Source organism: Mytilus trossulus, chromosome 10, assembly GCF_036588685.1.
Source record: "Mytilus trossulus isolate FHL-02 chromosome 10, PNRI_Mtr1.1.1.hap1, whole genome shotgun sequence".
Classification (NCBI taxonomy): Eukaryota; Metazoa; Mollusca; class Bivalvia; order Mytilida; family Mytilidae; genus Mytilus; species Mytilus trossulus.
In genome coordinates, this window is record NC_086382.1 from 70,112,631 (window position 1) to 70,168,105 (window position 55,475).

Consider the following 55,475-nt stretch of genomic DNA (forward strand, 5'->3'; position numbering starts at 1 on the left):
GTCTATTTCTTTTTTCTTTTTGACCTGGTCCTTGACAATTTAAGGAACAGATGTGTAAAGTTTTATTCATTTATCTTATATTTTTTGTAGCTTAAAGCAAGTGATTTAAAACTAAATACTTTTGACAAACATATACAAAAACAATAACATGCATAGTATAAAAAAAAAAAAATATATACATATTTTTGCAGGTACTTCGGATACAATCTACACCATTTGATAATAGGATAAATTTTCTTGTTTTACATGAAGACTAAAATTCTTGGATTTAGTGATGCTGAAGATTTTTACAAGAATACATATGTGTGTGAGGATTACTATTGCTGGATTTTGACTAAAAATTCCTTCCCAGTATCTAGACGTGTATTTGTATAGTGATACAATATATTGAAGCCAAAAGTTATTTAGAACGATTTTACATGTACAGTGTAGTTTTTTCCAGGTGTAATTATGAACTGTAGATAAATGTTGCTGGGTTACTGTTTGATTCATGGATTTTTTTTCCTAGCTGCATAAGATTGGAATTTTGATATTCTTACTCCAGTAGAACTGTAGGAAGTTATAATTTGTTTGCAAACTGTTCTTTTTGCTATGATAATACATATATAAAGGAATTGATATTGCAAATTTATAGAATATTATTAGATATTTATTGTTTAAAGGTATATACCTATTAATCTGATAAATAAATCTTATCTTTATTAAAGAACATTCTTTAATTAGGTCTTTCCACTTTTCTGTGGAAAGACCTATTGTTTTTCTTCTGATTATTTTTTTTTTTTTTTTTTTTTTCTTCCGCCTAATTTTCTTCTTGCGATAAACATTTGTTTCGCAATATGTCGCTTAGATATTTGGTATATGATATCGAACAGTTTATGCGCTTTTGAAATTTACCCTGCGTAAACAAATACTTTTCTTTGTAGGAGTTATCTCCCCAAACACTGTTTTCCTTGTTAGCGCATCTCCTTCGCAACCGTAAAATATTATGACAAATTTATTTTACAAAATTGCTCGTTATATTCTTCGCATGATTTGTCCTATTTTGACCGAAGTGATATGAACGCTCCATATGAGAGTTATTTCCCCTTATGCATTTGATATAAGTGATATGCATTTCTATCTTGTAAACCATAAGTGCTAGAGACCAAAGATCTTTTGATTTGAGGTCCTTGGTCCAAAAAAATAAAAATTAGGTCAAGGTCAAAGGTCAAGGTCATATTCTAATTTTTGAATTTGGCTTATTTCCACTAATTTCCAGAAACCATATAAGATATCGACATATTATTTTTTCTAAATTGTTAGTTGCGACATGTCGTAACACATAAATTTTGATTGCAAGAGTACGTTAAACGTAAAAGTGAGTTTTCTCCCCTCTTGTATTTAAAAAAACGCGTTTGGTGATATAACTGATTAACCAAATATTATTAAGACCTATGGTCTTTTGATTTGAAGTCCTTGATTTATGACCTTGAAATTGATCTAAAGGTCATAGATTAATTTGACGTTCTAGTTTTTGACCTTTGCTTTCAGCTCATATGTATACATGATATAGCCATGAGACTTTTGGCAAAAGGTATCAAACCATTTAACCTTGAAAAAAACAACCGGAAGTGACCTTGTGTAAACCGGAAGTAGCTATTTTTTGTACTTTATTAATAAAAAAGTATATAGAACCAGATCATTTTGGAATCAGTGTCAATTAAATATTCAAATATTATCGGAAGTAACATTTTTCAAACAGGAAGTAACAAATTATCTCCCTTATTTCAAAAAATATTGTATAGAAACCATATATTTCTGGAATCAGCGTACAATAACCTATCAGTTGACGATTGAAATGACATTTTAAACTTAATTTTACAACTTTCATATTAAAATACATTGTTTTCAATGGAAAGACCTTCAATTGTTCTCTGAACAATTGGTTTTTAATTATGTTTGTATTCTTTTCATGATCCTGTTGATAACACAAACCAATACTGGTTTTTTTTTCTATTACTCTTTGACATTATGTTATAAAAAACAACATTTCGGTTCTTTTCTATTTTACTCTTCTTTCTATTACTTCTTGAAAGTATGAAATCTAATATTCCATCACAATCATCGCTACATGTTTTGGTATTTTGATGATCCCTACTTGTTTCTTCTTTCATGTTTTTACATCTTCCTAAGTTAATGATTAGGATCCAGTCCTCTCCTCTAAACCCTTAGCGGATGAAGAGAAACTTTTGGAGACATGAGGTAAAACTTTCTAATGGTCGCAGTATTATAACTGGCTGCATTTAATCAAAAAGCACCTTAGTACACCATGATCGCTTTAAAATTTAGAAAATGTAATTAGACAATTGCCACTGTTGTTTGTGTAACCCTAAAGCTGCCTACAAGGAAGGATACGAACCAATATTGAAAGTGGTAATTCAAATTTTCTTAATGCAATTTACGTCCACTGTTTAATAAATTGAAAGATTTTTATCTACCGATTTTCGGTATCATACTTTCGTATTAAATTGGGTTCATTCATTAGACAGATATTCAGACGTCATCATTATTTTGTTAACCATTAATGAATAGTTTTATCTCCTCATTTCCATGAACGATCGTTTGATCTCAGTTCTTCATCATTCAAAAACGTTCGATGGTGATTTTCATCTGACGGACAACAAATGGAAGTTTTTAACGACCTTGACAGGCTATAAAGCCCTTGTACGGTCGGTATTTGACGGAGTAGGTTCATTACCAATAGAGATAGGCCTCACATTGGCATGAAAATTAACAGTTTTTGTGGTATTTAATTAGGACTTATTCAATTCTTTCTCAAAACGGTAGTTTAAAAAAAAAAACAGCTGTGTCTGTGTTCTCTACAAATCACCCAAATTTATTTCAACCAACGATTGATGTTTTGCCTTTTTTTTCTTCAAATTACGATATCAGCGCTACCGACTACAAATCTGATATGTAAACTACACATCCTCAATAATATCCATTTAACTTGGGTAAATATCGGAGTCGTTTCGTAATCTGGCAAGCTGTTTTCCGTTTAGGGATAAAATTACCTTATACCGCGGATACAATTTGTTTCATATAGTAGGCGTCATTGTTAACTCGTTGTTTCCTTTGAAATTAATGTACTTTGGCAATTGTCTGTAATCTTGTTAAGCATACAGCATTGTATTTCTTTTCAAACGTTATATTTAAAGTTTACACAGTAGTTGTATGTTAGCTGCGTTGAAGGTCGTTTTTTTGTTGTTGTTCAATATGCATACCCGTAGCCAGAGGGGGTTCGGAAACTCGTTGGACCACTCTCCCCCAAAAGTCAACGTAAAGTTAAGTTTTCGAGTTTAAATAACCCCCTCTTGGAAATTCCTAGCTACTGGCCTTATATGTTATTTTTAAAGTAACGACACATACACTATTGCGCTATCTGTTCATATATGTATTAAGGTAAAGGATCAGTAAATGGGCTATGTCGCAGATTTTGCTAAAAAATTGCATACAACCTTGGCTCGTTGAACTACAACTGAAAGTCGAAAAAATAATACATTTATCTCTTTTATTTGCTGAAAAATTGCAGATTGATTTCTCTTAATATGGGTGAACATTTGTATAGAAAGCACATAAAATCGGCGAAAAACCTTCTAAAATTTGTCTTAAAATCGCCAAATCTCTAATTCTACTCCATAGATTTTTCTTGAAAAACTATATATTGTTGACACATGAATTTCTGTTTTAATGATATAAAATAATCATAGGGTCACCGACTTCGTTTTTTATCTTATAATCAATTTGTTACCTTATTGGTAGTGAAAAACGTCAAAAATCAACGTTTTACGGCCTGCAACGCGATAACGTTACGATTATTTCGACGTTTTGTTGGATTTTTTCACAAAGCACGCAACTTTGAATGATGTATATTGTAAAAACGAAGTCGGTGACCCTATCTTTATTTTTGCATCATTATAACGGAAATTTATGTATCAACAACGTATAGTTTTTTAAGAAAAATCTATGGAGTAGAATAAGAGATTTGGAGATTTAAAGACAAATTTTAGAAGGGTTTTCGCCGATTTTATGTGCTTTCTATACAAATGTTCACCCATTTTGTAAGAATTCAATCAGTAATATTTCAAATGATAATTGAGATAAATGCATTATTATTTCGATTTTCAGTTGAAGTTCATCGAGCCAGAGCTGTATGCCAAATTTAACTGAAATCGAAGACATAGCCCATTTACTGTAACTTGACCTTAAATATTTGTTGTTTTTCATCCAAATGCACCGGAACTATTTTTCTTATTCATACATTAATTATGTCACTTTTTTATTTATTTGCCCCGTTGGTGTGTGTGTTTCTTCTCTTTTCTTTTTATTTTTGCAGCAAGATTGTCGACCAAGTTAGTAGCATATTATATGATTTTAATTCAACTTGTATAAAATACTTCGAACTGTCACCTGCACTGTCATATTAAGTTCCATAAATCATCACAGAAACTAAAGAAAACATATCAATGGTGGCCATTTAAATTGATATAACTGTGATGTGTGATTAACTTCGCTTTAAGTTTAAGGTGGAGAAAAATAATAAGATCCCAATGCCTGCGTCAATTCTGGTATCAAGTGTGCAGTTTTGTTGTTTCTGGTCAATAATTTAATTCTTTTACACAGATATTTTAATCATTATACCTTTTACTTATTATCATCAAAATAAGAAACATACTCCATGATTAAATGGAACAATTTTGTTTTCATACACTTTTGTGCTTAGGAGGTCTTTTTATATCAATATTATTGGTTACTGAACTTTTTACTAATTAAACCATTTAACAAAGTAGAAACATACACGAACAAGCATAAAGTATACAAAGATGATGTGGCATGATTGCCAATGAGACAACTCTCCACAAGAGACCAAATGGCTCAGAAATAGCGAAAATCAAACATTTTTGCGGTTGTCCCAATTCAGGAGCCTCTGTCCTTTGTAAGTCTTGTATGATTTTTAATTTATGTTTCTTGTGTATAATTCGAAGTTTAATATGACGCCCATTATCACTGAACTAGTATACATATTTGTTTAGGGGTCAGCTGAAGGAGTTTCTCGCTGCATTGAAGACCCATTTGTGGCCTTAGAATGTTGTCTGCTCTATGGTCGTGTTGTTGACTCTTTGACACATTCCCCATTTCCATTCTTAAGTTTATGTATATAAAGGGACACTATATAGGTGCAATACCACCGAATCATGGTACGTCACATCCGGTTGTATAGGAAAATATGTCGACAAAATGCAGTAAAACATTTCTGTTTCATAAACATATGTATTGGTTATTTCAAAGCACAATTATCTTTTATTTGGGGTTTCTTTAGAATATTTTGTCAACTTGATGTTACATGGTTACGAAATCATGTTCACAGGTTAAATAAGGGGCGAAATTTGATTGGTTAACTTCCAATGATGATTCTTTTCTTATATGCAATGAAATGTTATGTGAACTTTTTCTATAGTACTGAACAGGATAAAGCTTTACTCATGCCAAGTATTTCTTTATTTGAAACAAAGATAAATTCTGCACATGTTTTTGAAAAGTGCAAATGTAACAAAGATTATTAGGGGAAAATCAATGGTTGTATTACACCTATACATTTTCATCATTTATTTAGCTATTATTGGGCGATATCAAACCGACTTTTTGTAAATAATTAAAACATTTTGTTGTGGTGAGCTGCTTTAAAATATTGTTACGTCTCCTATGATGAATCATCACAGACCACATAAAAACAAATAGTTTTATTTTTACAATCATGCCAAAGATAAGCCAACAGTTAAAAAAAAATGGTACAAAGTTCATAATGACTTTCATTATTTTGTTTATTAGTTTCTGCAGTGACACCTTCCGTCGACACAGTGGGCATTTCTGTCATGGCAATCGTGACGGCATTCGTCGGCGGTCGTGCACGCTAAAATGAAACAAAATTATATCATTATATACCATTTATATTTTTAACATTGTTTCCAAGAGCCTAAGTTAGTTTATTTCAACATTTAACATAAAATAAAATTAAAACAAAGAAGCAGAAAATGAGTGCGCAACTATCTATCCATATATGAATAATAGTCTAAATACAATGCATATGTACCATTAACTTTTAAATTTGCTGAATATAATATACAGAATCAGCCTTTTATAGCTGAGTATGAGGTATGGGATTTGCTCATTGTTGAAAGCCATTCAATGATTATTTCTGTTTTATTTGGTTCCTTTGTCGAAAAATGTTAATTAGGTATTTGGCATTGTCAATCATGTCACATCTTTTTATATTTATAAGATTAGTCTATTTTTTATTTTAGAATTTCGAATCAAATGAATCTGAAATGGTAAAAGAAGATGTGTTATGCTTGCAAATGAGACAACTCTCACAAGCAACACATGACACAGAAATAACAATTATAGGTCACCATATGGCCTTCAACAATGAGCAAAGCCCATACCGAATAGTCAGCTTTAAAAGGCCCTGAAATAACAAATATAAAACAATTCAAACGAGAAAACTAACTGCCTAATTTATGTACAATAAAATAAACGAAAAACAAATATTTCATGCATCTACATAGAGCAACCACTGACTTAGTCTCTTGACCTTGGACAATCACACACATACAGAATTCGGCGGGTTTAAACATGACAACAGGATACCAACCCTCCATCTGACCTGAGACAGTGGTGCAACAGTAAAACATAAGACCAAACTATAAAAATCAGTTGGACAAATCCCATCAGATTGACACAAATAGAAATACATATCACAAAAAATTAAAGTGGACGTGGCTGGGTACTTGTACATGTATATCCCAACAAAAAAACCCACGAAGTACATATCTGAGAGTACTCGCAATTACATGTACTGACAGCTAGTTTAAAGCCACTAACACTTAATAATAAACATCATGCAATCTAAGACTAAATTATCAATCAGTACACATCCCACATCCTATGGATGTAGTTAAAAAAACGTCATAAACAGTCTGCGAAAACATGACCTTATGCATGATCTTTGTTTCTTAAGGGGGTTCGCGGGTCTAAATCACTTATATAGGATTTCTCTTTATTTTTCTATAAATGAACTTTATCTTATAGTTAATAGAAAAATAAAATAAAAAAATGGGGTCACCGTTCATTTGCGCTCACAATGTCCCTTCGAAAGAAGCATACATCTTTGTAAAAGTGTTTTTTTTTCTGTTGAACTTATAGGAGAAATAAAGGTAATATCGAAATAAAAAAAAAGAAATTTATTACAGAAATCGCTAAAATTTTACAATTATTTAGTTTAAGTACAGCATATATCGAAATTATATTAAACAATATAGGTCACCGAGGAGTTAAAAGAGATATCTCAATTTTAAAGCCAAAAAATGGCATTTGTCCACCAAATGGAGATAATTTGGAACTTTTTAAATAATGTTGACATTTTAAAAGTCATCTGGGGCCAACAGGAATTATTTTTTTTAAATATTTTTTGTTTTATATGATAAAGTAACAACTACAAAAGGTAATAAAAAAAGTTGTAATGAAAAACAAATGTTTAATTTTTTTCTGAAATTTTTATACCCTCGAGCCTCCTTAATTAAATTGGGTATTGGAGAAATTATAATTTGAGCCGTGCAATCAACGAATATATGGGTGAGAGTTGAATGACACGGGCAACCAAATCTCTAAATCATTTTGTTGTTTACTTTATATTCACCGGGCCTTTAAACTTTAAAAAAATATACAGTTCTACATCTGTTTATTTGTTAGCTTTTTTATTTCCATTAGATAATAATTCACTAAGATTTAGAAGTAAGTTATGATTGGAAGAAAAGACATAACATATATATACAATAACTAGAATTAAAACTTACTGGCTCCACTTGATGTTGTACAGGTACATTCGCCATGTAAGCACACGAGGTTGGCATTTGTAGCACACGTTGTAACATGGCAGTCATTCGTTTGACGGCACTGTTCTCCCATTACGGCTGTAATCACAAATTTCAATAATATTTATTATGGTAATACAAAGTTTAACGTGCATCTTTTATTTTACATGTATAACATTAATACTAGTAAACATAAAAGAAATATTTCAAATCAGTAAATTATTTGACAAAACAGATATAAATTGTAAATACATGGTTATGATTTTACATATTAAGTAATGTCTTTTTTAAGTCCTCAACAAAAGTTTTACGTATGTCTACAAAAATTAGAGGCACATTTAGAAAGATTTGTTAGATTTGAAATTATTAATAAATTGTATGATTTGGCAAAGCTTAAACAACAACATAAATTACAATTCTCATAAATGACATTTTGGTCATCTTCAGCTACTTACGTTTATATATGTTTGTTCTTTCTTGGTAAAGTTTATTCAGAAACGTGCTTCCGACGAAGTACGTTGATAAAATGTTATTTTCGTTTATAATTTGCGTTAAACAATGAAAAAGGTAGGAATCATTGATCTAGAGTGTTTCATGTCAAAGTAATTTATTTATATCCCTATCATTAACAGTGGTGTGATCTTTAAGCATAAACAACAAAATTATGGGTGATGAAAATTGACTGACATCAACCCTGCACTAGCTTTACGGTCACCTTGTGCTTTGGTTAACTGACACAATGTGTACGTGTCTCAATTCACTACCGACATATTATCGCGGGTTTGGTGTTTATACATCAAAAACATTTGCGTATAGAATTTGTAATAATCTATGATTTGTGCGCATTATTTGTTCAAGAGTTGTTTCGTTTTCCCTATTTAACAGGTGCAGAGTCACATAGTTTCCCGGAATACATTAGTGTACGTAATAATTTCGCAACATTGAAATTAAACACAAGGAAACAATCAAATGAAAAAAACAAAAAGTATATTTTAGTTTGAAATACAAGTTTCATAATACTGATATTATCAATGACTGAAAATGTTCGAAATAAATAAATGAGTAATATAAAAGTTATCTTACCGACACAAAGAGCCAAGCACAAAATGACGAATTTCATTGTTAGTTTTTAGTTTTGTGAATAATTTGCTATGCAACTTTGATCAACTCGTGTGTTCTTTTTATATTATATCGATGTGTACGTAAGACCTGCAATGCTCTTACATTTTAGATAATATTTCCTAAATAGAATATGATGTCATGAAATGTGAGGGTCAGTCTATGCATGTTTAGTAATGATCACGATTTATGTAATATGTAAACACAATGTGTTGGGAATCGCACGGTGGTTCACAATTTAACCGTACTAAGGCTGTCTCAGAACAAAACCAAGCCATAAACTGTGAATAATTATTATTAATGTGATGGTTGATATATATTTTGAATGCTTTTGTTTTCTATGACGGCTGTATTTGTCAAGGTCTCGGCTTATTGGTAAGGTTTTGAAAAACACTTCCATTACAATATTTTTGAAGACCACATGTCAAGAGATTTACAAACCCTATAATGATATTGCTACCGTAATATAATGGTTCTGCCACACGTTACCAGAAACATATGCCCTATATTAAGTTGCTCAAATTGTTTTTATCGTTTTTAACCTCTATCAATTTGATTTAATTTTGTCTTTACAATACTTTGTGAATTCAGATGAAGGAAACATTGCTAACACATTAAAATGTCTGGTCTACTGCCTTTTTTATTTCAAGAAACAATATTTTTATTAAGAAAAAGGCGGATGTAATTGTCACGATGACAAATTTAATTGTTCATATGTTACACTGATTGTGAATTGCAGATCTTTAGAGCACTATTGAACAATAAAGAGATGTGTTACGAATACAAATAAAACAACTATGTACTAAAGTTAAAATGAAGTGAACTCAAGCAATAAAAGGCAACTGTACAGCCTTAACCTTTTAGAGAAAAAACAAACATTATCTCATAGTTGGTTATAAAAGGCCACGACACAAAACATGTGAAACAATTCAATTGAGAAAACAAACGACATGATTTATATCAAAATAATTTAAGGAAAAAACAAATATAAAAGGTCTCAACCAACAATAACCACTGCAATGCAGGCTCCTGACTTGGGACAGATACATACATATTGTGATTCGGTCAATCTTTGACGGCGCTAACGTCTCCATACCCAGTACAATGGTTTAATGGTACAACAGAAGAACAAACTACAAATTGTTTTCAACAATTAACAATTATGAGAGACCGTAATAAACAAAAAAACACTCAATTATCGGCTCATGACTTGGAAAATATCTAGGATATCGTTATCTCCTGTGTGCAAAGTATTTCAGAATTAAGTAGATCATTTAGATGGGAATTTAAAAGAATGATAGATTCATCAGAAAGGATTCAAGTACATTTACCACACCAAGGTCTCGAGTATTAAATTGAGATAAAGTAATGTGAGATTTTGAAAGACATTCACATAAAGCGTCACGTTTTAGTAACATATACAATGACCTGGTTTGGATTAGAAGTATATGAATCACAAACAGGAAACCAACTATTTTTAATATGGGAATGCAAGAAATTCGTGACTGTCGTCATTAGAGAGGTTTCACGTTCTTGCATTGAAGAGAAACCCTATTGATACTTTAAGCTATATCTGGAATATAACCTGTTACTTATAGTTGCCGTTGAGAATCATTTTTATTTCATTCGTGATTAGTGACTAGTATTTCAATTAATAAAGACTAAATATATACATAAAAGAAGGGCGAAAGATACCAGAGATACATTCATACACATAGATCAAAAATAAACTGACAATGACATGGGTACAAAAGAAAAAGACAAACAGACAAACAACAGTACACAAAAAAGTTAGAAAAATAAGACTCATTAGCCACACGTAACCTACCAAAACCTAGAGGTGATCTCACGTAGTTCGGAAGGGTAAGAAGATCCTTCTCCACTTGTAGAATCCGTCGTATTGTTTATGCTAGTACATACCCGGTAAATAGTCTCATTCGGTAAGTGACATTCGTGGAAAGGGAATGGGATTGTAGTTACGATATCAGGCACATATCAAGTGTGAAAGGGATATTTAAACTCTTGATGGCATCGATAAAATGTATGATCTTCACCATTTGGAACTCTTTGTTTAAAAGCTTCCTTGTGAGCTGCAACCCTCTATAAGGAAATCATGATATTAAATACAAGCCTGGGAATATCGTATCAATTGGGAGATATATTCTCCGTATGCAGGAGCTGCTGAAATGTTGCTTCAAAGAAATTCACAATTTAGAAGATGTAAATCACTATTGTGTCGTAAAGTTTGTTTTCAACGGATCATACTAGTCTATTTCTAGATTGTAGTGAAGATACATTAACTGAATCTGTTGTATCCTTTATCTCTAGTTTGATGGAATAGTAAGATACAAAGTAGGATGTATCCCTCACTAAGACAAGTTTCTACGTTTGCTATTATTTTTATGAAACAAAGCAATATATACTCTTTCGATTAATATTTAAGTTTGGAATGGGGAAAACTTGTGTAAAGTGTAGACATGTCAAATGTATCAATACTACTGCAAGATAAAAGATTGTATGTACTCTAAAAGATCCTTGGAATTTTTTGTTTCCACATCTGATTCACGCCATCTCTAGAATAGGCAGATTCACAATAACTTTGAAGCCCGCCTTTGCTGATAACATTATTAAATAATTTATAAAGATGTTTATCGTATGTAGCACTTGTAAGACTCATCAATATACCCTTGTTTGTAAGGACACCTCTGTAGTTTATGTATTCAATACGGTGATGGAAATTCCAGTTCTTCATCTTTGGTTGAAACTCCAAAGGAACATAACACAAACCTATGCGTATACAGAATTCCCTCTGTAGTAAGCTTAAGTGTCGTGGGTGTATATCCAAGTGCATTGTTAATACTTAATTCATTTTTTTCAAACAGTTTATGTTTTGTAATTAACAAACAAATACGAGGTTGTTTGGGGCTTTACTAAGTTTCGGGTTGTGGTCAGGATGTACTACTATCCGGTCACGTCCAATGTGTGTTTTTTTAGATGTATTGCTATTTGTATCAACCTTATGAGTTACGCCTTTTTTAACTGATTTTTCAAGTTGGTTTGTTCTTATGTTATACTGTTAAACGACTTTCCCGGTTTTTGTGAGGGTTGATCACCCGTTAACCTGATAAACCCTGCCAAATTCAATAATTGCATGTCAAAAGTCAGAAGCCTGTATTAAAGTGGTAGTTGATTTTTGTTCTTCATCATATGCATTGTTTCTTTATTGTTTTGTTCAGTTTTATATTTTTCTTTTGCACTACGTCCTTAGATTAGTGGTCGGTTTAGGTGCCTACTGATATGTTAACTCCGCTTCATTCTGTATGTTTATGTTTCAAGTCAGGAGCCTGTAATTCAGGGTGTGTGTTTTGTGTTGCATATTCGTTTTACTTTGTGTTTTGTATATAAATAAGGCCGTTATTTTTCTCGTTTGTTCGGTGAATTATATAGTTGTTAATTTCTGTGTCAATTGGTCCCTTGTGAACAGTTGTCGCATTTGCAATCATTCCAAATCTTCTTTTCATAATAATCTATGATTTACGTATTTTATTGAGTCTGTGTCTTATGTAAATAGGAACAAATTGGCAAAAATAAAGATTAACACATGTTCGTGGTCTTACGTCTTTAAATGGCTGTGCATGATCGCATGATCTGCAATTTTACTGAATTCGAAGCTCTGACTGAGATGTAACATGTATGAGGTTTTGGATAGAAATTATTGCTTAACGTTACTATTTGGGACCCCAAAGGATTGACTACAGGTATTGGGTTTATCAAATACAATGAAGGTGTCTTCTAAAGAAAAAAATGTGGCAAATACGCTCCTCTGTTTATATTGAATACATTATAAATATTTGTCTATTTTTTAACATATTAAAACTATACCCATACATGTTTAAAAACGCTTTGTGTATTTTTTTGAAAACGACATGAATGTAATGGATCACCCTGTTTCTATCATCTCTTGTATCTGTCACCTACCATTTTCGACTATAGCGGTAATTTTCAAACGTGTGTTGCGGGTTAGCATTTGTGACAATGTCAAGACTTAATATGTGATTACGTTTATAATTCATAGTTATTTCGGCTAAGTGGTATTGCTGGTATTGTCAACAACACATCTGTGCAAAATCTTTTAACAAAATGTGCATGAATACGGTGATCTTAAACCCAATAATTGGAAACAACATTCAAAAACTTTACGGATTCAACCGAATATTATATCAGATTAGCTCACTTAAAGCGAACTTGAAGCAGAACGATTTAAGAACGTTACGTCGTTGAAACAAATTAAAATACAACAAAATTAATGACTCTTTAAATATGTTAATTCTTATAATAAACAACTTCCTATGTATAAGCAAATATCTAAATGTATAGGTGTGAAGATGCATATAAACTGTACATTTGTAAAGATGGCTATAGACTGCATCTATATTTCAACAGTGTATCACCCTCACTGAGTGGATCTATCATACAGTTGTTACTCGTTAAGACGTACTTATCAAAATAACTATTTCTGTGGCTGAATCTTACGATCCTTTACGATAGCAATATATAGCGTTTAGTTAATCTGTAATGAATTCCTACTTCATGCATAATATAATATGAACTGTTTTAGAACTATAACTTCTGCTTACGGGGGAAGGTCACACTAGGCCTATGAAATCTTAATTATTAGTTCTGTATATGTCTCCGAGTGGTCTAGGGCGATGAACACAGTGCAGGCGGTGTAGTCTCGATATCAAAATAGCATGAGTTCGGGGTATTTTGTTCATCTAAGATTCATGTCTTCATTTTCGATGTTTATGTTATGGTTTCGGTTGGATAATCTGTTATGTCTAATCGTTTGTAGTCCAAATAATTATCAAATTGCCTTCTATAACCTCATTGTCATGATTATTCTTTGTTATATAATTAGTTACGTAAGCGCGTGTCTGGTTTTTTATATCATGTGATGTGTATCGTTGATGGAATATGTTCGTTGTAGTTTGCAGTTTGCATCATGTGCCGACTATTACAGCATTCGTGTGTGCGTTTCTCTGTGATGAATTTTCTGGCGTGTGTTTGGGCTGTACGATTGGCAATTATCGTTAAACAGTGTCATAAAGCGGGAGGTTTAAGTAGCGATTAAACCAGGATAACCCACTATTTTTTTCTTCAAATGTCCTCCAACAAGTCCGAAATATGACAGTCCATATCGAATAGTTCAATTATATATGTGTTGGCTTCTGTATTTGTTGCACTTTAATGTTCCTGGTGTGCTTTTTATTTTCCTGTTTTAGTTCATGTATTTCCCTCGGTTATGGTTTAAACCCAGATTTGTTTTTCTCTCAATCGATTTATAACTTTTGAACACCAGTATATACTACTGTTCCCTTTATTAAGCAGAACTTCTGCTTTTTGCCATTATGTTAATCGAAATATATGTGTCGCCTGTTATGCAATGCATACGTTTAAGTAGACATTAATAAAATCACATATTATTCGGTATTGGTCTTTAATTAATATCTAATGTGTATATATTGCACGACATGTCATTTTTAGGGTAAATCTGATGTATCTTTGTTCATGAAATAAAATGCAAGTATCTTTATAAGCTATTGAATATGTTTAATGGCTAAAGTAACAAAGTTATCGACCATTATTCCCGCCATGTCTGCAGTGACAACGTCCGTCGATACAGTGGGAATCTCTATCGTGACATTCCACATGGCAGTCTTGGGCTGTCGCGCATGCTGAAAAAAACCAAAGCTCATTAGTAAGTGTACATGTGTGAATAAGATTTGTTTTACCATATTTTTCTGTGTACAATGCATACATGTAGATAAATACAAATTGTCAAGAAAATGTTGGTTTAACTTTCGCTTGATAACCGCATTGATTAATCATGTCAATGTTCGGCTGAGCGTCTGGATTTCTTTCATTATGATTTATCAATTAATTCAGAACTGTTCATTAGTTTATAAATCTGAATATGCAAATTGAGATTTTACCTACATAGTACGTAACATTCTTTTACATGGAAGACGAGTAAAATCAGATAATGTCATCATTTTAAAGTTGTAGATTAAATTAAAAAGTTTTAAATTAAAACAATTTTTTTATCGTGATTTTGTAACTTATAAACAAATAACATTTGATTGCAAAAATATCTTTCGGCGTGATTAACATATGTATGTGTGATTAAAGGCAGCTTTTTGTTTTTATTTTGCATTTCTTGAAATCACATGATATGAGCATGTCACTAATCAATGCTTTTGAACAAGACAAAGTAGGGAAATTTGCAAAGTTTACTTCTAACGAGAGTTTTTTTTTGTATATGCAATGAAATTTTATTAGTAGGCTATATCAGGCCAAAGGTAACACATTATCAATAAGAGGAATCAACGAAATAACAGAAAACAGAAGTGCAACCAAAAAAAAAACAATGCCATTTTCATAGAAACGAACTATTAGATAACAACTACCATATGCCTGACTTGGTACATGACATTTTAAGACAAAATGGCGGATTAAACCTGGTTTTGATGAATTTCAAAAACGAGATTTTGTAAGTAATTCAATATTAACAGGGAATATCAATTTAAAAGTCATTCATACTAGATTTAAAAATTGATATGTTGGATATGTTCGTACTGATGAGTTAGTCTTAGATACGTTTGTTTGATAAGTAAACATTGGATGTGAACTAGCTTGTCATTAACTATAGCAGTCTCAAATCTATAATTTGTTGTTGTGAGCTCGAGGGATGCATACATTCTTGCCATGTCCGGTGTATTTTTTGTCAGATGGTTTTCTGCTTGACACTAATCTCACTGTGTATGTTGTTGTCGGTTTAAGTCTATCATATTTATTTTTTTTTGTAAATTATTTTCAATGATGCCGTTCGTTTTTTTCTATTGAATTGTTTCATATTTGTCATGTAGGGGCCTTTTGTAACTTAAAGGTGGTGATTGTTCTCATTTATGAAAGCCGTATGGTGACTGACATATAGCTGCTTAATTCGAATCCTTTTTGTAACTTATGTGATAATTCTCTATGGCAATCATGCCACGTCTCCTTTTAGTATGTGGAAGATATCTTCAAACGTTCATATCATTGGATACAAATCATCATAATTATTGGATTTTATCCATATACATGTTGAACAATATTTGACTGATGATATTACCCCTTTAAATAGACTTGATCGGCTGACCCTCTGAAAGCGACTCTTTCGCAGCTTTAAAAGTGACATTGGTGTACGATGTTTCACAGTGTTAGAGACATTCTTCTGTTTTCCATTATATTTTCTTTTCATTAATTTATGTTTCCTGGCTGCCTCCGCGTATGTTTTAGGAATGAAATTCAAAAAGTTCAGGATACAGAAAAAAGTAAAATAGCATTTTGTAGCTGTATCCTTATCTATGAAAAAAAACTGAACTGCTAGGAAAATTCAAAACGGAATGTTTCTTTTCAAATGGCAAAATCGAAAGCTCAAAGACATCAAACGAACGGAAACAACTTTTAAATTCTTGACTTGTGACAGGCAGGAAGATGATGGCGGATTAAAATTGGTTTGGTAGCTAACTAAACGAGAGCCGAAAAAAAGAAAAAAAAAGACATTAACATAACTGACACACCATGGCTACAAAAGAAATTCTCACTTCTATGACAGTCGAATATATTGACATTCATGTGTGAACAAAACAAACAGTCAAATTAGTTTAAAATGGCATCTCTGTTACATTGTTTTATCACCTTAATCAATATAAAACAAATAACTAGTTTAAAAAAAGCAAACTGGCATAAAGACACTCCCAATAAGAACCGTTACCATACTGATCACATGTTCCTCTGTAGCATTTTTAGAATTTAGTTTTGAGTTATATATAAAAAAAAAATGTTCATTATTTATATGATTACAAAGTAACTGATAGCATACATAATAACCTTAGCAAACACAAATAGCATGTACTATAAAAAGTAAATACAGCTCACACGATAATCGGTAGCACTCAAACAGTTCCTGGTCATATTCTTACGAAATGATTACAAATACTGTAGAGATGATATAGGTCTTGATGAACATACGTTCTCATAGCTCTTAATGAATTTACAGCATCGAAATGGTAAATTAAACATTCAACCGCAAGACCTGGCACGTTAACATAGGAAATAGTTCAAACGTTTAGCTGTTACTTTTTAAATAAGTGTAATGTTTTAGTGGTATTTTTGTACAATGAAACTTACGGCCACCAGTTTTGTCTTCAATGCAATTATGTACAATTTGTCAAGCACATGCATGAATAATGTATGTAAGGAGTGTCACATGAAATGACTGCCACTTTCTTTTTAATCAAAATAGTTATGCATTTTTGGAAATGTTTGATTTAACACAGAAGGCGATGGGGCAATGATTACAGGTATAACTTTACATTTATGCATAAGTCTAATATGCGGGTTTGTTGAAACAAAGGAGCACTTCACGATCATTGTAGAATCAATGTTAAAAGTTGTTTTTTTTTACTTTGAATTCTATTACAGAGGTTAACTGGGGTTGTTTAATGAAAATTTTCAAATTACAGCGAGTTTTTAGAAAACAAATTTAAGTATGATCTTCAGGTGACAATGTGTTTATAATCTTTTCAAAATACTTCTGGGTTTGCTTGCAACAGTAAATTCAGTTCATTTAAAGGATTACAAAGTTTAACAGACATTTAAACGAGGGTAAAACTTCACTTGGGGATAGGCTATGGAGGTACAACTGATATTTGGGGAAGGTTTTTTTTTCAGTAAAAGCAATTAAAAAGGTTCAACTGATTTCTTTTCCTTTCAGAAAAACAATGTTCTTATCTACTAGTTTTTCATCAACTTTCAACGATTTGAATTGAATGGTTTTTTTTTTAATTTAACCATGTTTATACTGTCAATGTTCTCAAAATTCTTATCTGAGACAAATAATAAATAAGAAATACAAAATTTTATTGAAATGTATACTTAGTTGTTTTTATACGGTCTGTTCGGCCGCATATGAGAAAATATGACGGAGGAACGACGAGCAAAAGTGCTGCAGTTGTTGATTTTTTCATAGGGTCGCTAGATGTTATAAACATTATCTCAAATTCGAAAGTTTTAGTTTTAGTTGTTTATACTCCGATATCCACAGCCCTATAGATATAAATGTCGACATAAATAAATGTACATGTGAATATGGATCTGTGCCGATTAATTCAATGAGCGGAGAGAAAATAAAGAAATGGGATAAAAACAAGAAAGAAGATTTTATTATAAATTTAGACAGAGAAATGATTTCTGAATTAGAAAATTATCTTGAAAAAACCAAATCTTTTCCTGCTGATTCAAACATTTTTAACAAAGCTGTAGAAAATATTACGAACATATTTGTTACTTCTGCAAAGAAAACATTCGGAACCTTAAAAAACAAGTCAAAGAACGAAAATACCCCTCAGAGTACAAGATCACAAAATGAAAAACCACGGTGTGAGAAAATACAGAAGAAACTATAAGTTAAACAAATCCATTGTAAACCAGGAATATAAAAAACGCAGTGAAAGACAATACAAAAATAGCATGAACAGAAATATAAAAAAGTATAGAAAAATGTGCGAAATGATATATAAAAAATATGAAAACCACGGATTCAAAAGAGTACTGGAAAATTCTAAATGGAGGCTTTAGGAAGAAACAACCTAATATTTCAATCGAAAAACTTTATGATTTCTTCAAAAATTTAAATCAAGGAAATATAGAAGAAGAACAAGAGTTAAACTACGAAGAGATTGAAAGAAATATTGAAAATAATTTATTAAATGAAATGATTACGTCCGATGAAATAATAAGAAATATAAAAAAAACTTGAAAAATAACGGTGATGATCTGATTATAAACGAATTCTTCAAAGCTACGTGTGCTTCAACAGAAATCATTAATATCTTTGTAAAGTTATTCAATCTTATATTTGATACAGGAATCATACCAGACAGTTGGTTATCTGGAAATATGTACTCTTTATTTAAAAATAAAGGAAATCAACAAGATCCGCATAATTATAGACCTATCAATATTCTTAGCTGTTGTGGAAAACTGTTTACGTCCATTCTTAATGAACGATTAACGAAATATTTCGAAAACTTTTCAATAATACATAACAATCAAAGTGGCTTTAGGAAAAAATATTCAACAACAGATAACATATTTATATTACAAAATCTTTTCGAACTAGCTAGATCGCAAAAGAAAAAGTTATTCTGTGTTTTTATTGATTTTGCTAAGGCGTTCGACACAGTTTGGAGAAACTGCCTATGGTTTAAAGTGGCATTGAATCACATTGATGGAAACTGCACACAGTAATACATATTATGTACAACAATATAAAATCACGAGTTATATACAATAATCAAAAATCTTATTTTTTCCTATGCAACACTGGAGTTAGACAAGGGGAAAATCTTTCCCCTCTATTATTCTTCTTATATATCAATCACCTCACTGATTTTTTGCTAAAACATAATGTGAAAGGTTTGTCATCAATATCGAACTCCCTTGAAATTAACCTCAATATCTATTGAAAGCTGTTCATTTTATTATATGCCGATGTAATGTTCTTATGTCAGAAACAAAGGAAGACCTTCAAATGCAATTAAATTGCTTCAGTGAGTAATGTGATACTTGGAAACTTAAAGTAAATACATCTAAGACTAAAGTTTTAATTTTCTCTAAAGGACGACAGCCTAATAACATTAAATTCATTTATGAAGAAAATGAAATTGAAATAGTGAAAGAATTTAACTACCTTGGACTATTGTTAACCAGATCTGAATCCTTCAATAAAGCAAAGAAAAGACTATCAGAAAAAGCAACAAAAGCTATGTACAACGTTATTAAAAAAGGGAGGCAGTGTAATTTATCAATTGAATGTCAATTAGAGTTATTTGACAAACTGGTGAAACTAATTCTCTTATACGGATGTGAAGTATAGGGATTTGGAAAAAAATACATTATTGAACAAGTTCACCTCAAATTTTTAAAGCATTTACTACACCTCAAGAGATCTACCCCAAGCATGATTGTGTACGATGAAACTGGACGATACCCATTGGAAATAAGCATTAAATGTCGAATGATATCATATTGGTGCAGGCTGCTTAACGATGAAAATAGGTTATCATCAATCTTATATAAATTTGTATATTTCAGATATCACACAAACAATGATGATATTATATGGATGAAGAACATTAAAAATATATTGGACAATGCCGGATTTTCAAACTTATTTTATGTGCAAAATACAGACCTCACCAAATGGTTACAAAAAATATCAAACTTATATTAATTGACCAGTTTAAACAAATTTGGAATTCAGCTGTTCAGAACACATCAAAATGCATTACTTATAGGCTCTTTAAGGAAAATTTTGAATTTGAGAATTATTTCAACATCATAAATGACCGAGATATATATACACTTGTAAATTCCGGACATCGAATCATTCACTGCGAAAAGAAAAGGGGAGATGGCATAACATTGACAAAAGTGATAGAAAATGTCCAATATGTACGAAAAGAGATATCACTATATTTTTGTTTGCCCGGCTTTACAAGATGAAAGAAGAAGATTTATTTCAAATAAACTAGTACTCAGACACAACATTATCAAATTTAACACACTGTTTAATTCAAAACAACCAAAGACACTAAGAAACCTCTGCAATGTTATACAATGTATTAATACTAAGCTTACTCCTTCTTAACAACCATAATTTATTTATCATACTTATACACAAAAAGTATTTCTTTATACAATTTTAACTTTCACATTTGACTGTATAAGTATATATATATTCTTTTATATGTTATCTCATCCGAAATTTTATGCATTTTTATAGCATTTTTATTTTGTTATTATGTATATTATTTTTTTAACTTCTCTGTAACCTTTGTACTTGCATGGTTTGATGAGAATAAACTATCTATCTGTATGTGCCTTAGTCAGGAGCATTTGATTCATTAATCGTCGTTTGTTTATGTTGAACATATTTATCTCTTTATTATTGTTTTATACTGACATCAGGTCGCAAGGTTTCTCGTTTGAAATGTTTTAAAGTCACTTCGGGTTCCTGTTACGGCTGACTTTGAGTTTGAGTTGTTAACTTATATTCCTTTAAAACGTAACGCGCGTCTGGAGAAACAAAACTATAAACTTGTTGTCTTTGGTTAGTTTTTACTGTGTGAACGAATCACATCGATTAACTTAAGGGCGAAGAGATGAGTATGCGAGTTTGCACCATGTATCTATCTTTCATACATATATAATACCATATGGTCGCTAACAATCGATTCTCTACAAATAAAGAATAATTTCACATAAGTAAAAATACATAAATTATAATAAGAAACATGTTTAAGTGTTCACATTAAACTAAACAAACAAAAATGTGCAAAACTTTTCATCTAGTCATAAAATATAACATGCCTCCTAATCTATTACATCTGAACGGCATTTATTCGGACAATAATCTCATTTTTTGCATTAAAACAAAAACAAATATTTAGTATATTAACCTCAAAGGTCTCCCGTCACAAAAAAAATTCTCCAACGTTTTACGTTAGAAATTTCGGTGTTGGTTATAGAAAAACCCGAAAATAATGTGTTTTGCATTTTAGATCGGAAAAATGAAGCCAGCATGATAAATTCCAAACAAAAAAGAAAATATTCTATGCTTTAAATAATATTTTTATCGATTAGTATCGAATATCGATGCGTTGAAATGTTGTCTACCAAAAAGTCACAATGAAATCGTTTTAATTTTTTCATAGAATCATTAAGGACAAGTTGTTACTAATCTTCAAAAAAGAGTAAAAACAACATAAGTGTTTCAAAAAACATCACTATAAAGTCAAATTCCTTTGCAAAAGGGAAATGTTGATGTATATAAAGTAAAGAGAAATCTAAAACTAATCAAAATGAAGAGGTCGCATGGTGGTCTACCAATATGTCACACCATCGCTAATTTGACGTTTTTGACGTTCACTTGGTAATGCGACGTATGTTTGCGTTAATGTCTTTTTGTAAAGTATTTATTTTGATAAGAGAATATAATAAAACATATGAATTTATCATTTATATTTGATTTCACCTCGTTGAAATGCTTTTCTCTTTTAGATATACCATAATATTTCTATAAAATCTGATTTGAGTACATTTCAATGAGACAGCAACTCAACTACAAATACTTAACATATTTACACAAATCTTCCAGAGACCAAAGAGGAAATTTAAATATTACTTGAATAATATTCGTATCAATTAGAATATTGATCGTTTTAGGAATTAACGCAAACTTCGGCACAACATCAATGAATCAAATTCGGAGATTTTTTTTATATATCTGCAACAGTTGACATTTAAATTAAAAAAAAATATCATTATAAATGATACATTCATTCCATACGTTGCCATATATTTTATTTTTACGTTGCATGTATATTTATCGTCTTTATACGGGTACATACCCAGTAAACATCGGGAAAGTCTTGTTGCTCATTATTTTGTTTTTAAATCAAACAGCAATATTTTACGAGTTGAACGAATGAACAAATTATGTGAGACAACACCAAACTGTGCCCCAACTTGCCTGATAATAGTCTCATTATCGATCTAAGTAACTACAAAGGAGACTTACATTATTTCAAAGTCGACTAAATTTATTTGACAAGAAAATATCCGACTTGAGACACATTGAATTTAATTGAAGAAGAAAATTATACTAGTTTTGAATGTGCGAGTGTATGTGTTGTACTGTTGCATTTTCAGGTAAGGGGAGGGTTTGGCGCTAGCAAACATGTTCAACTTCGCCACATTATGTATGTGCATGTCACAAGTAAGGAGCCTGTAAATTCAGTGGCTGTTGTTAGTTGCTGTATATCATTTTTTTTCCGTTTATAGTTACCTATTTGAATCAGGCCGTTACTTTTCTCGTTTGAATTGTTTTACTTTATTTTATTTCGGGACCTTTTATAGCTTACTGTGCGGTATTAATTTTGCTCATTGTTGAGAGCCGTACTGTGATCTTTAATAGTTACATTCTTTGATAGAGAATTGTCTCATCGGCAATCATACCGTGTCAAGTTAAAAATGCTTATCTATAAAAAGTGAAATCACAAAAATACTGAACTCCGGGGAAAATTCAAAACGAAAAATTAAATGGCAAAATCAAAAGAATGGATAACAAGTGTCATATTCCTGATTTGGTACAGACATTTTCTTATGTAGAAAATTGTGTGTGAAATCTTATTTTATAGCTAGCTAAACCTGTAATTGTTCCTATAATTAATGTTTATTAGTTTTGAAAACAAGGGATGTTTTCGTAATTTTCACATTCATTTACTATTTAAGGAAACAAAAACAAAAATAATGTTTCGTGTTGATCTATTTCATGTTTTGTAAAGCTTATAATTTCAAGCAAATCGAGAGAAAAACAACACGATAAAATCACATAACGCTAAATTTGTTCTTTCATAACCAATAAAATTGTAATAAAAAGAACAGAAAAAATCCTTAAAAGTATATTATTCGTAAAAGTTTCAGTTCAAAACTTCATACTACTCTTCCATTTAGCCTTTTCAAAACTTTACAGAACTATATAAAAAATTAACTCTGAATGTGATAACGTAAACTTTGGTGTGACGTACATTTTATCAATCATTATAGCTACATGATATTTCCACAATGCAAGAAGAACGTTCCTACTGCCTTTAAGATATACCCATCCTCTCCAATGCTCATATACATATATTTATAGGTTTGATAGTCCTGACTTTCTCAATATACGAGTAAATCGGTCAGCCATTAACAAAATCATAAGAATTTTATGCAATAAAATTGAAAATGGAAATGGGGAATGTGTCAAAGAGACAACAACCCGACCAGAGAAAAAACAACAGCAGAAGGTCACCAACAGGTCTTCAATGTAGCGAGAAATTCAAAACTACATTTTTCGGCATTTAACAACCATGTGTTGAAAGACGCAGAATATTTTTTTGTTTATTTGGTCATAATTTTACTTTTGTTATTTTTCAATAGAACTTAGTTGGAATAGAAAGCAAATTTTAGGATGAAAATCAATTTTGTGTGTACATGTATCATCAGAAATTGATAATTTACGCTTCACAAAAAATACGGTATATTACCCCCCAAAAAAAACTATGAGAGTTCTACTTCTATTGGTACCAATTTTGATTAAATCCCCCAACTTGAAATAGTCCCTGAATAATTGTTATGAAAAAACGTAGTATTACATGAAATATATAACAGAAAATCGTAGGCGACAAATCCTTATGTCATGTATTTACTGAATATCCAACATCTTGTTTCGTTTAAAGAACTCACTACGTATACCTAAAAATTTCTTTTGTCCTGTACAGAGAACATGGTGTAAAAACCCTTTATCTCCTTTTATACACAAAACACATGTAAACCATTATCTCCTTTTATACACAAAAACAATGTGTTTAAAGACTTTACTGGAAGGCAATAAAATATCACGTCAATAAAGTACACGACTTTGACGTTAGCATACGACGTTAACAAAAGTGACACCAATAGCATGCGTAACGTCAATATAATTTCTTAATACAGTTTTAAAAATATAATACAAATTTGTCACCAATAAAAAAAAAGTTCTATTTAGAACACTCAAGTAAGCATTGTTTATTTATAGGTCTCAAAATCTGTGACTGACTAGTTCTGACCACACAGCTACGGATATGACCATCATGGCTACTTTTTACCTCGACTATTCTACCTAAAGGCCATTGTCCTCTCTGTATACGTTCATAAAATAAATTTTAGGTTTCTGATCTGAATTCCCTTTAGGACACCATAAAAACCGCAACGCATCACAGTCGTCTTCTCCAACACGTGACTGATGAAACATGGCTTCAATATCGACAGCTAGAACTACTTTGTCTTGTCTGAACCTGATAATTACAACTACTAAACTATTCATTAAATCGGGCCCCTGTAGGAGTTGGCTGTTAAGTGAAATTCCTTGATACTTTGATGCGCAGTCAAATACTACACGAACTTTTCCAGGTGTATTTTTATTTGTTATTGGGTGATTAGGTAAATACCAAACACGTTTTGATTTAGACTCAATATTAGTCATCTCCTTGGCATATCCCTTTTCTATGTAATCATTGACAGTTGTCGTATACATTTAATGTAACGTCTCATTGCCTGACAATTTGCGTTTAAATTGTTGTAAGCAGGTGTGCAAGAACCATGTTATTTGGTAACGTGGGCTCTCTATCGCGCCAGGGTAGTCCGAGCTTGTAATGGTCATCTTCCTGCGTTATAGATGATTCCATCATTTTCATAGCCTCTTTATCCTCTATAGACATGCCATTCTTGTCATCTCGTGCTCTATCGTCAAAATCAGAGGTCCACATCCGTTCTAATTGTCGCTGCAACAAAACATCTCTTGCCTCCTCAAAATGTACATTTATAACATTTGACGCATGCATATCTTCAATAGGACAACGAATAGCCCATCCGAGGCGTGAGCGAATTGCATATGGTTGGTTTTCGTTACCAAACCTTACTTCTAGCGGAATGTAAAAATTAAAATCACAAAAATACTGAACTCAGAGGAAAATCAATTTGGAAAGTCCATAATCACATGGCAAAATAAAAAAACAAAACGCATCAAAAACGAATGGACAAGAACTGTCATATTCCTGACTTGGTACAGGCATTTTCAAATGTAGAAAATGGTGGATTAAACCTGGTTCTATAGCGCTAACCCTCTCACTTAGGTGAATCTGTACCAATTAACAACATGACCTCGGTTAAATCAGTAGAGAGTATCTGTATATCGGCTAAATACGGCAATTTTCTTATATCTACATTTTCTGCGGCAGATCGAGCTGAAATTGGAAGCTTCTTTACTGACCAGACCTTTTTAAAGAAACGTTATCAATTTCGTCAATAGCTTTTACTTGTAAGTCAACGTCTTGACCGTGAATTGTACTACCAGAAGAGCTAACAGAAGACATCTCGAAAGTGACCGGCTTGCTAGCTATATTAAATTTCTGAAGTAATCGTTCATCACATAAAGTTTTATCTGCTCCGTCATCTTGCAAGGCAAATGTTTTGCAAGAGTTACCGTTCCGACCCTTAACGAGAACAGGAATAATCCCTAAACAGTTCTTAATCATAGAACCTTTAGTAGCTGCGCAATTAACTGAAGGCTCGGTAGCTGCATGATGAAAACCAGGCTTAGACCAGCTATGCAATAAAATATTATGCTTAACATAACAGTCAGATACAGTGCATGTTTTTGGTTTTCTACAATTGTTAGCAAAATGCTTCCCTTTTAAACAATTATAACACAATTTTAACATGCGTACTACTTTATACCTATCATCTCAACTCATTGACTTGAATTTGCTACAAGATGTCAAATCTACACATGTACCTATACTACAGTTACATTTGTGCTCATACTTAGCAGTGTTATTTAATCTTTGAGTACTTAACATAGTAACCTTACTCTTAACTGTATCATTATTATGATGTTTACTTGTAAAAACACTATCATCAGTCTTGTTCTGATTGTTTTCTCTACAAAGATCGTAACCATACATAGAACTAGAAATGCGTGATTTTTCGTCTACAAATTTAGCTAAATCAGAAAACCGGGATTCTCTACCAGACTCGCTAATTAAATGAGCAATATCGACCCATCTTGTTCTCATATGCATTAGAAGGCGTTTAACATTACACCTTAAATTTTCAGAATTATCAATATTCGAATTATAAAGCCTAACTGAGACAATGTGATTTCACATTTTTGCATTTCTAATGCCAATTTAGATAAACCTTCAATATCTTACGCTTTAATCTGAGCGCCGTACACTAATTTTTCGATTAATGATCTAGCAATTACATGTGGCCTACCGTATCGGGAGTACAATATTGCTCTAGCACGTTTGTAACCTTCATCAGAATCTAATAATACACACTATCTTCTATACAACACTTTGCATCACAACTCAGTTTCAAACTATTATCACGTATTCTACCTTCAATGTTTGTCTCAAAGTTCCTTATAAACTTACTATAGTCTAACGGAGTTCCATTAAAAGTTAATAATTCTGGTTTTGGCAAATTAAACCCTTCGTGAAGTGTAGATGCTAGGCATTGAAAAGCCGAATCTATGCTAAAAACACTTATATCCAAAAATCCAGACTGAGCACTGATTCCCTGTGTACTGTTATTAATGTTCATCTTTGGTTTATCAGTTGCTGCAGTTTGTCCGGAAATAGAGTTCATATTACAATGTAATACATTCCTTTTCACTCTCATGAATAGAGCTCTGTAATGTTTGCGAGACTGTTTGCGAAATATTCCGAATGTTCATGATTGCACTGTTATTATCTGTGTCTTCTTCTACTGCTTCTTGCCACACCGATTCTTCGATATTGGCCTCTTCCAGCTCGGATCGTTGATTAAATACCTGTTGTCTGAATTTGATTTCTATTTGTGCACGCTCTAGTTCATGCTATTCACGTTCTACTTCATGATATTTTCCTGAGTTTAAGTTCTGCAATGAGCCGCTTAGCTTTGGCACTGCGTAATCTAGTTTGTGATGAAACCGAAGATCGTGAACTCAAACGGCTATCAATTGAAACTGTATCACTTTCTTCGGGTATTTTCTCTTCATGCGATTTTTCACTGGCGATATACTGGGAAAATCTCCCCCTGAATTCTTCAAAGTTCTCATGACAACGTTTATAGTTCACTTCCAAATTCGCTATAACTTCTGATTGTGTCTGATAAGTGTGGTAACTTAAATTGTTCAAACCTTTCACATAACTTTGAATATAACTGTTTTACATGTTCCACGTTCTCATATGAAATTAAATTCTTCTCCAATTCTTTGTACAATTTAGTAAGCTCTGCTAAATTCGTACTACGAGTCCGTTTTACATCACCGAAGTCCAAAAAGTCTTCATTCCGTCTATCGGTAGCCATTTTTCACCAAAATAGTCAAACATTGGCACAATTTTAGAATTTCCTCCAGAACTTGATAATTGTCTCCAGAGTTGAGGATTGAACGAATCACATCGGTTAACGTAAGGGCGAGGGATGAGTATGCGAGTTTGCACCATGTTCCTATCTTTTATTGATATATAATATCATATGGTCGCTAACAATCGATTATCTACAAATAAAGAATAATTTCACATAAGGAAAACTACATAAATTATAATAAGATACATGTTTAAGTGTTCACATTAAACTTAACAAACAATAAAAACCATTTTATTCATGTATCATAAGTTCTCTCATACGTTAAATTACGTTTAAAATAATAATAAAAAAGTAACGCATATTTCTAATAAATAATATACAATGTTTTATCTCTTAAAATAAGTTTTGATAGTATACATAAAAAGTTTCTTACCAACTATAATCTGTCTAATAAAAGACAATGTACATCCGTATGTAATCAAATAAAGTCTAGACGACGAAGAGCGCAACGTTACATTAGCGCTTTCATAAATAAATTGTAAAAACTGTGTTTCGTATTCTTACAAGAATAAATGAATACGTTAGTTAAACAATTAATAAATAATTAACTTATATTTAAAGTTTGAATATTTCAAATCTTACACTGTGTTCTGTAGATTTCAGATATTTGTATGCCCTACCGACGATAGAAGAGGGGCTTTATGCTCTCTGGTCTGTGTGTCCGTTCGTCCGTCCGTCTGTTCGTCCGTTGGTTTGTCCGTCCCTCTGTGCCGATTCAGGTTAAAGTTTTTGGCCAAGGTAGTTTTTAATGTAGTTTAAGTCCAAAACTTATTATACATATTCCCTATGATATGATCTTTCTAATTTTAATGCCAAATTATAGTTTTCTTGAACAATGAAAATGATAGTGCGAGTTGGGCATCCGTGTTCTATGGACACATTCTTGTTTGTAAATATATAATTAGTGGTACAATAGCAATATATTGATTTTACGGGCCAATACCCTAAAATAGCTAAAACACTGGTTTTGGCGATAGATGAATTCATGATATGTAATCATAAAGTTGACAACATGACATAATATCTATGATTTTGAAAAATGAATTTGTGTAACCAAAGTAGATTGGAAAATTTCTTCCAAAATCAAAAACTATTTTCATTTTCTTTTTCATGATTAATTTTTCCACAGTGCATTTCATCCTTAAATACTACACAGCTTTGAGTGTTTTTTGGATATGAATATATTCTCTCAATTGTTTATCCATTTAATACATTTATTTTAACAAGTTTTATGTCAAGGTATATTCAAAATGCTGCAATGACAGAGAATTCAGGTAGTTGTTTTGGTTTATAATAATTTCATGGTATTATTATCGCTGAATAAATGTGTATACAGGTTGTATTTAAACTTTTGCATGTTGAATTACAAAAAAAACAGGGGAAAAAAAATCTGCACTATTGAGACCGATTTTTTTTCAGATTCAATAAGGCCTGACATAATACTTGTTACAACGCACATAGGCTTTGTTGTGGTTCTCTAAATCCTTTTTGGTTTAGAACCTTTCAATAAAGTTATTATTCTTGTTGTTTTTTTTAAACGTGAACTACCTTAGGCATGTTACATTAAATACGACAAAATATATTGTTTTGTAATGCTTACAGGTTAAATGTCTTCTGGTATGCCACTCAGATTAAAACTGAGTAAAAATGTCTCAATCGATTATATTAGAGATCAGACGACTTTCCGACTATATAAATATTTCAAATTTTACAATACCTAAGACCAATAAATAGCTAGCTGACTTGTAATAACTACATATGGTGAATCGATTTATGAAAATGTCGATTTCAGTCGTTCTTCCTAACTTTGTTATAGCACTTTTTGCGTAAAGAGCACAATGTATAATGAAATCAGAGCTTATTGCAGAACTTTGAAAGTAACTGTATGATCAAATCAAAATAAAGATAAAAAGACATAGTGTAAAAACAATCGTCGTTTGATTACTTGATTCTTTTAATAATAGTAGGATAACTAGTTCAATAATGCGTTGACTGTAAAAGAAATAGTGCGTTTTTATCTTATAAGAATCAACTAGAAAATATCATACATATGTAATTAAATGTCTCGGCTGAAATGAAACCAGACAAACAGACAAATAATAGTTCAGAAGACACAACATAGAAAACTAAAGACAAAGCAACACGAACTTCACAAAAAGATGGAGAAAGTCCCAGGTGCTCCGGAATGAAAAGCAGATTCTGCTCCACATTTTGCACCCGTCGTTTTGCTTATGTTATTAGAAATCCGGTAAATAGTATTATCGGTAGTTTACATTCGTAAAAAAAAGATATAAGGCAACTGTTATGAATTGCCTACGTAAAAGTACATCTTACTATCTATCATCCTATTTTTTAAGTTGTGATTTCAAACTGATGATGTATATGTATACATTGCTAAAGGCACGGTTCTTAGAGTGGTCATTATTATCTTGGTAATTAAATACTAATAGTATCTCAACGTGATTGACCTGGTTAGCCAATATTTAAAAATTACTTGCTCTTAACTTCTATACCTAATATATATTTAATATTTACAGTAACAAGGACAAAAACACATTTGATATTCTTATACTTTTAATTTAACCCTGTCTGCAGTGACAACTGCCGTCGACACAATGGGCATCTCTGTTATGGCAATGCTGTTGGCACTCTTGGGCTGTGGTGCACGCTGAAATAAAACAAAGATTATAAATACAGTATAAATAAATTTGGTCTCGACTTCTGATGTGAAAAGTCATAACAAAACATTGAACTCTAGGGGAAACTCAAAAAGGTGAAGTCAATTAGACTGACAAAGTCAAACGTTATTAATCAACTGAACTTATGACAAACATCTGCCATAGTGTTGTCTTAGTACAGTTAGAAAACGGTGTGCTTAATCTGCTTTTATAGCTACCGAAACTTTCCACAGTTGTCGATGGTTCCATAAATTTGGATTCAGCAATCAATGATTTGCAAACTTTCAATACTGTATAACTGATGAATAATTTCACTAAAAACATAGTACTTCACATCTAATATGAAAAGATTCAATCAGATATCTCTCTAATGTTTGAATCTGCATTAATGAATATACGGGCGGTTTGTTTTCGGATTAATGACTAGATTTGTATCAAATAGCCAGTATATTTATTATAAAATTATAGTTGTGAATGTAGTGCTTTTATAAATCTGAATATTTAAGGTAATCATGATACAAAATGGGAATTTTTTATAGACGGTAATATGATTTACTTTATACTAGAATGACAGCACGCAGGTGACTTGCCTTATTTTAGATTACAATATATTTTGTAGTTTACAAGTTAATTACGCTCAATATTTTGTATATTGTTAATACTTAATAACATCACAGAGGGAACCTTTGCTGATATTTCATGAAATATTTGCTCCCATTAGCATTGATGAAATAAATTTAACCTTACCAAATTTACTGTAAATAGGCTAATATATTTGCCATTACCATATTATAAAATAACCCAAAATTAAGCTACTCATTGACAAGAAATGGTAAGCTTTTAAATCTAACCAATAATTTTTTTCAATGACAAACAAAAAAATGTATGTAACCTCAATACGGATATGAAATGTATTTATCTTACTATTTCCAGACTGTGTTGTACATGTACATTCATCGTGTATGCATGCAAGACTGGCGCCTGTGGAACACAGTGTTATCCTGCAGTCATTCGAATGTTGGCATCGTTCTGCCATAACAACTGTAACAATACAATATAAAAGTAATATTTGATAAATTAATCGGGATTCTGGATTGATCTGTACAGAGAATGCATCAACCTAAACGATTGAAATGCAAGGTCTATAAATACATGAATATCAAATGCTTCATGAATAAAGTGGACAGCAAGACAACTCAACTTTTAACAATAAGATATATCACTTACCGACGCAAAAAGCCAAGCACAAAATAAGAACCTTCATGGTAATGTTCAATGGTGAGATAAATTTTAAACCTAACTAATTAGAACTGGAAAACCAGATCTTTTATACTGATCCAATCGAGAAGGTCATAGATAATGCTGTATTATTATAGATTTGCATGACACTTTAACCTTGTAAATCAGATCCTAGATATAGAACTCAAAATCATGAATATCAATCTTGAACTTTGAATGAATGTTCTTATTTAATACATAGTCACATTTCATTTTGTACGGTTATTTTCCCACATGTTTACTTCACATATCATTGTATTAATACTGATTGTCTTTGATAAACTTCACAACGGGCAGAATTTATAATAATGTAATATTTACAGAAATGAACATCACTAATTGATTATTGTAAAAGTCATAATAATGAATTTAGAAAGATGCGCGTTAGGGAAGATATTTTCAACAATATTGGAATTGAGTATAGAAGTTAAGTAACTGAACCATTGAACTATGATTGCCATGGGTCATTTCTTTTTCAGCAATTTATAACGTACGACGGTTATTACGGATGTCTTATCCCAATGACTACTGGAGAATAGAAGTCACCCTTAAACCGAACTGCATTTAATCCCTCGACAGTGGGGCGTCTGTTTGGCTGTGTACAAATATGCAGCCCCTCTTTATTTAATGATAATTTATTTCAGAAGTAGAAAGCCATAAACAACTTGGTTTAATTTCTAATGAGAATGGTTCGTTGCATTCTAATATTAATAATATAATTGATACGATAACACCCAGATTGAATTATTTCCAGCTTTAAAAAAAATTCAAACTGAAAAGAAAGTATTTACAAGCTATATATTTAATTTTATCTAACCTTTTTTAAATATACAAATATCATTTGGGACAATATTCCAGACTTTTTAAGTGAAAACTAGAAAATATGCAAGTTGAAGCGCCTAGAATAATTACTGGTGTTACTAAGTTATCATCCATAAACAAATTATACAACAAAACAGGATGGGAATTACTATTAGAAAGACGTAAAAAAACACAAAATTCTAAACTTTCATGAAATGTTATTTATACGATATAATCCCTCAACAATTGTTTAATATTCATAAATACGACACAAGACGAACGCATGACACAAAACATATAAGGTATACAACAGCATTTTATCAGAAATCCTTGAGCCATCAGTTATTCGATCATTGAATGCTATTTCAGACGATATCAGATTAACTCCATATACAAAGTTAAATCACAAAAATACTGAACTCCGAGGTAAATTCAAAACGGAAAGTCCATAATCAAATGGTAAAATCAAAAGCTTAAACACATCAAACGAACGGATACCAATTGTCATGCTTCTGACGTGGCACAGGCATTTGCTTATGTAGAAAATGGTGGATTGAACCTGGTTTTATAGCTAGCTAAACCTCTCACTTATATGAGAGTCGCATCAAATCCATTATATCGATAACGATGCGTGAACAAAACAAACAGACATAATAGGTAAAAATATCAAATAAGCAGCAGTCAACATTGTGTAATAATGGCGACAGGAAGGGACAGATACTACATGTCAGTCTTCGGATAGATTGCAGTAATCTAAACGAACATTTATTTAAGAGAAATTTTGTAGAAAGTAAAAACCTGTACATGCGGTAGAATCGAGAACAGTTAACATTTTCTTCTTGAGTGTAATAATTACTCCCTTGTTCGAAAACGTACGATAGAAATAATTCAGTTTCCATAAAATATGAAAAAAACTCTTGGTTGGCAGTAATAACTTCAGTCCAGAGGAGAATTTACTCGTGTTTAAACAAGTTCAACAATTTTTATTAGAATGAAAGCGATTTGGCATATAGCGTCTTTCATGGAAAGTATCTTAATTTGGGTGATGCAGTCTTAATAAAGTCCGGGAAACACACACTGCCGCCGGTACATATATATAGGAAATCTCAGACGAAAAATATTTTCAGTTATTTCCCTTTTTCTATTTTGACAAGGAGATGGATTAATATAAGGGAAACCTTGTTTCCGATTCCCTTAGTATGTCATGTGCATAATTTTTCTAAATAAAATATGTTTAAAGTAAATATGCAGCCTTGTCAGGTCAGAATTGGTACTCTAAACCCGATGTCTCGGGTAAAGAAAGTAGCATGCTCTTTTGCACGTTAAAAATCACTGGCAACAACTCTTTGAAGGGTTCCAATGTGCGGTGTTGCAAGGTCTAGTTTCTATCCTTATCTAATATACCCTCATTTCCCGTTGCAGTCTACATTTCCTCGACCTTAATCCATAACAAATCTATTACAGGAGGTACCTACCATATTTATTGTCCTGAATATACATGAACTAATTATTACTTGACGTTAAGGAGCAATCTGTGATTGTTCATGTCTATTTAAAACTTTTTGGTTTCAGGATAAAATAATCAGTTTTCAACCAAGGCTATCAAAATTATATAGTTGAACTACTAGAAACAATATTCATTTTATAAACATAAATAAATAAACAAGAAAAATACCGAGCTCCCGGGAAAATTCTAAACGAAAAGTCCCTACGCAAACGGTAAAATCAAAAGTTACAAAAATTTACCATAGCACAATAAGACAATGATCGGATGTATAAATATCAAGCCACGTCAAGTAGTTATTACAAAATATAGATTAAACAGTAAAAGTAATAATTTACAAAATCAAATAAAAGAATGATATAGCACGTTATAAAGATGGTACATATAATCTATACTGCAAGACTATCATATATTATTTGTGAAAGTGATACGGAATATTTATCAACAAGGATTGGTATCTTCTGATGAACTTTTATTTATAAAAAGGACGAAACTTTCTTTGGAAAAACCCTGGCTCACTGGTGATGTGTAACAAATTCTGAGTAGTAGGCAAGCTCTTGAATATTGAATGAGTCGGAAAATGTATATCCTATATGCAGCTGTAATTGATATAGTGCTACTAACTAAAATCGTCTTGTTTTTCAAAGATTTTGGTTTTAAGATGAACGCTTACTTTAATTGTCAATGGAACATCATCAATATATCTGAATGTAAAATTAAGTTATCTGGGTTCACTGATCTTCTTGTGTTTTACAAATGTCTGAAGAAACTCCAACTCGTACGAAGATGTCGGCAAGGAGATGGGCGCAAATTTGTTTCCTTAGGAATACCTCCCAATTCAACAAATATTTAATTAATAAACTCCAGCAAACTGATCACTTATTCCTCTATGTAGCATTTTTTTATTGTTTTTTTTGCTTTGTTCGTTATTAAAAAAAAAATGCCGTATAGTATCTCTCTTTAACAAATGTTTAGCGTATGCTAAGTTTCTAATGTTTAACGGCATTGTTTAATATTTAATTAAGACAATTTTTCAATCAAAAATGGTAAAGAGGGATGAAAAATAAAAAGTGTTGATAAAACAAACGTCAGAAAAAGATCGAGATTTAAATTTTCCAGAGGTTCTTTAGAATTTTTCAGAATGCTTACCCTTCCGGAGCACCTAATTTCACTCCCAGTTTTTAGTGGAGTTCGTGTTGTTTCTTTTTTATTGTTTGCAACTGTTGATGTAAATATCTTTTGATTTTATGAGTCTTTGTTTACTCCTTGGTTTTGATTGTTATTGTCTTTATATGGTTAATAACACTACGCGAGTAAACAGTTGCACGATATTTCTGAAGACCCCCTTTTTACTGCGGACAGAATTCTTGTCAATATAATGGACAATACTTTCGTCAAATATGCAGATGAGCCGTCAATGTATTCTCGACGACGAGGTGAATACAAAGTTCCAAATAGAACACAAAGTCGCCAGTAGAATAAAAGATCAGTCATTTCGTCAATATACATGTAACTACATGTAGTAACATTAAGAGATACCACTTATGAGGGCCACGTTCAAAAGAACATACAAAAGAGTTGTAAATACTTTTCAGAGCTCCCATTTACTATCATGATGTTCTTGTAGGAGGGTTGTTGTTCACGAAGAAACTGTTTTATTTCTTGTCATAGTCGTGAGTTTTTACAAAAAGTAAAATCACAAAAATACTAAACTCCGAGGAATATTTAAAACGGACAGTCCCTAATCAAATGGCAATTTCAAAGGATAAAACACATCAAACGAATGGACAACAACTGTCATATTCCTGACTTGGTACAGGCATTTTCGAATGTAGATAATGGTGAATTGTACCTCGTGTTATAGCGCTAAACCACTCACTAGTATGACCGTCGCATCAAATGTTTAAATTAATGATTAATACAATTAAACAATGTTGACGGCTGTAAACCAATATTTTACCTATTGTGGCCGTTTGTTTTTCTCACCAATTGTTGTCAGTATAATTGTATTAGTTGTATTAAGTTGTATAAGTGAGAAGATTGGATAACTAAGTTTTATCCTCCATTTTCTAAATCAGTAGTTACTGGTACCAAGTCAGACATGTGACAGTTGTTGTCCGTTTTTAGTGTATTAGAACTGTTTTATTGTCCTTTGATACGGTACTTGCAGGTTTGAAATTAACTTTAATTCGTTTTTTATTTATTGTTAGTTATTTTTCAAACCAAGGGTAAACACATATGTTCACCATCACCAGTTGGTGGACCGTGAAGAATAATCTTTTTACAAATGAAGACGAGGTAGAATTGCCGTAAACACATACATGTCTTCTTTTTCTCGATGACTTACCTATGTAGACTAATCACCAATTTTTTTTTTTGCATTTACATGAACATCACGACGACATGACTGGTAGGTATATATTTTAGACTACGAAAAAATGCCAATATTTAGTTCAGACACATTGATGAACTAATTCGTGATGAAGTTTATAGTAGTCGTCCTTCCTCATAATTATGTAACACAGCTTTTGTATAAGGAGTTTATTATGTAAGAAAATCAGTGCTGATTCGAAAACTTTCTAATTACTTTATTTGTAAATCAGCAATTTTAAGTAACACTGACAAAGATGATCAATTTGATATATAAACAAATTCATTGCAATCTTTACTGAAAATACTATCTGTTCTGCAGAGATTCTGCTTTTTGAAAATGTGTTCATTAGTGCATCAATCTGTTACGGTCTGTGTTGAGGACATACTAAAGTTATAATCGTTAAATGATTATCTTGGTTAACCAATATTTAAAAGTTAAATGATCAAATTGCAATATAAATGAAGATAGTTCGTCTAGAGTAACAAAATTATAAACAACTCAAAAACAGCCTTTTATAATTTTAAACTTTTAATATTTAACCCTGTCTGCAGTGACAACTTCCGTCGACACAATGGCCATCTCTGTTATGGCAATGCTGGTGGCAATCTTGAGCTGTGGTGCAGGCTAAAATAGAACAAAGATCATAAATGCATGTATAAATATAGGTTATTTTCGACTTTTTGTGTGAAGTAATTACAGAATTACTAAAAAAAAACTATAAATAAGTTAGCGAAGATCAAATAAACCAAAATGTAAATTGCTATTCAATTAATACTTAATGCTTGTATCAGCATTGATAAATGTACTTTTTTTTTCGGATTATTGGCCAATTTTGTATTTATTTGTTAATATTATAAAATATATACAAGTTTATAATTCAAAATGTAGTGCATGTGTTTTCAAACGACTGAATACCTTATGATATCATAATGAAGTAGGGGATTTTTAAAATTGGGAATGTGTCAAATAGAAAACCACCCGACCAAAGAACGGAAAACAACCTTTGAGAAAATTCTGCACCCGGAGACGTGCTTCAGCTGGTCCCCCAAAAAATGTTTATTCGTTCAGAGAAAATGGACGTCATACTTATCCCCAACACATTTCAGTTACTTATCTAGATACATAATTCATTAAATTGATATAAGTATACTAGAACGAGGGTTGCATGTTGAACGGCATCATAATATTGTTGCATGTATTGTCCAACATACAACCGTTTACAGTTGCAGTCTAATAATGTGTCCATTGGCGATAAACAAAAAATACTTCAATTGTGTAAGAAATTTTCTTTTTTCTTTTGTCTTTTTTCTTACACATGTGTCTTGGTTTTTAATGCACTACTTCTTTTTTATCTTTGAGGTTTATGTAAATCGTATATATGCGATGAAAAAGGGATAATTGCAACATTAAGATATTAGAGAATTGCCTGGTTGGTGTCCATTGGCGATAAACAAAAAATAGTTCAATTGTGTAAGAAACTTTTTTTTTCTTTTTTCTTTTTTCTTACACATATGTCTTGGTTTTTAATGCACTACTTCTTTTTTATCTTTAAGGTTTATGTAAATCGTATATATGCGATGAAAAAGTGATCCTTTCAACATTAAGATATTAGAGAATTGCCTGGTTGATGATAGTTGTTTCTTTTATATTTGATAATAAGTTGTGTGAAATCTTAACTGTAATACTTTGAAAGACTAAACTATATAACTATACTCTTATGAAAATAGCTGCTTAACATTTTCGATTTTAAAGTAGCTGCTTAACATTTTCGATTTTAAAGTAGCTTCTTAACATTTCGATTTTAAAGTAGCTGCTCAACATTTTCGATTTTAAAGTAGCTTTTTTCAATTGCAATGTGTACCTGGCATAATCTTCTGATGCTACATATAAGTGAATACATTTGTCATAATGTTATTAGTATTCTTCTTCACAAGGACAATAACGAACCGAAGTTTAAAAAATAAAAATGAAGCTATTCATGAAATAAAAAATTAAAACAAAAACGTTTAAATTTCACCAATCGTATATTTTCAAAGATGTAAAAAAGATGTATGAAATTTTAACTTCAATATTTATTAAGGCTGTAAATAGATTTAGATAACTTAAAATTATCTTACCATTTCCAGACTGTGTTGTACATGTACATTCATTATGTATGCAAGCAAGACTGCTGCCTGAAGAACACAGTGTTACACTAGTACTGCAGTCACTTGCCTGGTGGCACCGTTCGCCCATAACAACTGTAATTACAACATTTTATCAATTAAGTCATCCGAGGCGCTTAACTGGAATAACGGTCATTATAAATGTATCCAAACAATTAAAAGCCAAGATACTGTGATTGTATTAATCCAAAAAACAAAACGTCAAACATATCAAAACCAAGTAAAAACTCCATTTTACTTGAAAGAGTTAGAACCTTCCTTTTTTCTAATGATTTCTAAATGAATTAATTGATAAGATAAGAAAACATCGATATGATGGTGTTAAAAATATTAAAAGAAACATTTTTCATATGTCTAGCGTCCTAATTAGTTTCTACATTAACCATCATAGACTTGTTCAAAGAATATTTGAATATTCTCAAACGGAAATAACACTGAGTCAGTTCGAATAGTTTAAATGACACATTAGTTAAGATATAAGGAGTATGTTACAATTGCAGTTACAAATAGACAACATTTTTTTATAAACGAATATTACCTAGAACATGGGTCAATGCACGGTATAAGTTTGTACAGAAGAGTCAATGACTACAAAATATGAAACAACTCAAAAGAGAAAAAATCAACGGCATGATACATGCTAACACAATAAATGACATTTCAGACAGACCCCAGCAGACGACATCCACGCTGGCTTGCAGAGTGTATTTGTGTTCGATAATTAAAAGTTGTCTAAATTTGGCAATTGCTATAAAAGTTTGAATCAAATTTGTTTTACAATAAGATATTTTTTTTTCCTTTTTTGCTTGAATCATTTTAAAAGGTCTTAACACTTCAAATGGATACTAAACACACACAAATTTATAAAAATTCAAACGAAACAAAGCACAGATCTGAGACTACTCGCAGTTACTAATGAACTCATCATAGATACCGGCTTGAAATTTTGTATTTGCGCCAAACGCGCGTTTCTCCTACAAAAGACTCATCAGTGCCTCTCTAACTAAAAAAACGTTTATGTAAGATCAGTTTAATAATATTAAGTTATGAAATGATTATTCATAATTAACATAATTATACAAAAATATGAAGGCAATGTGTAAAGATCTTACAACAATGTAAATTATGACAAGAATATGAATATTAACATAATTTATAACATGTATTAAAAAAAAACATTAAAAACTCTGGCAGCTTTGACCTCATATGAAATTTGATAGTAGGTGCATGCACCACTAATTGAATATTTATAAAATAAGATATAACTTACCGACACAAAGAGCCAAGCACAGAATAAGAAGCTTCATGTTAATGTTCAAAGGTGAGAAGAATTTAAAATCTAACTACCAATGACTTGAAATCAGATCTTTTATACTGAGAAAATCTGAACGCGTCATAGATAATGCCGTATTATTACACATTTTCATGACATTGTAAGACTGTAAATCATATTCCAAATATAGAATATACAGACACATAATAACCCTCTAGAACTATAAATGAATGTGTTTATTTTGGAAAATGGCACATTTCGCGATTTTAACCTCTTTCTTAGGAAATGTATTATAAACAGATCTTCTAGATCAATAGAATTTGATATATTAATATTTTCCCCTTTGTTTTTTTCTTATTTTTTTCAATTTTGTAAGGTTACTTTCCAATTGACGTATCTTCAAATATCATTGTACTCATAAAAATATAACAGCAAGATTAAATCAATGCTTCAACTTTAACAGCAAATTTAATAGCAATATGCCAAAGGCATGGGGTTTGAAAATTGCGTAACGTTGGAGAAGTATCTAATAAGAGGTATACCTTGCTGACGAGACATATTTCCACAAGCTACACAGGCAAATGTTGCGTCAGTTTCATGTTAAAGTTCGTTTGAGGTGAAAGTCAAGTGAATTTTACGTGAGATTAACATGAATATAAATTCACGTGAAATTGATGTGAGTGAAATTTGCCTGTGTATATAAGGCCACGAAATGACAATGTAAAACAATTCAAATGAGAAATTACTTTATACATGTAGTGTTAACCATGTCATAATTTTTATTGTTATATTTTAAACACTAAGAAATAGATTGGTAAGCCGTTGTGTGGACCAGCCTGTAGTAGATTTTTTTATTTTCAGTACTATTTGATAAACTGATAACATTTCAATTTCTTTTGTATGCCTTTGAGTTTATATCATGTTCCCAGGTTGTCCGGATTCACCAAATGAAATAGCAGCAATACGGATTTTTTTCTGTGGGCAATCCTGACAACCCCATTTGCAACATCAATGAAGGATGAATAGATTTTAATCCTTCCTCCACCCACATAACAAATGAACATATCTTTAAATGATAGATCCACTTGTGATTGAACTTTTTATTCCATGCTAAAGTCTTCACTGTGAATTTGAGCTGAACATATACCTTTACGTTTTGTTTCGTCAAGACTTAGTTCTTGTTTGGAACTGTTGTTGTATCCTTTCTCTTTCCTACATATTTGCTCTCTAAAAAAATACCAACATATAGAAACAGATTATTTTTAATCCTCAATAGATATAATTATGTGATATATCTACAATCATTGGAAATTGTTTTGGGCAAAAATAATAGAATAAATCGATAAAAAAACAAAAAAAACAAAAAAAAACGTTAATGCAAATCTGATAAATTAATGATTTTAATTTGGAATATACCAAATCTAATTCATCATCAATGTGGGATTTCTTCACCATTTATATTGTCAATACTAGCATTTCTAAAATGGTAAGTCTGTAATACCACGTTCACATGGATACAAGCACCAGCGAGGGAAATGGATCACAGAAAATTGTTTACCATTGTTTACCTTGTCTGTATTGTAATTGTAAAATCTTACAATTTTGATGTAAGGAGTTTACTGTAAATTCATAAATTATTTTGAGGTTTTTATTAATGCAAAAAATGCGACAAAGTTGTAAACGCAATAATATTAACTCGCATTTTGAAATATTTTTAATGAATAAAACAGGATTTTTACGTAAAACTTAAAATAGCACTTCATTCTTATATGACAAAATCCCAATAATAAATGCACGCAATAATTTCTGATTTAACAGTATTGTTTTCTATTTTTAATTTTTGTTTACCATTATAATAGCCTGCATATTTATGTTTACACATGCATTTTGAGTACCAGGGTGAGTGGGGATTATAATGAGTTGTTCAGAAATATTCAGACTTTGTCGATAAACATCAAAATATAAATAACAAATTATTTGTCATCTTTTTTTAATTTTTTTGTTTGTATAATGGAATCTGTAAATCATGTTTAGTTCATTTATGAAGATTAACATTACATTTGAGAAATATGATAAGACGTAGTAAAAAAAATTACGGTACCAACTGTTCTGCACCAAATAGGCATTTTTATTATATAGTTTCCCCAATGATGGATAAAATATATGAAAATCCAAAGCTTATTAAAAAAATGAAGTTATATCAAATTAGAAGCAGTTGCAATGAAATAAGGCAAAAGATAAAAACATAACAACTAGAAAACAACTATAACACACACGATATTACAGATTTTTCGATTCTCAAAAGGTTCTCACACTTATCGAAACAAGTCTAAATGCAAAACTAAAACTCAAACCCAATTCCAATGATAATCATAAGGGAACAAAAGGGACAAACGAATCTACAGGAATCACCATAACCAAATGAATACTAAACTATACCAAAACGAAACTAAACGAAACGTCAATAGTACTCAACTAAAATGACTGAAAATTCACAGATTTGATTTGTTGTTCTCACGAATAGCAAGTATCAATTACCAGGCAAATTATTTCTTGACGAAGATACATATCGTTGTTAGATTATGTCTAACTTATTAATGTTAAGCTTGTCCCTCGTTTGCCTTCATTTTAACTGCCTTACAATAAGCTACACGTAGTAAGATATGATGTGTGTAACATGACATAAAAAAAAACAGTGTGGTGAATATTCAGGAATAACGAACTAGATATGGCTATGAAAACAGGAAAATAACAGTAATCATCGGTATTAAAGATATATAAAGAGTAACTATTAAGTAATTTCAACTTTGGAAGACATTAGAATGACTCTTTTGCCCTACGTTCATCATTTTGAAATACTGGGTATAAAATGCAATGATTCTGATTTGATCTACAAATACCAGACTGTAATTGTTCCCTTACCTTTGATCCATGTTTTTGTCTTCGGCAGACCATGTGAAAATTTCACAATGTATAGTTTACCAAACATAAAAGAAAGAAAACCGAGAAGAGATATTTTTTACCTTAGTAATGTCAAAAAGATTAAATGGAGTGATAAAGACAGTCAACTGCTAGACGACTAACATCTTTTAATATTTGGTAATGAAACCAAAAAATAACAAAGGTAGCAAAACAGGGGCTTCTCCGTTATGGACACGTTGACAGTGGTTATCTATACAAAACATGTATTAATATGAAAAAACAATTGTATTGACATTAAATTTTTCATTACATACTTTGCATCACTAAATTAGAAATTGTTTATCAAATCAATTAGGTTATTAAACAAATATGATACACAAATCAGTTATCTACAATTATAGAGATTTAATACAATAAACAAATTTCTGTCGTAAATAATTTACTCGTTCAAATGAATCTGAGTTTCTTTTTTTTTTTTAGAAACTTCTTTAATGAATTCTGCATTTTGAGTTTAAAAATTGCAGAGAGGAAGCTCTGCATTATCATGCTTATAATTGAAGATGAAAGCAGATTTGAAGCATACATCATTTGGAATTTAATGAGTTATGATACATGTAACCATATGTAGTCTCTATCTGACCTAATGGAATATAATTTTTTTTTTATTAATAGTGTTTTGGTGAACAATTATGATTACAATGCACAACAAGAACCTGTCTAATGATAGTCTCTGTACTAAGTTCTAGAAGATGACTTAACGATTGTCAAAAGGAACAGAAGGGACACCTTTGTGTTTTTTATTTGGTTGTGGGGTGGGGGAGGGTCATTTTGAATATACAATTTGTTGGATTTTACATTTGTCAATTCTATTTCAGACTAATTACAGACCTATGAAAAACATATTTCTCGACGAATACACAAGATTGAATAAACAGGAACAACCACATTTAAAATTAAATCAAATCCTTCAAGAATATTATAAAAAGGTTAGTTGATAAATCATATTCTGCTTAAAGGGGCTCGCGGGTACAAACAATGTCAGCAAAAAATGAAACATAGGGGCATTAAGGCCTAATATTGGTCCAAGAAAATAAAATGTTTGATGACAATTACAAATTGGCACTTAATGTTTAGAAATGCACAGTCAAGAAATATAAATAAAAAACATATAGATTTTTATATGATGATGTCTCAATTACGTCATTATATGTACTGTTTTCACAAAAACGGAATTTATGCATTTTTCTATCTTTATTTCCGTTGTGGAAACATCCTGCGCAGCCGAGAATCAACAAAATAATTCCACAGAAGCTTTATCAAAACTACTGGCATAATCTCACTAAATATAGAGTTGTTTCTTAGGTGCGCACATACCTTTTTAATCTAAGATATACTTATATTTTGATGAAAAAACAAGGAAATTCATGAAATTTAGCAAAATATACAAATTAGGTCATGATTTGTTGCCATGATAACTTGTACGAAGTCAAATTTGTTTTGTTTTTCTTAGTACCTTATACCTTAGTCAAGTTTTCAGTAATTTGAAAATATGTATTATATCTTTTAAATTTGCAGCAATTTTGGGCCAAATAAGGGCCTTATTGCCCCTACTACTTTAATTTATTACACTAATAGTTATTACTTTATGATATGGTAAGAAAATCAACCAAAAGTATCGATTCGGTTCGGCCCTATATGACTTTTGAAATGTTTATATCATTACAAAGCTTCAAATTATCTCCCTTTGGTGCAAAAATGCCAATTTTGGTATTAAAATTGAAATATCTTTTTTCACACATCGGTGACCTATATTTTTTATCATTGTTATTAAATAAGCTGTACATAAACTAAATAAATTAAAATTTAAGCGATTTCTGAAATTAGGCTATTTTTTTATTTCTCCGATTAGTTCAACAGAAAAAAGGACATAACAAAAAATATGCTTCTTTCGGAGTCAGATTGTGAGCTTAAATGAACGGTGACTCATTATTTTTTTTATTTCATTTTTCTATTAAGTATATGATAAAGTTAATTTATAAACAAGTACATGTATAGCGAAATGCTATATTTATTATTTATACCCGCGAGCCCCCTTAAGCGAATAAATGTTTTCGCATATACTATTCATATGTTCGAAAGACTCTTCCGGATGTAAAATGTACAGTCAACATGAACGCTCAAAAATCAAATATTTGACAACCAGAGGAGTAAGAGTATTACGAAACGTTCAATCTTCTCTATGTGACCCAACAGTAGCTTACAAGTTAATCAAATTTAACTAAGGTCAAAAGCTTGTCAAACTGATTTTTTATACAAAATATTTTGAATGCAAACGGTCAGGTGCTGTTGGGTTTGTTTTTGTCTTTTTTTAATTTAATTTTTTCAAAATGTTTAAGGATGCTCGAAGATACAAACTAGAGGCTCTCAATAGCCTGTGTCGCTTACCTTGGTTTATGTGCATATTAAACAATGGACACAGATAAATTCATAAAAAAAAATGTGTTTTAATGATGGTGATGTGTTTGTAGATCTTACTTTACTTAACATTCTTGTTGTTCCAATTATCTCTATCTATACTGAACTTGGCCCAGTAATTACAGTGGAAACTATTTTTTAAAATCTACAAAAATATATGAAAATGTAAAAAATTGACTATAAAGGGCAACAACACATAAAGGGGTCAACTGACCACATCGGTCGTGTTGACTTATTTCTAAAGCTTACTTTGCTTAACATTATTGCTATTTACAGTTTATCTCTATCTCTATCTTGACCTGATAAATTATTTCACTCCAGTCCGATTTGTTCTTAATGCTTTGATTTTTGAGTTATAAGCCAAAAACTGCATTTTACCCCTATGTTCTATTTTTATCCATGGCGGCCATTTTGGTTGGTCACCGGACACCATTTTCAACCTAGATACCCCAATAATGATTGTGGCCAAGTTTGGTTTAATTTGGCCCAGCAGTTTCAGAGGAGAAGATTTTTGTAAAAGTTAACGACGACGGACGACGACGACGACGACAGACGCCGGGCGCAAAGTGATGGGAAAAGCTCACTTGGCCCTTCGGGCCAGGTGAGCTAAAAATGTTAGCAAAAATTTAAACGTGTATTTTTTTCAGTACAAATTTTGTTTATTACTTTATTAGTTGTTACTTTATCATATGTTACACAAATCAACTTTAAAAAGAATATGATAAAGTTAATTTATAGAAAAATAAAGCGAAATCCTATATTTAAAAAAAAGAAGATTAAACTCGCGACCCTCTTAACATTCTTAAGCTGGTACATAACACTACATAGATAAAACTTAAGGTTGGCAAAAATCAGCTGAACATTTAAATCAGGTGTGTGGTTCAAGTTATTTAGATATTTTCTATTTTTGTAAAAAGATGAAAGTAAATATTTTGTCAAAATGTAATGATAATTAAACGAGCCAAATTGATTTTGGTCAAGGTGTTTGGTACATGTACCACCTTAAGGGGTAATGATTTTGCGTCATAATCATATTTTTGTTTAACTAATACCATTTTAAAACACATTGAAAATAGCGACATATCAACAATTTTAGTTGTTATTGATGTTATTCAGATTAGCAAATTCTTTTTATCCAAATCTAAAGATAGCTTTACAGAAAACATAGTACAGGAACCACAGTTGTTATTATCTAACAATCAGCAAGTCTATGACATTACTGGTAAAGAAAGACATATATAGGAAGTTATATTTAATTTTGTTTGTATGGCATACATGTACAAGACAAATACAAGAGATTTTCAAGCTGTCAACCATGGTACTGTTAGAAGTAACCATATAGAAGAAAAAAAAATTTAAATAATTGAATTATTGAAGAAATAAATTTACAGCATTACTGGAGTCTGTTATTTTTTAAATGAATTTTACAGTGCATTTTTTATGGAGTTTTATTAAATGAATTTTCAAGCAGTTTTTATAAACATTTTGCGTATCATCGAGTCATTTGTTATCCTCATTGCTAAAGAAAATGTAAGATACGAGAAACTAATTAAAGATACATATATGTGGTATCAATAACAATTATCTGAAGGGACGGGGATAGAAACTTATGAAATTTATTATTGTGTACAATATGCAGGCACAGCAACGTTCAACACGTTTGAGTATACTAAATACTTAAAAAAAAGTTTAAAAGCTCAAGTTCCATAGAAAATATACATTCACCATAACATACAAAAAGGAACACAAATCTAAACAGCTTATAAAAACAACTTAAGCATATGTACAAAGAAAAAAAGGCTTAGTATTACTGTTTCACAGATTATTTGCAGTTATCAATAACAGGCTCTTTTATTCAATATCATTATATAGAAAAATACTATGAATTGAAAACAATTTTAACTAAAAAAAGCTCAGAGGAACAAAATAAAGTATAACATAGAAATGAAGATTCTGTAGTAAGTTCGTTTCGATAAAGTACCAAAGGTTGACAAATATTTACTAAATTATTCGATATATTTCAGGCGAATTTTTCTATATAATTATTGAAGTCGTATATGCTGTCATTGTGAATATTCTTATACTCAAGTAAATTTATTCCTGCATAGCTGATTTACAGTTATAAAAATGAAAATATGATTGCCAATGAGCCAAATCAACTGTCCATCAAGCAATTATAGATAACTGTAAGACCTTTAACAATGAGAAAATCCCATACCGTAATCTAGACTATAAAAGACCCCAACAGGAAAATATGAAACACTTTAATTCAAAAACTTATGACAAACATGAACCAACGACAAGCACTAAACTACAGGCTCCAGATTTTTTTGCAATTGATGCAGTTAGAATGTTTGAAATTAAAATAGAAAACAATAGGTTGTCAGAAAATATAGATGATAAGCAATATGGGAAAATAAAAAATACGTAAACTTTCTGTATATGAAATTAATAATTGATCAGAAAAGGAATTTTTAAAATTGCCGACATTTTTTAGCCTGATAGTTTTACAATATGAATAATTTCCTCAAAAGTTCGCGCGCTTTTTCTGATGAATGTCATCAGTTTTTACATACAGAGACTAATATGAAAACAATAACTTGTATTAATTGTGTTGTTTAACAATGAGGTTTAATAAATTGTTGGTACAAATAGATATAAGAAGATGTGGTATGAGTGCCAATGAGACAACTCTCAATCCAATGTACGTTTTATGCATACAATAAACATTATATTAATATCGGGAGGTTTATATTACTGAGGTACATTGCAGCAGCCCTTTTAATTGAAATCTTGCTCTATAATAACAAAAATACTTATATCATTAGGTTAATTTGGATTTTGCGTTAATGATAGGAATGGTCTGTCATGAGTATACAAGCAAATTTTTCACTTTTGAATACAAGTAAAACGGGTAAATTTGATTTAAACTTTAATTTCAGTAGTTAAATTTGGGCTGAGAGATCTGTCCGATCTCTGGAAAAAGTGGCCTTGACAATACAGATTTAGTCGACACATGACCAACTTCTCTTATCACTTTGTTCCGTATGTGGGTCATAGACCAACACCACGCTTAATATATGTGTCTACCTTCTCTAGTCATCAAACAGACACGATTTAGAATTGATATAATATTAAAAATGGGAACATATCTTGTGTATTTCATCTAAGACAATTACGACAATAACCTTGACCTTGACCACTTTCATGTCTACTAAGTTGTTCCGTGTCGTGATACTTCACATTGTTCTCACGTTCGAGAAATTCACATTTATCCATACGCGATTGCTCTTTTTTAAATGGGTCACATGCATGTTAATTATGTTTTTTTAACTATCAGAAATTTTGAAAAAAAAGGAATTATAAAAAAAATCGTGAACTCGCTTGAATGTGAATAAATGTAAGTTTTTTTAAAACAATTTGGTCTCAGAAATTTTTATTGAGGTGGATAAATTCTTTATATACAGAACTAAGGGGTTACATATTACATAAGGGCTTGATTTCAAGACTATTCAGCATTTAGCCCGTCAAAGGTGTACCGCCAGTTCTATAATTACGTTATTGCTGTTGCGATTTTAGTGTGTAGATTGAGACAAGATCATACATTGAAAGGTTTTTAAATAAAACACGATGGTATAACCCAGACTTCAAAGTTAATCCAGCTTTGTGATAACACCACTTTATTTTTTAATTCAAAACCGGAAGTTTCAGTAACTTTTAATATATTTGCAGTTTTCGAAACACTTTCAAATCAGAATCCTAATCGAAATAAAACAGAAGGATTAATGCTAGGTAATTTAAAGTCATGTAAAGGCAGAGTTGAAAACATTAGATGACCACAAGTAGCGATAAAAGTTTGGGAAATATACTCTGGTCTTGATATAAAGGAGTATAAAAATTAAACTTGTAAGTATAAAAAAGAAGATGTGGTATGATTGACAATGAGACAACTCTCTACAAGAGACCAACTCACACAGAAATTAACATCTATAGGTAACCGTACGACCTACACGAGCAGAGGCATCGACCCAGTGGTGTGTAAATAGTTATCAAAGGTACCAGAATTACAATTAAGTACGAGACAATTGAATCAAAATATGATTTTAGATAACTATCTTGTCATGCACATTGTGTTTGTCTTTTAATATTCTAAACTGATGAAAGCAATACCAAAACCGTGGTTACAAGAACTCAGAACGTATATTAGAAATAGTGGTATCAAATAAAAAAAACCATTCCTCCAAAGACAGTTAAATTTTCGTCCACAACATATATCATGGAAAACTAATAGGATTTCAAAAATGGGACATACGCCTTATTTAGAAAACAACACAAGTAAAAGAAAACAAATACTGCACCGTAGCTTTACCTATCTATATACAGGGTAATAAACTGAAATATTAAGATGGAAATTTCTATATTTCATTTTAACATACCACAATTGACTTTCTCTTGGAAAGTAACATACAAGTAAATAAAAAAAAAGCGAACTCCGGGGAAAATTCCAAAACGTAAAGTCTATTATCAAATGTCAAAATAAAAAGCTCAAACACATAAAATAAACGGATGAAATCTGTCATATTCCTGACTTGGTACAAGCATTTTCTTATGTAGAAAATGGTAGATTTAACCTTTTTTGTAGCTAGCTAAACCTCTCATTCGTAAGATAGTCGCATTAAATTTTATCACAATGACAACGATGTGCGAACAAAACAAAAATACGCAAACATGTCAAAAAGGGTTTATCTGTAATACAATATTTGTAATGTCACTGAAGAAGAGAACGACAATTATTTTTAAACATGTAAATTTCTTTAATCCTTTGAAATCAATTAAACTATTACTCTATAAATTAAATATTGGACACCATATATTACTTGGATTACTTGTGTGTGATACAAGATAATATAAACGATACACACTAAAGTCAAATTTCATCATTAAATTCTATATATAACTTTTGGACTAGTTTACATCTCGGTCTATTTCTGAAATTTATTCTTACATACTTTTGATTCTTTAACCCTGTATGCTAAAATTGTCTATGTAAATTTTAAAATTGTTTGTATGCACATTGAACGAAAAATGTATGTGACGTATAAAATTTTCAGACGTCAGACACTCAAATCAATCAATGTGTTCGTAGATAGTAGATGTTTCTGTGTTCTGTTAAATTGGTCCTTTTAAAATTGTTATACGATGATGACTGACATACCCATTTTTTGACTATTTTATTTATTGTGTCTATTTATTTAACTCATCAATGTAAATATAACGGAATTTGATGAGACTGTCATTAAAGTGAGAGGGTTAGCGCTATAGAACCAGGATTAATCCACCATTTTCTACATTTGAAAATGCCAGTACCTAGTCAGGAAAATGACAGTTCTTTTCCCTTCGTTTTTTATGCGTTTTGTTATTTGATTTTGCCATGTGATAATGGACTTGAATTGATTTTCCTCTAAGTAAAGTAATTTTTGTGATTTTACTTTTCTTTTTTTTTTTTTTTGAAACTTCATTACAGCCTTTTTCAACTGACTTTTGCGCCTGTAATGCAGTGGTGGTCATTTGTTTATGTGTTACATATTTTTTTTTTCGTTCATTTTTTTTATTTAAATAAGGCCGTTGGTGTTCTCGTTTGAATTGTTTTACATTGTCATTTCAGGCCATTTATAGCTGACTATGCGGTATGGGCTTTGACCATTGTTGAAGGCCATACGGTGACATATAGTTGTTAATTTCTGTGTCATTTTGGTCTTTTGTGGAGAGTTGTCTCATTAGCAATCATACCACATTTCATTATTTATATCTAACCTTTGCTTGTATTTTTATAAATCTATAATGAATAAAGTCATAAACTATATGAAATTAACTTCATTTAAACAAACTTAACATACACACACTGTGTCAATGGTAATAAACTTTCAATTATTATGTTGTGGCCAAACCAGTTCTTCGGGTGAACACTAAATTATTAAAAAATTGTGATGGCCTGCTAGACGACTTTATTTGTTCGAAATTTATATGAACGAATACTGCGACATGTAATGCAGTACAAGCTAATATTAATTTCAGAAAATGTATTGATGTACGAGTTTCAATTATGGACAAATATGCCATTGAAACATAATTTATGTAAGTGACAAATCTAACATTAGCTTGTACTACATTACAGGTAACAGTAATCGTCCATACCAATTTTAATCACATTATATCATCTCGTAGGCCTCCAGATTTTTTTGAAAAATTTAGTATTCACCTCAAGAACCGGTTTGGCCACAACAAAACAATTTCAACGTCTAAGAGTTAGTCGTTCTATTTTCGCGTGTGGCATCTATCGTGTTGCTCATGTAAGTACAAAAATAAATGATAAGTACATTTTGATAGGTATCGAGGAAGAGAAGTGCGAGAATGTGATAACGAAAGTTCTACATCAGTCGTTATATGTAAAATAGATATTTCATAACCATTATAACGGTCAACTAACATTATTTACGAAAGGGATGATTCCACCTTCACCACCTGGAACACTTATAGGGTAATAGTTGCCTTGTGAGCAGCAACTTTATATCAAAGCAATTATTATATCGAAAACAAAACTCTAGGATATCGTATTACCTAGGAGATATTAACTTCATATGCGTGCGCTGATGAAATGTTGCTATATAGAAATAGAAATAATTTCACCATTTGGAAGCAGGTTATTTTGAAACCTAAATACATGTACTTCTGTATTATCTAAGAGATGTTTTTGGTCTATTATACAACGTTTTATTTTAAATAGAAAAAAAACGACAAATAAACACCTATCCCTTTTGAATGAATGAATGAATACTTCATTGCAAATAGTTATCAAACGTACCAGGATTATAATTGTATACGCCAGACGCGCGTTTCGTCTACATAAGACTCATCAGTGACGCTCAGATCAAAATAGTTTAAAAGCCAAACAAATACAAAGTTGAAGAGCATTGAGGACCCAAAATTCTAAAAAGTTGTGCCAAATACGGCTAAGGTAATTTACGCCTGGTGTAAGAAAATCCATAGTTTTTTTTCGAAAAATTCAAAGTCTTGTAAACAGAAAATTTATAAAAATGACCATTTAATTAACATTCATGTCAACACCGAAGTGCTGACTACTGGGCTGGTGATACCCTCGGGGACGAAACGTCCACCAGCAGTGGCATCGACCCAGTGGTGTAAATAGTTATCAAAAGTACCAGGATTATAATTTTATACGCCAGACGCGTGTTTCGTCTACATAAGACTCATCAGTGACGCTCAGATCAAAATAGTTTAAAAGCCAAACAAATAGTTGAAGAGCATTGAGGACCCAAAATTCTATAAAGTTGTGCCAAATACGGCTAAGGTAATCTACTCCTGGGGTAAGAACATCCATAGTCTGGTGATACCCTCGGGGACGAAACGTCCACCAGCAGTGGCATCGAAAAAGCATATATATGCTATAGCAACTAAAACATATTTACAACATGACAAATGACATATTAATATATCCCAAATGCCACAGTATATCGGTCAAGATATTTATTCTACATTATCTTCAAACGGTCGATGACAGAATGAATGTCACACGATTTGAATATGTTTAGTTCAAAATCTGGGACCAACTATGTGTCTCTTATCCAAGGCAATAATGTTAAAGGCCATGACCTGGTCCACTTTCTTTTCTTAGGCGTAGAACATTGTTTAATTTGAGGCCACTACATCTGCTTCGTGTCAAAATTCCGAGATAATTCACATTGTTTTCACGTTCATAAATTTCACATGTTTCCAACACGAAAAATTTTCATTTTACATCCCGTACAAATTTAACATTTGTATTTTTAAGAAAAGTGTTTTGATAGTTGTGAAATTGATATGTCAAGTTAACATAAATCTGGGACCTACATATAGGTATTAGTATTTGCATATATTTACAGGTACTGAAAGCATTTAAAGAATTCTTAATCAGCTTGCTTTGGTTAAAACATTTTTAAATTATTGATTGGCTGTGACTGGTGGGTGTGTTATTGCGAAGCGCTTGATTTATATTTTTGTCTCGTCTATTCCTTGAGAGTATTGTGATTTGAAGCCATTATCATTCATCGTTAACTTTTTTCGTCGAAATTATTCTAGGTGTTATATGAATCATTTTCTTTTTATATCTACTGCCGAAATTTGTCTTCTATAATAAAGAACATAAAGACTAGCAACTGTCATTTTCAATATAATGAAAATTGGTACGTCTGTTGTACACGTGAGAGGTTTAGCGCTGTAAAACCAAGTTCAATCCAACATTTTCTACATTTGAAAATGCCTGTACCAAGTCGAGAATATAACAGTTCTCAACAACTCGTTTGATGTATTTTATCATTTGATTTTGCCGTTTGATTAGGGACTTTCCGTTTTGAATTTTCCTCGGAGTTCAGTTTTATTGTGATTTTACTTTTTATAACATGTAGATTTATTGTTTTAACCAATGATTATAATAGATGTATAAATATCAATGAGTAAACGCTGGCAAAGTATTATTTTTCTTAGATTGTCAACTTTTAAAAATAAAATCATATACAGCAATACATGAACAAAGAATGCAATGTATATGAAAATAAACAATAATAAAACGGCACAACTTAAGTTTTGAAAAGATAACAAAGCTGTAAAACAATAATTTTGCAAGTCAAAACTAAATTAAAGTAAAACTATCTATACATTGTACGTTTGTTTTGTAATACTTGAAATTTTACAAACATAATTTGTTTGGCTATTACATAGAAAATCAGACAGCACACAGCATAACAATAAAACACATGCAGACAGAGGTAAGCATATCAAATATAGTATGATTATTCAAAGTTGTATGTGCGCCTCACGAGTGTATGATGCAAATGTCCCTTTGTGTAGCGACTTTGGGTGACCTGCTAACAAAATACAATCACACAATTTAATTTGATTTGTAAGCTAGTTTGTTTAGAAACTTACACATTTCGGAACCTGTATCTTATTAGAAAAGTTGCAAGCAGAGCAAAGCAAAGCAACAGCAGTTAGAACCAATAAAGAAGTTTATAAAAGTTCGAAATATGTGACGATGTTTCAGTCAAAGGTAGTATGAGATGCAGTGTTCATACAAAATTACTACCTATATATATGATGGTTCGATCTTATAGTATCTGTATGATATAACTATATCTAAAGAGTAAAATCACAAAAATACTGAACTTCGGGGGAAAAAGAAAAGTCCCTAATCAGATGGCAAAATCAAAGGCTCAAACATATCAAACAAACGAATAACAACCGTCATATTTCTGACTTGGTACAGGCATTTTCTTAGGTCGAAAATGGTGGATTGAACCTGGTTTTATAGCTAGCTTAACCTATTTCTTGTATGACAGTCGCATCAATTTCCATTAGATTGACAACGGTGCGTAAAAAACAAGACACAATATATAAAAATGTAAAGAAATAGGGGTACAGCAGTCAGCATTGTGCTATCATCGTAAGCACTATAAAAACAAACAAATGTAACAAAGAAGCACAACAAGAAATACATTAAAGGAGTAAGTCCAGTAAGACCCCTTTTTGACCCCAAAATATAGCAGTCTCAAAAAATTGTTAAAACGTAAACTTTTAGCTATTTATTGGAAAGTAGAATGCTTCTGCTACATAAATATGGGCTGTTTTTGGCAATACCATTCACATACATCGGGTACTTGTATTACTTAGTCATGCTAAATTACTGAAATCTTCACAATTGTAGCATTTTACTTTAATTTTAGAGGGATTCCGTCTTGAATTAAAGTGGCCGCATTTGTGTTCATTCTTAATATTGAAATTTAAGTTGTATTTGATGATAATACATACCATATATAAAGGTT

The 55,475-nt window shown here is 31.3% G+C and overlaps 3 protein-coding genes across 3 annotated transcripts; all 3 read right to left on the reverse strand.

The window, feature by feature from the left end:
* Positions 1-5,824: 5,824 nt before the first annotated feature.
* LOC134686579 (tenascin-like) lies at positions 5,825-9,121 on the reverse strand. Its single transcript, XM_063546250.1, has 3 exons — positions 8,994-9,121; positions 7,893-8,009; positions 5,825-5,950 (listed from the first exon to the last, which is right to left on the reverse strand). Exons 1-3 carry the CDS (start codon positions 9,028-9,030, stop codon positions 5,865-5,867), a joined length of 240 nt encoding a protein of 79 aa, XP_063402320.1. The 5' UTR covers positions 9,031-9,121; the 3' UTR covers positions 5,825-5,864.
* Positions 9,122-30,697: 21,576 nt separating this feature from the next.
* On the reverse strand, positions 30,698-32,150 carry LOC134686580 (serine protease inhibitor Cvsi-2-like). The gene is made up of 3 exons (XM_063546251.1): positions 32,036-32,150; positions 31,733-31,849; positions 30,698-30,798 (listed from the first exon to the last, which is right to left on the reverse strand). The coding sequence occupies exons 1-3, from the start codon at positions 32,070-32,072 to the stop codon at positions 30,710-30,712; spliced, it is 243 nt and encodes an 80-aa protein (XP_063402321.1). The 5' UTR covers positions 32,073-32,150; the 3' UTR covers positions 30,698-30,709.
* A 5,131-nt stretch (positions 32,151-37,281) lies between these two features.
* On the reverse strand, positions 37,282-40,252 carry LOC134686581 (teneurin-1-like). The gene is made up of 3 exons (XM_063546252.1): positions 40,201-40,252; positions 38,883-39,005; positions 37,282-37,389 (listed from the first exon to the last, which is right to left on the reverse strand). Exons 1-3 carry the CDS (start codon positions 40,235-40,237, stop codon positions 37,301-37,303), a joined length of 249 nt encoding a protein of 82 aa, XP_063402322.1. The 5' UTR covers positions 40,238-40,252; the 3' UTR covers positions 37,282-37,300.
* Positions 40,253-55,475: the final 15,223 nt, after the last annotated feature.

Excerpts from the sequence above, each read along its gene's own strand:
- LOC134686579 (XM_063546250.1), bottom strand. The coding sequence starts at position 9,030 with ATGAAATTCGTCATTTTGTGCTTGGCTCTTTGTGTCG. Across the intron at positions 8,010-8,993 it reads GTGCTTGGCTCTTTGTGTCG|CCGTAATGGGAGAACAGTGC; the intron begins GTAAGATAACTT and ends TTGTGATTACAG. Across the intron at positions 5,951-7,892 it reads TACAACATCAAGTGGAGCCA|CGTGCACGACCGCCGACGAA; the intron begins GTAAGTTTTAAT and ends GTTTCATTTTAG.
- LOC134686580 (XM_063546251.1), bottom strand. The coding sequence starts at position 32,072 with ATGAAGGTTCTTATTTTGTGCTTGGCTTTTTGCGTCG. Across the intron at positions 31,850-32,035 it reads GTGCTTGGCTTTTTGCGTCG|TTGTTATGGCAGAACGATGC; the intron begins GTAAGTGATATA and ends GTATTGTTACAG. Across the intron at positions 30,799-31,732 it reads TACAACACAGTCTGGAAATA|CGTGCACCACAGCCCAAGAG; the intron begins GTAAGATAAATA and ends GTTTTATTTCAG.
- LOC134686581 (XM_063546252.1), bottom strand. The coding sequence starts at position 40,237 with ATGAAGCTTCTTATTCTGTGCTTGGCTCTTTGTGTCG. Across the intron at positions 39,006-40,200 it reads GTGCTTGGCTCTTTGTGTCG|TTGTTATGGGCGAACGGTGC; the intron begins GTAAGTTATATC and ends TTGTAATTACAG. Across the intron at positions 37,390-38,882 it reads TACAACACAGTCTGGAAATG|CCTGCACCACAGCTCAAGAT; the intron begins GTAAGATAATTT and ends GTTCTATTTTAG.